The sequence below is a fragment of the Pyrgilauda ruficollis genome, unplaced genomic scaffold (assembly GCF_017590135.1).
Source record: "Pyrgilauda ruficollis isolate IOZ18807 unplaced genomic scaffold, ASM1759013v1 scaffold41, whole genome shotgun sequence".
Classification (NCBI taxonomy): Eukaryota; Metazoa; Chordata; class Aves; order Passeriformes; family Passeridae; genus Pyrgilauda; species Pyrgilauda ruficollis.
The window spans coordinates 10,650,867-10,722,955 of record NW_024525601.1 but is presented as its reverse complement, the minus strand read 5'-3'; positions in this window follow the sequence as shown (position 1 = coordinate 10,722,955).

The following is a 72,089-nucleotide window of genomic DNA, read 5'->3' as shown; positions in this document are numbered from 1 at the left end:
TGGTGAGGCACTGGAAAAGGTTGCTGGAGATGTTGTGTATGCCTCATCCATGGAAGTGTTCAAGACCAGGTTGGATGGGGCTCTGACCCACCTGGTCAAGTGAATGGTGACTCTGTCCATTGAAAGGGGGTAAAACTACATCTTTAAGATCCCTTTTCAACCCAAGTCATTCTATGATTTTATGGTTCTATGATATAGATTAAAATTCATCTTCGTTTAAAACATGCATATGTGGCAAATATGACAATGTTGCATTTAGCTGAATCTTCCACTTTGATGCACCCTCCAACTCTTACATCATCAGAATAATGATTAAAACAGAAGAACTGTCCATCAGAGTGACTGCAACAGAATGTTTTGAAATTTAGGTAAGTCTTCAAAAACAAATTATTTTTGACCACTATTAAAGATGATAATTGTAACTTATGCACTATTATAAGTTCCTTATTTATTCTAGAGTTTTCTATTCTGATACAGCATGAGAGTAAAATAATACCTTAAACAGGTATAAAGTAAAAAACCGGATCTTCCGAATTTCCTTCAATGAAAACTTTAGGATTTTTCCCACAACCTTGATGTGCACTGAAATCTTCTCTTGAAGTTAGACAAGAGAAGACAAAATCCAAGCTAAGATGTAAGATAAAAATCTATGGCACAAGTTCTTACATTTTTTAAAACCTTCCTCCACCTGAGGGACTGGTTTCTGTTAAGCAGCTTGCCAGGGCACCCTAAATAATGAAATCTTATGGATTTTATTTTTTTTATCCTAAGCCAAACTATATTAAGTCCAAGAATGAGGCAGAATTAGAAGACTTGTCTCGAAGGCTAAGCATAAAGTTCATATACAGTATGAGTTACAGTCTCCCAGCAAAACTAGAGTGAATCACAGAATAATACAATCACACAGACTATTTCAGAAATCAGCAGTGCTACTTGTATCTGACACTAATAATAACTTCTCTTCAGCCTCTTCAAATGTAGCAGTTAAGCACAGTGAAAAATGTGTCTAGGATCTGAATGAGAACCTCTCTTTCTTTGGAATAAATTGTAAAATGAGTAGCAGACAGTATCATTACTGCAAATGATAGACATTTTTAATGCTTGGTTATTCCCTTACATCAAAATTCTTATGCAGAATGGATGCCTCTTCATTTGTTATTTTCTCATTCCCTAAACAAGACAAAAAGGAAAAGAAAGCTTAAGATAATGTTTTTAAAAATTAATGCATTTTTTTAAGGAAATGCATGTTTTGGAGTTTTTCATTAAAGCATTATGTGGTACTGCATCAGTCAATCACATCCAAACAATGAGACGTGACAGTCTCGGTGATCCAGCAGGTCCTTCAGCTGTATCCCCTCAGGTGCAGGGAGTGCAGCCAACTGCACATGGCCTTGAGTGTCTTCATGACTGAGATTAAAACCTGATCTAAATTGATGAGGTTGTTTTCTAACGGTAGAAAGAAAAGATACAAATGCCATGAAACTGTATGACACCTCTTCTTCAAAGAGTCCAAGACTGGGAAAAAAACTGGTTCCATCAAACAGTTCCTCTGAATTAGCATTTTGCTGTGATCAACTAATGACAATTGCAACATATGTAATTACAAGGGTGATTCACTTGGATGAGCAACTGCCGCACAGCCAAGTTCTCTATAGGTTAATGGATTGGGAGAGCAACTGGGTTGGGACTGCTGGATGCATTTACCATTATTTGTAGGTTAGGGAAGTATAAATAAAAGGCACAAAAAGGATGGAATTGACAGAAAAGAAGATATAGTGAAATCAAAAATTTTTTAAAGTCTTGTACAAGAGAGGAAAGATGTTAAGCAATTTACATAGATAAGCACAGTAACGTATTCTTAGATCTTCATATTATGTTTCATTTTTTTATGTAAAACATTTTTACATTAATTCAAAGCACTCAGTGTGGGCTTTATCTGTTATGAAAAGTTGGAAGTATTTATCCATTTTGTTTAACTAGTTTTCTATCTTTAAAAAGTTCTGTTAGATATCTCTTTGTAGCTTGATTTTTAATGTATCTTTGATGGAGCCTGAAGCAGGGAGAAATCTAATTATCTCTCTTTCTTCCTTTCTTTCCTAATTTCTAATAATAAAATAAAGTTAGTGATTAAGGCCACAGAAAATTTGCTGAAATTCACACCCAACTCCATCCTATCTAAACTGGAGAAAACACTCTCTGTACAATCCTCATCAAAGCAATACTTGAACAGTCCTACATTTCTGGCTACACTGAAAATCTGGTATAATTGGGAAACAACAGGGGAAGATGACAGAATGCAGAGAATCTACAGCACATATCACATCATCAGATGGAAGCTGGGCATGCTGGTGGTGCTCCTGAAGAGCCTCTACTCTGAGCAGAATCTGCACCCGAGGGCTGGATGTCTGAGCTCACCATATAACACCAGCATCAACTTGTAATTTTACAGAGTGAGAAGGTTCCTGATTGCCTCAGTAGACATACAAAAACTTTCCCTGGTATCTCAGCTTCTCCAGAGCTCTGAAGAGTAATTCTGGATTGATAAGAGACATCTTTTCCCATAGCTCTGTAATGCTCAGATGATACTTGATTGATTTTTCCTTTACATGAGAATATAAGTAATATATTTATATTAATATATGGCTGGCAAAATAGGTCAGGAGGATGGCACTGTTGCTTTTCCTGTTGAAACTTTGCCACTTGGTGGACAGGTGTTTACAGAATTTTGGGGCAAGAAGAGGATATGGAGAAAGAAATATAAATTTGAAAATAGTAACACAGTCATTCGGTTAGAGTTCAAATTCCAATTTCTATTCTAAAACATGCACAGAACTAAAATGTATGTAACAGCACATAAATTTGTTTGAGAGAACTAGATGGTGAATGCCTTTGTGAGTTTGCAGTTGTTTCCAACCACTTCCCAAGCATATGAGTGACATAATTTCCATGTTTGATTGATGTATATGAGCTACTACAACAATGGAATTTATACAGGAAGAGTAAAACAGTGTCATTAAGAAAGAGATTCTTATATCATAATGCAAACTACATTACCTCAGCTGAGCCACAAACTTTTGAAGAGGAACAGTGATCCACTGTTTCTTTCCTGGAGAGACAACCATAATTCACACCATCATTTTTGAGTCTGTAATTGGTCTTTGTGTTTCTGATATATCAGGAATTGCTACACCTATTTTATGCAGTCACAGGAAGTTAAGAAAAAACATTCTCAGTTTCCTAAGCATCTTCTATTTTCTTCCTACAAAATATCAGGAAAATGAAGTCCCTAAGGAATGATATTAAAGCTGTCAAAAAAAAAAAAAAAAAAAAAAAAACAAAAAAAAAAAAAACCTACAAAAAAAACACATTTACATTTTCTTTACATTTCCTACTGCTATTGTTTCTTAAGCTCTCCCTAGTGACTGTTATATTAGCATGGATTTACTATTAATATGAAATATATAATATAATACTGTCTCCAAACTTTGTAACAAAACCTCTCTATTTGTGGTATGCTTAATCTCAGATGTCCTTTAGCCTCCACCAATATATTCAGAAGGTTTTCTTAACCTGGTCCAGGGGGTGCTTTAAATATTGAATCAAAAGAATTTAGGAAAACATTGTCTCTCAAAGCATTCTTCCTATATAAAACTGAGCTGGTTGAATTAATGATAATGAAAAGTAGAAAAATATTCTACTATAAAATAATTTTTTATTTGATAAACAAAAAAGACCCAATTATATCACCTACTGAGTAGTTTTAAATTTCATATCACATCACTGTCTAGTCAAGGTATACCAAATAACCCAAGACTTTGGCAAGATTTCCACACCTATCATCTAAGAATCAGATTTATCAGGCAGTTTCTTTGATGTATCATCATAAAAGATCTTCAGCATGAAGCACTCTTCCTTGCTGTATCCTAATGATAGTTTTGCTTTACAAACAACAGACTTAAAAGATTCAGTATATTACAGTGCAGGTTTTATTAGTGTCACATGTACTCTGGATTTCACGTAAACACCTTTTTAACAGCAAAGTTAATGTTAGTTGGTAATGTCAGTATTAAGTAGGAAGATTTTTAATAAACTCAGGTTTATATACACTGGCATGTTAACAAAGGGAGTTTCAACCTCTTGAACCTACAATGCAATCCAGAATCAAAACAGGCTGTGTATAAAACCTGTAGTGAAGCCCTGAACTCTGAGTTTGGAGCTTTTGACGTTTAGTTTTGGTTTTCAGTTTGTTTTTGTTTTTTTTTTTTTTTTTTTCTGGCACAACTGACACTATGTATTAAACTGTGATGTTAAAGAGCAATTATTTTACATAAAACTGATTGAAAACAACTCTTCTTAGGTGTCAAGAAGTCTTTGTCTAATCAAATTTTTTTTCAGACAGACAGGAGCCAGAAAGAAAATTTATCTTTTAATAAGTGCTGCAAATCAGCTAATTAAAAAGTACAACAAGAATGCTTTTAGTGATTTATAACCAATTTGTGTCTCCAAAAGCCTTTTTCTGGGACAGATAATTACTGCAAGGGTTGATGAAGGCCAGAAGACTTAGTACAGTTCATGGCATCATTTTAAATTTTCTTAAAAGTAATTATGTCACGTCATATGCAAGGGAATTTGATTGTCCTATGAATTACTTAGGCTTTAAGGAGCCTCTGAGCTTGAGAAAATAAAACTTTACTATTTTAAATTAAATTATAAGCCTTCAAGGCTTGGTGGGAACAAAGACACAAATTCTGAATGTCTTTTAACAAGCTTGGAAAGAAGCTTCTAGCTATTCAAATGAAGTTTTTAATAACTTTAAAAGAAGTTCTTAACTTTTTTGCTACATAAGCTTCTAGGTGCATTTTTAAGACCTCTGCTCTAAATCTTCCATTCTAACAGTTTTGCTCTTTTCAAAAAGACAAATAGGACAATTGTCAGAAAAGTTTTTGTGCTGCAAATCACAAAGGTTGCACCTTGCTCTAACTATACAAATAGTGATAGATAAGCTGGATTTTTTTCATTATTTCAAATTTTTAATTAATTTAATTAATAACAGCAGATTTTTGTGCCACAGAGCAATCAAAACTGTCCTTAAAAAAGACATTAATTTTACATAAAAGGATGCCTGCCATCTTCACATAAAAACTTTTAAATAAGACTACTTCTTCCAAGGGTTCTCTTATTATTCTTCTTCAGTTAAAATGCTTTTTCAATGGCCTTCATGTTCATTTAAAATTGCAATTGTTGTACTTATTTACCGTATTTCTGAACACCCCCGTAAACTGAAGCGTTGCATACAGAAGTCAAGGACCTCATGAGGCAATGTTGTACATAGAAGCACACACCATAATATGTGTAAACCCCAGTTCCTGGGGTTTAGACTTTGACTTTGTGGTCATGCAGAAGTATTTATTCTCTGAGGTTCAGCACCACAGGATGTGGGAATTGTAAATATATCACGTCATTTGCCCTCTGATCACACACCACATCATGCCATCGGGATGTAGCTCACTGAGCTATGGGGTCTAGTGCAAAGTGCCCCTGCCCATGGCAGACGGGTTGGATCTATGGGTGCTCTTTAAGGTTCCTTCCAACCCAAGCCATTCCATGACTCCATGACTGTTGTCTCATGTCTGGTTAATGCAGGTGCAATGAGATGCATGCCAAGCCACTCTGTAAAGAACAGTCATTTTGCACAGTAACACTTCAAAACTGTACTGTAAAAACTGACTTTTAGGGATACTGACAGCATTGCAAAGCCCTGTTTAAGGTTTTACTACTGGGATGCAGACTCTGTAGCATTTCAAGTCTCCCATAACAGTGAATCATACCCAATTCAAGGACTCATTATTTATTTTCTCCTTTGCCAATTGCACCTGACAGATTCAACTGCCCTTTAAAAGCAGCAGCACAGTGAGTGAATTTTGATCCCTGGAACAAAAGGCTGTTCCCCGTTATAACTCTGGAGTGGTGAAATTAGAACAGGAAATCAAGGTCAATCCATCATCAGTAATCAAATGAATCACACATTTATTAAAACGTTAAGGTACAGGTTTTATGTCCTCTTCCTGTGTTTATGCTGAGCCACAATTTCAAAGACATTTCTCAGAGAGCTCTAGAAGGAAATACCATCCCTGTTTAAAGTACTCGACTACCATACTTTCAGAAAATATCTAGAAATATGGAGTGCAGAGTTTGGCAGTGGTTTTGTGTACTGTCTCTGTTCCAGAAAGGCCTTCCAAGACAGAGCACAAATTTTTACAGGAATTGAACTCTTTGCATAAAATTTAGTAATTAAAACTTTTAGGTCTTAATTAACTTTTATTTAAACTTTTAATAATACTTTTATTTTAACTTAAAAAAATTAAACTTTTATGCTTAATTTGAACTCTTTTTTTCTTTTGAGAACAAAAGAAAGCATTCTTCATGGTAAGCTCATAATAAATAACATTTTTATTTAATCTTTGTAATCTTTAAATATTTTTAGCATAATTCATTTTAGAGAGCTGTGAAATCAAAATAGTTATTATTTTCACATTTTTATTTAATCATTGTAATCTTTACATATTTTTTAGCATAATTCATTTTAGAGAGCTGTGAAATCAAAATAGTTATTATTTTTTTATTACCCTATAGTATTTATATATTCCAGATCTTCATAAAGGAAAACCTGCCAAAAATCACCTTTATGTGCTACAATCTGCAGACTTAGCTGAATTTTACTAGAAGCTGAGTATGCTCAACAAAAGAAGACAACAATCAATGTACTTCAAAATCAGAATCTAGGTATGTATGCTTAAATCCTTAATACACTTCTGTGAAAATCAGTGTTTTTCTCTTTCTCTTTCATTTTCAAAAGATACTCTCTTCACCATTCACCAGAACTAAATTATGCACTAGCAATTTCAGTCTAATCAAAAGGATTCTGAAGAGCAAAAAAGAACCCCCTTCTGAACTGTTATTGTTATCCACAATGGGGTACTCAGACTGCAAGAGCTAGATTGCAGCACTTTAATGCGATCACCTGTTCTTTTTCAAAAGTACACCAGAGAAGAAAGGATGGGACTAGCAAATCTGAATGCATATTATGAATAACCCCAAGTGTGGTAGGGTTCATAAGTAAAGTTAAGGCTCAAACTTACAGAAAATGCAACAAGTTGCTAAGTTGGCATCTGACTTCAGAGCACGAAGCCTGTCAGAGTTCAAGAAAAGTTTGGACACCCCTCTCAGGCACATGTTGTGATTCTTGGGGTGTCCTGAGCAGGCCCAGAAGTTGGACTTGATGATCATGATGGATCCCTTCCAATTCAGCATATATTATGATTATACGACTAGGTGGCAATTTTCAGGGACATTTAGATTCTTCCAAAGTTTAATCTTGGTGTCAGGCTAATAATATTTAAAGAATTATAAACTGTTGTATAGACCTAGTATAAAGAGAAACACTTTTAAAGAATACATCAAAAATCAGTCAAAACTGCCTGACCCACAACTAATATAAATTAAATACTTGTTAGAATATTTTTAAAGAAGATCTCAAGTATAATGGGAAACAATTAGAATACTTTAAAATTATTGCTAGTATCTGTCTATGTGCACGTAATATTTGCATCCATGTTACTGCAGTTCAAAGATTTTTTTGATGTGAAAAATTTTCATGTGCTACACAATTCCATTTAATGGGGGGTAAAACCTAAGACATCTGATGCCTGCATACATACACCTATAGTAAGGAAATAATGACATCTTTTGCTTCTGTTTATCCTGATGGCATTCAGGCAGGTAGACATCCATGAATTCTATCTTCGTTCACTGTTGGGCACTTTCAGATAAGGAAAAAAAACAAAGAATGGGAAAAAGAGAAAGATTAGTGAAACTATTTTTTTTTTCAAATAATATAATTTTTCAAAATGTTTAAATTTTCATTGTCAGAAATGAATATATAGTATTTTTACCTAGAGAAGAAAGCAAAATATACAAAATATTAAGCAAAATAAGCAAAATATTATGTGACCCTAGTTTATTTTGAGTATAAATTGAGTTATGTAAGCTTTCTTTCATATTCCAGATTTTATTTTTGCCTTTTTAACCCCAAGTTTCATATACCAGCACAAGTAAGAGACTTTCCTTGCATTATCACACATGCTTTCCAAAAAGCATGATTTCAATAGGCAAAAAATATTAAGATACTTGAGAAAATAGAAAAAAAAATCCTCTGTTCTGATAGTGTAATTCCAGAAGGCTTAGATGCTTAGGTTACAGCTTCATATGACTTCAAACTCATTGTGTCAGTGTCACCAATCTCTCCTATTTTGAGCTAAAGTTTTGGGGTTTTTTTCCAAGCATTTCAGAGACTACAGCATCTCTGAGCAGCTTTAGAACATCCTTTTACTACCTATACATCCTATAAAATTGAAGGATGCCATAGATTTTCAGTGTCTTTTTATTTAGGGGGAAATTCTGGACAAATTATAGTTCCAGCTTAAAATTTTCTTTCTTTATCTGTTTGAAAGTGGCCAGTGAATATATGGTGTTAAACTTGTACAGGGAAATTGAGACTGTGGTAAGGGAAAATGTGAATTTCTGCATTTGTGGTATTGAGTTGGTTGATATAATGAAAAATAGACTTGTCTCTTTTGCCAGGTAAAATGTGATGAAAGCAAGAGGCCTCAAGTTGCAATGGGAGATTTAAGTTAGATATTAAAAAAATATTTCTTCCCTGAAAGTGTTGTCAAATACTGGAACAGGTGCTCAGGGCAAGGGTTGGATCACCATCCCCCGTATTTAAAAGATGTGTAGATATGTAGGCACTTGGGACACAAGTGGTGGACTTGGCAGTGCTGTGTTAATGGATGAACTCAATAATCTTAGGGGTCCTTTGCATCCGAAACAATTCTATGATTCTATGAGTCCATGACTTATTCAAAAATAAAACAGAAGTGTATAAGAAGGTTGGTTTCTTGAGGGTGATGAATCTGATATGTGTTTTTAAAGGAAAAATCTTAACTTCAGTGCTATTAAGTGAGGGCTTTGACTCCTTGTTTTTTTATTTTCATTATTGGGTGGTTGTTTTTTTAACAATGGAATACTACTGTGAATTCAGTGCAGTTAATACTGGAGATAAAACTGGTTCTGTTTGGAATTGATGTTATCTAATACGTTTCCCTGGGACTAAGAAAAGTATTAAGAAAAATAAAAATGACACCAGAGTCTATTACAAACCAACTGCAAATGATTTGTTCATAGAATTATGAAAGATGAATCAACCAGTCTAAAATAAAAACATTTCAGTTCTTATCTGTGGACTGATGCTACCATTGTGAGTAGCTTCTATAAGGTTTTTAACTGCAGCACAGCAATTTTATGAAGCCAACTGCTGAACAATTTATACATGATATATAGCTCAATTTTTGCAAAACATTTGTCAGATGACATGTCAATCACAGCATGCTAGTCAATGTTCAGAAGGAAAAATTCAATCTTCATTTCTTAAAATACCACAAAGAAAGAACAAAGGAAGATGGATGGGGGAAAATAAAAGGATAGGAATGAAATTTTTCAATGAATTATTTTTCTTTGCTTCATTCTCTGTCTCCTTTGTTTCTTCTTTTTTCATGTACCTTTCTTTGTCCCTTGATTTTTCCTTCATCTTGCTGTTGTATTTTTTATTAATAGCGTACTATTATTGTGCCTGAATCTTTCCAAGTTCTTTCTAGAGGCTGTTTCTCATAGCAAATAAAAGATAAAAGCTAGCTGTGTTGCACATTTCTTCTCTGATTTCTTTCATGTTTGGACTTCCTTTCAAAAATATTAATAATTATAATGCTCTACTACCATCTCTATCTTGTCTATTCTTTGTCTAATTGTCGTCTTTTTTCTCTGACTTCAGGGATCCAGAAAGCTAAACTGACGTCTTAGCTTTTTAAAGCCTGTATTTAATTCCCTGGCCATTAATCAGTTTTAAATGAAAACAATGAGTTTTATAATACTGCTTTCAATGGTAAAATTTTTAAAGACTTGAAGACTTCGGGTGACAAAACATGACCCCATGGAGCACAGGTCCTCATCTATTGCATGTTAAACAGAATTATTTGGAAATGTCACGTAGTACCAAATCATTATCACAAAAACTGTTGGTGATACTGAGGCTAGTTAGGAGAAAATGAGAGTCTCTGGTATGTCTTGGTCAGTAAGTAAGTTAGATATGAACGTACAGAAAGGAAAAGGGTTTGCAATGAAGCAGTACATTTTAGGAAAGCTCTGTACCCAGTAGCTGCGACCAAAGCTAGATAAAGTGACTAGAATAGTTTTACAAGTGAACAAAACTCAGTGGCAGTGGAGGAAATGCACTTTGACATAACAGATTAATTTATTGTTAATATATATCTTCATGAAGCATGTGAACTTGCAGAATATCTCAAGTGCTAAATTCAGAAGTCTGGGACTCTCAGTTTTGTCCTGTGTCCAATTTCTGTTGAGATTCTCAGTGTAGACAGTCAAATTTTAAGGCCCAATTCTGCTTTAGTATCACCTCTCAATAGTTAATCATCTTATGATTTGAGAAGGCAAAATTCTTTTAAATGCATATAGGTACAGCTTATGAGAATAAGTTCTGATGTGGGCTGCATATGCATTTATGTCAGTTTATTTGCATGAGAGACTCAGTTTCCTTGCAAACTTTTACCTGCATTGGTGCAATAGCAAAATGCTATGCACCAGGATGACCTATCCATATATACCAAGATATTGTCATAGAACGTTTTATCACCTGGTATCAAGTACAAATGAGTTTTTAATTATCTAAATATACAGTAATCTATGATTGCTTAGGCCTAGATTCACAGATCTGTTTGTTTCAGGAGGTGCATTTGTTTTTCTCCTTTGTGCTTTTATTTCCAATTTCTGTTCTGCATCTCTGTCACTCCCACCTATTTTATCAGAAACCATTTCTGACATTTTTTAGATATGCCATCACTATATATGTCAGATTCAGCACTTCCTTTATAATTACTGATGTTGCTTATAATTTTTATTCATATGAGTTCAGTATTCCCTGAAATATTTTCTCATATGTAATTATTTGTTGTTGATGGTTTTCTTTTCTATCTTCCTATTGTAAATGTTTCAGAGAGAAGCATTTACATAATACTTCAGATCAGCGTGTACAAGGTACATAATTAAGAGTTTCTAATCTAGAATTATGTACCAGAACACAATTATTACTACCAGGTGCAGCCATGATCATTTTGCCATTTATTTTAAGTCAGAATTTTGTAACTTTGTAACACCCACTACTGCATCATATCAGTTGTTTTAATGACGTGTGGAGGTTGCTATTGCTGAGCTCTGTAGTGAATGCTCTTTCCCAGCACTTGTTTTTCTTTTTTTGGCTGATGCGTGCCAGCTTCTGAGATCCCAAACCCACTCACTCGCGGTAGCCTACTGCAGCAGATGCTCTGAGTATTTCTCCTTCACAAACTCTGAAAGCTCTATGGCAGTAGCCAAAACACATTTGTCACTGCTGCTGCTTGGCTTCCTTCAACCTGGGCTCTGCTGTAGTCCCTCTTATTGCAGCTTCCTTTCCCCTGCTAGTATTCCATGTTCTCCACTGACTCTACCTTCATGCTGTGCACTATTGTCCTCTGCTAAAAACAGCAAAGCCCCATCTTGCTTCTATTTATTGTTCCTTCACCAATATGCATTAAATGAGCTACTTGGTATTGGCTGAGGTCTCTGTTAATGACAGCTGGAGAGAAACCTGGATATTTCTTCACAGCAGGTGACAACCTGTTTCCTGGAAATCTCCTAAAAACTCTGGTAACTCAATGTAAGATTCACAGTCCCTGCACAGGTTAAGAAAACTGATCCATAAAACTAAAGTCTCAGTTCTCTGTGTAATAAATGGAGGTAGATTCCTCCTAATTGAGATGCTCTGAGGTGCCCTTTGGAGATGCTTACTTTTATTCTTTGGATGTATAATGAGCCTAGGCAATTAACTCTCTCCCAAATTAAGTGTCTAATGTAGACACTGTGAAAAAAATCCTCTTCCCCCTGTTACAGCAGAACATTATGCATTGCAATCTGTAGGTCTAATGAAAGGCTTTGGGAGAGGCCCCAGCTGGAAAGAAAAATAACATTTTTAAACAGCTCCAATTTTATATTAATATTTTTTTCTTTTTAATATTTTTTCTTCTTTTATACATCAGTCTGTGAATCTCCAGCTAATTTGAATTTCTGCATAGTTGACTACTTATGAATCACTATTGTATACATATTCTATAAGATACCTTTTATGTCTCTACAGAAATTCCTCTTTCTGAAGGTCATCTTTTCTTCTCTAATGTTCTAAATTATTCCTATTTCCATTTAAAAGAGTCCTTATATTTGCATCTGGGGGCTAAATTATGTCTAACATGCTTATTCTATCTTGACCTAGATTTAAACAAAAAAACCAACAACCCAATCTTTTTCCATTAACAATGCCAATTATTGAACAATCCTATTATAATGCAGTATGAGGCACTATAGCTTTTTCTGTGTGATCCCTGTAATTCGTGCATCTTCCAAGTTAAATGCATGGAAAAGGCACAGACTGCTACAATTCAGGAGTTTTGCCAGGCTGCCATGTGGAGGATACTGTAGGTCGATGATCCACTGGTGCAAAGGGCAGTCATTTAATAAACTCACTGCCTCTGCCATCATCTACCCACACATCTTACATGCATAACAATGCATGTAAGCATTCTGTCTGGGCTATATCACCATATCTAAAAGGTTGTAAATAGTTTTCTTCTAGCTTTTTTAAAAATCATGAATGAGAAGGAATGACAGATATTTTAGAAATGAGAAATAAATAGTAAAACATAGGCAAATAAGACATCTGAATTAAGTGAGTTTTCATTCCATAAAAAAAGGTCTATATTGATTAGTAACAAATGCTAATGAACTCCAAAAAAATCAAAATTGACCTGTAAATATATTTTGTTCTTGAGATGTGTATATACAGCTGTTAAAACCTTGCAATATTATATTACCATAACCAGCTTTCCACACAGTCAATATTTAAGTCCTATAAGAGACCTGCTTTGTTAATCAATTAATGATCTTAAAAATTTGTTTTGGCCTTTTAAGCTACTACTTAAACAGAGAAAAAGAATATGGGATTCTATTGTTTTGGTTTTACACAGTGTTTTGCCTGTCATGGTAAGTAAATTTAATCTGCATTATTAGTAACTGTCAAATGCATACTCTGAACAGAAGGCAAATACAGCAGGTGGTATAAAAAAAGAGATGGCTGAAAGCAGAAAAGCAAAACAAATGATTGCTAGAAACTGCTAATCTAGTTATGAATAAATTTAAGACAAATTAAAATGCATGCAAAGCTTTCATTGAAGGTGAATACTTGACAGAAAAGGAGATAAACTGACCAATTCTTGTTATAAGACCATTTGTCAGGAAGATCAAGTGCTAAAAATCCTTGAATATTCTAATTGCTTTAATGAAACTTGTATCAACTTAACCTGTCAGATTTTTGAACTTCCTAAGTGATGGCTCATCAGACAACAAACTTACAGAACAGAGAACAGCTTCTTTGTTTACTAACACATAAAATAGGTGATTCTTTCAATTTACTATACTTTTCAGTGGTCAATTTTATTTTTTCTTTGCATAGAGTTAGCATTTACATGATATTTCTTTTGACAATTAAAGGTAATATAGAAAACACTCTCAAAAGACATACAAAGAGTGAAAAAAATAATGTTCTCTGACTTCTTAATATTTTATAATAATCTGGTTTTCAGTGACATATCAAAAAAACAAAAGAGTATGCAGACAGTTAGGGCTTTGCCAAAGGAGCAAAGTCTGTCAGTTTCTTTCTTTTTTTTTTTCCTCGGTTTTGGATGATGTGTGCAGGATGAGAGAAATGTGCCAAGCCCTTCGGCAGTTCCCTAGAGCCTGGAGGCCAGTCTGCCTGGAGTCTGGTGCAGAATTTTACTCCTCCCAAATTTCACTTATGCCTCATGCTGGATATTCAATTTTTGGTGCTCAACAGAAACAACTTCAAAATAATTGGCCATAGAGGTGGTTGAAGACATCTTGACCTTAAGCCATTAGGTGGCTGTTGCTAAGCAGTTCTTAAAATTCCTGTAATCCCAGCGGAACAATTATCTCACTCTCTGTAAAACTCTGAAATTACTTGGCCTAACTTTGTTAAAAAAAATCAAACAACAACAAAAAAATCTTCTAGTAGAAAAAAAATCAAACAAAAAATAATCTTCTTGAAATGTTAAGTATGTTAACAGAAGCCAAAGAAACAAGAATTTCTTTGTTCTTGAGTTTTCTCAGATGTGTATCTTATCTGCCTAGCAGGCAAATAAATGTACCTTCAAAGTTCAGTGATGCTTCAGTTGTCTGCAGTGTGATTTCTCTGTCCTACCCACGTGACATGTATCCTCCTGGGACAAATATCCTGTGTGCTCACTTATTTCTTTATTGAATTCTTCATAATTGCAACACATGAAAATGAGAGAGAAAATGGGATTTAGATGGGCACACAGGCTCCACAGAGATAAAATGCCTCCTGAGAGGAAATTCCACCTTCAGAGAGTTATAGCACCATACAGACAAGCCCCCATGTTTAATCTTTCACCTCACTGGTGAACCAAGGGTGTTGAGTGACCCTTGCTAGTGCGGGGCAGTCAGACTCACTTCAGCAAGGCTGCAGCTGCAGACACAGCTGCACTGAGGATGTAACACCATTTACCCAACCTGTCCCTGGAGCCAGTGGGAGCCAGGGCAGCCGTTAGCAGCGGAGGTAATGCCAGGATCTTTTAGAGCTGCTAAACTTCTAAGGAATGGAGTTACAGGAGAACTCCACAGGAGCCCTGCAACATGCAGGGAAGTTAGTATTCAGATGCAGCACTGTAATTAAGGCAACTGGGGCACAATATTTCATGTTGTTTAGAACAAACTCCTTGATAAAATCAGTCTTTGCTTATGCTTTGCATACAAGTTGTTCTTCCTTTTTGACAGTTGTATAGGACAGATGGTCTCAGAGCTCTTTCACCACTATGCAGAACTCTGTAGAGAGACCTCTATTTTTTTCCTGCAGTTTTGATGTCTAAATTAGGTACATTTTTTAATTTCCACAGTTACAATTAATAATTATACTTAAGTAAGTTAAGTCACTTTATGTGAGGATTGAAAATGAAAAGCTTTCATCCTGATAGACTTCTGAAATCAACTTAGAGCTTACCTTTAAGAGTTTTAATTAAATTGATGAGACTGTTATCTTCCTGCTCTTTTAACACTTTTTTTTTTTTTTTTTTTTTTTTTTAATGAGAACTGTATGGGCCATTCACTTAAGACTTGGACTCAATGATCCTTGTGGGCTCTTTTCAGCTCAGAATATTCTGTGAAATCTGTGAAATATATCTCCATTTCCAGCTGCATGTGAAGCATGAGGAGGAATATCCTACTCTTTTTGATATGTTCTTCCATCTTTTAAAGTCTAATTATTTTGATTCTGTCTAACTGGAAAAAAAAATAAAGACTCATTCTATGACCTTCTTAGCACTCTCAGTTCTGTTACGGCTGTTATGCCTTGCAGCATAAATTTTATGAGATAGTATAAATCTCTTGTATTACAGAAAAACAAAAAGAAACACTCCTTTTCTGCAATTTAAAACTAGAGAGCTTGAAAGAAGAATAAAGCAAAATAAACTGCTCTTTTTTTGTTGTTTTCATTAATAAAAAATTACTTCTGTTTGTTGACCTAGATATGTATGTATTCCCCTATGCAGTCTGCTGTTAAATTCTAAGATTCACAACCATAAGTGCACATTAAAGGAAAAAAAAGGACTTGACTTTTTGACAGAATTAGCAGTTTTATGACTATTAGCTTCTGCCTTAGCAAAATATACCCCCAATAAAACAGAATCTAACCTTACAGTTTAAAGTGTAAAAATTCTCCTTATTGCCATAGAGAATAGCTTCTATGCAAACAGGTCTGATAATAATTACACATGATCATGTGGAATAGAATGGGCAGGATTTATCTTTCTTTAAAAGAGCAGGTATGTCTCCTCCTCTCATAGTGTCAAACCTAGATGGAGATAGTGATCAAACATGGTGTGACAATTTCCACAATGTCTCCCTGTGGGAGCTATTAAAATTCAGCTTATGCACAAAAAACTCTTGAGTGTCTAGCCTGGTAAAAAATGTATGTTATCATCGAGGAGACGAGGTATTATATCTTGCCAAAAAATAGAAAACATATTTCACGGACAGTTTTGTGAATTCTTCCTCACAGAAATATTTTCTTTTTGTCAACAGCTTTCTCTTAGCTGGTTGAAAGTGATGGATAAATCAGCTCTCCAGGGTCTCAGCCTGAAGCTTCTTCTTTGTTCCAGCATCATATTTACATCAGTTCTAAAACCATCAAGGCCCATTCATTTGCAGAAAGCACAAGACAAAGTTAAATACTGGGAGAGTACTAACAGAAGAAATATGACATTGCACAGGACTAAGTCCCGTGACCAATTTGCTAGAACAATAAAAATTATTGCAACTCATATTCCAGACTTGCAGTAGTCAGCTGGAGTCTTTATTACAGGTTTCATGAACCTGCTTTGAATCTGTGTAATAAGTGAGTAGTCTTCATGAAAGTTTTTAATAAACAATAATTATTAGGAGTTTACTTTGAAAAGGCCTTTTTCTAATTCTTAGTAATGAGAGAAGAGCTACATTGTATTCTACAAGGAACATTTCATTAGAATACAATGAATATATTACAGCCATCAAGGGTTCTTTACATCAAACAACAAGTGGAGCTCAACAGGAAGCACAATATTTGAGAATTTCAGCAGCAGATTTATGCATGATGTTATGCACTGTCCCAGGCTGGGTGATAACTCAGCTCCTTACAGCTGGAACACAGGTGCTCTCTATCTTCACAACCAGACAAAGAGGGTTCAGGAAGAAGCAGAATAATTAATCTAGTGAATGCTTGGCTGCATGGCTGGTGCCATACTCAATGGTTTTGACTTTGATGATTGTGGATTGACCTATGAGAAGTCAGATTTGTTGGGAGGTGATGGAATTCACATAACGAAGTGAAACAAGATGTCTTTTACATCAAACTGGACAGATCTATAAGGAGAGCTTTAACATAGATTTAATGGGGAAAGTGATTGAACTTCGAGTAACAGAAAATCCAGGAGTTGCTGACATATTGGGAACCAATAGAGAAACAACCATGAAATGTCTCAAAGGAATTTTGACTTGTTTCTCTAAACTATGACATGGTACTGGAGTCTGTACCAGTACACGTAGTGCGGATTACAAAGAGGAGGAGTTGGTACCACTGCACTTCCAAGCTCTGATACTGCTGGGGGGCTCCATTCACCCTAACCCCTTCTTGATAAGCAGAGAAATCTCTAAGTGGTCTGGGAGTCTCTTGGACTTTGGGATAATGACTTAATCTGAGAGACAGAAAGCCTGACCAGAGGAGAAACATTGCTGGACCTGTTGCTTATCAACACAGATGAAATAATTAGTGGGGGTCAGGATTGGTGGTTGTCTGATGCAGCAGCTCTGATGACCTAGTAGGATTTGTGATCTCACAGGATATAGTCCAGGCAATGAGTGAAGTCAAGAGCCTGAATTTTAGCAGTGAACTTTCAGTTACTTAAGGAATTAGTGGATGAGACTCCCTGGGAAACTCAGGGATAAAGGATCAGAACAGAGTTGGCAGTTCTTTAAGGACTTGTTTCTAAGAGCACATTTTTCTAAGACCAGCATGTGTAAGAAAGGACCTCCTGGCCAAATTAAGTGCAAGAAGGAAATTTACAGGCAGTGGAACCAGGGGCAGGTATCCCAAGGGGAATATAGGGATGCTGCCTGGAAGCCAGCTGTGTCCTGGGTGAGATGAGGTGATTCTGCCCCTCTGTCTGCACTTGTGAGACTTCACTTTGAGTACTGCATCCAGTTCTGAGGTTCTTAGTGCAGGAAAGACATAATTCTGTTGAAGTGAGTACAGAGCCAAGCCTCAAAGAAAACCAAAGGGCTGAAACATCTCTCATGAAGAAAGGCTGAGACAGCTGGGGCTATTCAGCCTGGAGAAGAGAAGGCAGAGATTACTGAAGCCTTCCAGTATATAAAGGGGGCTTATAAGAAAGATGGAGAAAAGTTTTAAAAGTTTTTAAAGGACCTGAAGTAACAGGTCAAGGAACAGCTGTTTTAAACTAAGAGAGGGTAGATCACATATATGGAAGAAATTCTTTACTGTGAGGGTGGTGAGGCGCTGGAACGTGTTGCCTAGAGAAGTTGTGCATACCTCATCCCTGGAAGTATTCAATACCAGGTTGGATGAAGCTTTGAGCAGCCTGGTCTAGCGGAAGGTGAACTTATCCTTGGGAAGGGTGTGGACTAGATGGTATTTAAGGTTCCTGCCAATTTAAACCACTCTATCATTCTATTAACCATTCTATGACCATTATGTTGAAGATGAGTATGCTGGCAGTATTTACATATTTTATCATTGTATTGGAATATGAAACATATTCAAAGCTGCATCATTTAAATGTATGCTTTTTATTTTTTAATTTAATATGATTAAGGAAAGTAAATACTGAGAATCGTGGCATCAGCATGCTTTACTGAAATGACAGCTGAATATGAACAGCATGGCACTTTTTAGCAAGAAGTAGTTCTAAGGCCTTCACAGATTTGCTAGAAGATAAATAAAGCTATTCATTTTGAATGTTTACTTGTTAGCTTAGAGAAATACATACATAAACATTAAAATGCAAAACTGTACTTGAAACTTTGATCCAGAACATGGCATGTTACTGCAGTGAAATAAGTCTTCCTCAGCTTCACATTCTACAGTAAGTGTTCTTCTTCAAGATTATTCCTCAATTAGCAGGCTTTTCAGTATGAAGGCTACTAGTGGTACTCCCAGTAATTGCAAAAGTATTGGAATTACCGTTTTATACTCCTGATAAGTTTATAAAAACTGAAGGCTTCTGGCATTTTGCTGGTGCTTTCAAAACCAAGGACAACATAGATTTATGTATATAAAATATATTGACCACTATAAAGGAATTATTTGTCATGGGCACTCTCTATTAATTGTGTTTAGAGATAATATTTAAAGTATCTCCATTAAAAGAACTCTCTGAAGTTATTTGCCATGATCTTTCAAGTTTTATTTAACTATTTTTAAAACTGGAAAATGATAAAAGGTTTTTAAGTTTTAGAATATTTTTAAATTTTTTAATACTTTAAATTGTACATTTGATATAATAATTATTTATGTCTTCTAATTATATTACTTTTAAGTCATATAAGCAAAAAACTTGCAAACCCATCATTCATACTATTTACACCTGAAGATGTATAAATAAATCATTTTACATCCCACTGCACAAGACACTTTTTTGGTCTCCTCTTTGTTAAACCACATACGACTTTTTCAACAGATTAGCTTCTTTCAACTTTCTTCCTATTAGTGAAACCAGGCATTTACCCGAATCACACCTGCAGGACTAATAAGAACTTTCTGTATTTTAGCAAGAATTCTCAAGCCATTCAAGGACTGAGAAGTCTGTTTTGCATAAACCCACGTAATCAATTTATCATTAACATATGCTAAGAGACTGATTTTTAGAAACAATCATAGTGCTACTGTTGCTCAATGCCTAAAACCTTTACAAACAAGTGAGTTTATGTATGTTAAAAGTTCATTTACCAAACATGGTTTTCCAGAAATTCTAGGTCAATTAATCCATAAAAAAAACCAACATATCACAAGACTACTAATAGCAAGAAGATTTTTATTAGACATAGGTGATTTTTATTCTGATTTGAAAAACTGAGGTAATTTAGGATTTATTCAAGTTAGTAGCATCCCTGAGTATAAATATACTATCTTCAGACCCTAATGATACTCATGAGAGCCTAGGTGGAGGTCTAACAACAGGTCCAAAACTGAGATTTCAAATATCATATTTAGACCTGTTTTAATGAAGTTTTGTAATTCATTCATCATGATTTTTAATTAATCAAAATTCTCATTCATCTAAAGGAATGATTTGCCATAATATTTACCAACATAAATCAGATTGTGCATCCAGGTACTTTGGAACAAATGTTGCATGTATAAAATGTGCGTCATAATCAGGGTTCTCTAAAGTGCTCTAACTATTGCTGTAGCCATTTCTCCAGTAATGCAACAACTGAAATCAAAAGAGGCATCAAGCTTCATTTCATTTCTATTAATTTGTCTGTAGTTTGAGATGACAAATTTGCATGTTTTGGATAGATACTGACTCAAATACCACAAGGATTAGATATGTCTAGGGACACTCCAATTTTAATTGAAATTTAACTTATTTTGGGAACAATCTCATGTTAGTTTCTTAATGTCAATTCTGTATATTCAGGTAATGTTTATATCTATTTGGAATTCCTAAAATAAAATGGTTTTTTGTACCTTTTAACTAGCCACAAATATTTAACTCACCTCAAAAAAAATCCTACTTCTTTCTCACTGCTGTAAATCAAACTTGCATGGTATTTTAAAGGTTTTTTGTCTCTTGCATCAAATAACTTTTTGGAAATTTTAAACGGATTAAAGAACTAAGTTAGTATCACTGGATGTTAAGTCCTTTAAAGAGTAGAAAAGCTAATGTACACATCAGGTGACTCTCCCAAAATCTATTCAGGAGATGACTAACAAAATAGAGACTAAAGCCAATAGCTTTTTATTTTATATTGTATAACTTAATCATATATTAGCCTCAGAAACAGCTTTAGCTAACTAACTTTTAATAAAACTAATCACTTTATTCAGAATATTAATAAGCACTTGGCCCTGAAAACTTGTTAGGGATTTGAAGCTGTTGGTTCATTTTCTTGGCTCATCATTTGCCTTTGCCCACCTTTACTTTAAATTGCAAGGGCCATTAATTTTCATCACACAATTTGATTATTTCCTAACTCATTATTAAATTAATAAAATTTCCCAAAATTTTGAGAGAGCAATACATTAGTGGCAAGTATAATATATCATTCACTAGGTGTTTTAGCTGTGTGAAAAATTAACTGCATTATTTTTCTATGCCAATTTCCAGGAAGAAACCAACATAAAGGTAAGCCATTCTTGCATTTAAAACACTACAAAGAAGACCATCATTTCTGTATCCAAGTCAGAAGAACCCCAAAAGGAAATCCAATCTTTATAACATATTTACTATTTGAATGAGCAACAATAAAGCTGTGGGAAAAAAAAGTTTTATACCAACAGCTTTAAAGAGGATATGAATGACCATTGTAAATTGTGATTACTAGAATTAATCTGTAGGTATTTTGTGTGGAGATACCAAGTAAAAATGTCCTGGATTAGAAAATACATGGCTACAATAACTAATCCAAGTATTGGGGAATTATTACTGGCTGTGGTTTACTAATCAATGGAAAAGGACCAAGGCAGAAAACACAGACCTAAAACACTTTCCCCCTTTTTTTTCAGATGAATAATGCAGTGTTCTAAGTTTAGTTCATCTTTTTTTTTCTCTCACTGTCCTTTAAAACAAGCCACTAAACTGCCTTTTTTCGTAAGTATCATCTAGAAAATACCCAAAGTAATAAAGAAGCTGGAAGAAGGTCAGGGCATCTACCCATATCTGCTAAGGAGGATAGGCTGTTCCTTGCCATAATCCTAGCATTTATGACTTTTTATGATGGGACAGTATGAATGAGGGACATATGATGGAATTTCCCAGTATTTGCTTCTATTTGGTGCTGACACAGATTTTGAAAGTAATGGAAAAAGTAAAAATATAGATCAGTGAACATTTATTATTGTACAGGCTTTCCAACACTCTTCATTATTAAGACACAAGAAAATAGACTATGAGTGGTATCACTTTCACAGAAGATTTTACCCAAAGTCTAAGGGAAGAAACCCCAAACACAAACTCAACCAATCAACCATACGTCAAAGCCAGCCAACCAATCAAGCAAACCCCCAAATTTTGTAGGAAATCAATTGCAATTTCTATTCTTTAAATTGAAGCATCTAAAATGAGAAAAAGTAAATATAGAGATCAGTCTTTATATTTTGTCTTTCCATATCATGTTACTTTTCACACTGATATCCTCAGCTTTCATGTTGTCTTTATTAAAGCATGTTTCCAAATTACTAATGTCTATCAATTGTAAGAAGGATGCAAGGATGTCTCACCTTTTCAGCTCTTTCTCCATCTTCTGCTGTGCTTTTATTTCAAGGTAAAATGAAGAACTGATATTTTTCTGCACATAAAAGAAAATTCTGCATTTTCATTAAAGGGCAGGTATGATTTAAATAAGATTAACATTTTGTACTGTAGAAATATTCAATATAATATAGATAACCAAATATATTCATATAACTGATGCTGGTAAAATTCAAAAGCCAAGCAAACTGATAAACTAAACTGATACTCATCTGATGTGAAAATACTGGATTTATTTTTAGAGGAATATCTCTAAATTTCTTTTTTGGAGATTGAAATCTCCTCTTGAAACAAAAATTCCTAGACAGCTGTATTTTTATTATATGTAACGTATTTTCAACCATGTCTAGGCAGTACTTGCCCTTGCTGTTCTAGTGGATATATCCTTCTCATAATACTTGCTTTTCAAACTGCAGGCAAGAACCTGAGACTGCTGTTCCAGCCCCCTGCAAGACCAGATACCATGTCTAGAAAATATTCTTAATTCTTTTTAAAGACATATTAATCAGTCTAGAAATCAGACACCTTTTTTTAATGCTTATTTCTTTTTTCACTGCCTCCTAGAAGCCTGTTGGTGGAAGAAAATGGTGGCAAAGATGTTTTCAACATAGCTCCATGCTACAGACACATGCACACTCATGGTAAGAAAAGATCATCCATCAAAAACATAAAAAAAAAAAAAATTGAGGCATTGCTTAGATTAAAGGATATCTCAATAAGTAAAATCTAGTTGCATGGAGTATGCAATGTACTAGGATTTAATTGTATTATTTCAGCATTCACAATAGCAATACAATTTGTTTTATAAAGGAACAATGATTGTATTTATATCCCAACCAGTATCACTTTTCAAAACCCTCTCTATCAATATCTGAAAGTTAAGACTTCAGGTAAAAATGGTATAGGCAGCCCCACTTTTTCTGCTAAACTGGGGTGCACCTTTGAGAACTTGTTCCCCTCCAGAACAAAACATTTTTTTCTTCCTGACATAAATTCCTAACAAGGCCTTGCCTTTCTGTCCTCGATTATATGCAACACGATTGTTCTTATGCTAATTTGATGTTGTGGGATCATAACCCCCTACTGATGGAATGAATTTTAAAACATTAACAAAATAACTTGTAGGCATTGCAGAAAATGTAAAATAAAAGGTTGCTGTTTTCCGAATATGCCATTCTTGAAGGTATGCTGTGGAATTCTTGGTGTGTGCATTCATCTGTTAGCAACTTACTTTCAAGATAATTATGCAATTTAATAAAAGAAACTCTGCAGGAAAATAAAAATTACCCTTCCTCCTATTATATGGAAACAGTTAGAAGGTGTTTTTGTTTTCTTAACTGAGATTTACTGAGCTTTTCCTATTTAAACTTTGCAAAGCTTGTGTTCAACCCTAAGGGGACTTGCAGGCAGCTTAATGCTCACATTGTAAGAAAATGAAGATACTTCAGGGATAAGATAAGAAAATAAAGCAAATCTTTCCTCTACTCTCAATACTTTCTTCCCCATAAGTCACTGATACACATCCAAATCAGTTTATAACACTTTGGACTTTCAAAAATTACAAATGTCACACTTGTCTTGATTTAAATTGAAATAATGTACTAAATCATAGTAATTATTTTCCCCCTTTGCCCTTACAATAAAATATATATCATTTTATAAAAGAGTAAAATACTGTCTGCTCTAAACTGAAGGATGGTCAACTTAAACTCCATGTCATCCAGAAATGGATTATCTTTGTGTAAAAAGAGGCAATGAAAAGCATATGAACTTTGATGAAGATTTTTTTTTTCTTCTTTTCTTAAGAATTGCACTGTGTCTATGCAAGCACTGAGAAGTAGTTTTAAGTGACAAGTACTGTGTTTCATTTCCTCCAGCAAGCTGTGCACGTTTTATTTTCTCACCTATTTTGTTATGTGCTCTTAGGTAAGACGTAAACTGATAGATGGAGGTGCAATCCATAGGGAATTGTGGGAGAATCAGTTTTATTTTGTCTGCAGAATTCTGTTAGCTTCATGTTGTTTATTATTTCCTTGATATTGTTTATTACTCGCATTCTCCTGGCTCTTATCCTCTAAGAGTAATCAAGACCACTTCATAATGTCTCTAAAAGCTTATTAGAATAATAGATCAACAAAAGGGATTTATACACATGGGTTTCACAAAGGTAATTTTCATGATTCTCTAACAAAAATTAAAATCATTTTGTTATTTAATTTTGAAATATGTAATATCATTTTAGCATTCTGTAGCATGAAACTATTGAAAATGACACTTCAATTGAATTTACCCATGGGCTGATGCACTTTGGGAGTCAGGTGTGGGCTACTATCAAAGTGTGGGCATCTTCCTCAGTTCTTCGTACCTAATTACAACAAGTAAGAAGCTTCCTCCAGAGAGGGACCATTTTTATGCCATGTTTGACAGGTAGAAATTAGCTGCCTAATGGAATGGAATAGTTCTGCAAATTGAAGGAATCAAGTGAGCTTTTTTAATTTGGGTTCCTTTTAAATTAGATTTTAATTTGAATTCAAATGTGAGGTTGGTGTCACAAGTCAGTTTATTTTGAATGCTTTCCAATAACTTTATAGTGCCCACTGCTGATGTATCATGTCTTGTCTTAGAGCCAATATTGAAAAATACTCTGACTTTGGTCTACAAACCAAAGAAATTAAATGAGCAGGAAATTTCCATTTGCACAAAACCTCAGAATTGTTATTTAACCATTGTAATTATATCACTCAACTAGCGGCATATGACACCATGGACTAGATACTACTAAAGTGACGAAGTTGTCATAGATTAACAAAAAGATTAATAAGCCTGATTCTACCTATTTTTATGAGTCTTCTTTTGGAATAGTCACAGATAACCTGAACATGTACAATATGATAACCTAAACTGCACAAGCAACTTGTGAAGAAATCATTCTTAATTTCCTTTGTTTTTGAGACAGATCTCTGACGTACACATGATGCTGGAAAAGCTCATGACTCTACCGAGATATCACCTCCTTAAAATGAGATATTGAAACATAACTGGTGTTATTATTTTAATTTCAAAGAATTGGAAAAGAAACCATCCTCTTTTTTAAAATTATGATTTTCTCTCTTATGTACTCTATTTTTCTTTTGTTTCTGATGATTTTCCCATTTATCTCTCCTGACAAAAAAAGTTTCTGAATTTATTTCAGTACTTTGAAAAAAATATGTAAGCTTTGAACAAAAAATATTTAAGAGAAAGAAAAGAACTTGAATGTTACCTAAAAGTTTCCTTATTTCACTTCTTTTGGAGTTTCATTCTCATATCTGCAGGAAGAGCTGACAGGAACAATATTTTAAAGTAGTCACTTCTGTCATAATCTTCTATTCAGTGCTGACTACAGTGGCATGTCATTTGTGCTCTCCTGTCCTATTATGGCCTATTCCAGGGAGCTTTTCTCCCTCATGAATCTCTTCTGACCTCATCAATATATTTGAAGAAACCGTTCTTACCTGTGAGATATGTAGTTGAAAGGAGACAGTATTGCACACAGCATGGCAGAGGAATAACTTCTTCCAGTGACATTTTGTTACACAGACTTTGTGAAGGCACTCAGCAACATTTCTCACCAACTCACTAGCAATATTTAGGAAATTAAAAGGTCTGGATTGTTCCTGAAACAACTGTTTATCTTGGTTATGGAAAAAGTCACTCCTTGCTATTTGTAAACCGGCAGAAACTGTTAAAGACTGTAAAACGCTTGAATTTCTGCTAATGTATTTTCTGATGGTCAGAATCCAGAGGAAAATAATCACCTTGGCATTATTAAAAACACCTGAACAATACTGTCTTTGTCTTGGGAGTTTCTAAGCCGTGTCATACACCTGGGTATTTAAAAAAAAATCAGGTTTAAAAATATCCTTATGCATGGTTGTTTTGTTTTTATAAGCATTATAAACCAAAAAAATTAAATGAGCAGGACATTTCCATTTACACAAAAATTCAGAATTATTATTTAATCTCTGTAATGATATCAGATATCCAAAGAAACTGTTGGAAGGTGCAGACATCACTATCTGTGCATTGCTGTTTATATATTTTTTGATGGAGAGTTCAGAATGGGAAAACTCAGAAGCAGATTTTGCAGACACCTCCAAGAGTTTAACTATTAAATGAGGCACTTCCTGGACAGTAATAATTTCAATAAATTTCTTTTGTGAAGTAGTCTCTAAATAAGCACAAAATGTAGGAATGTATTCCCCTATGTTACTCTGGCAATGCAGGAGTCTCCTGAGAGAAGAAAGGGAAAAATATAAAAGGAAAAGAAAGCAGATTAAAAATTAGATCTTGTGCAATATATTCAGACATGCAATCTAATATGAATTTGTACCAAGACTGATAGACTGCATGTCCTTGAGACAGGGAAAAAAGAATTCTTTGGTTTTCCAAACATAACAAAGCAAACAGAAAGGGTCCTTCAGAAACCCTAACGAGAAAAAATTAACCAGCTGAAGTGCTGGAAGAAAATGAAGTATCCAACAATTGTTTTGCAAAAAGCAAATGAATGTTTAACTGGGACAGTTTCTGATGGCAGAGAAAGGGTAAGCACATCCTCTTTGAAAGAAAAAGTACAGCTTTGTGATTTAAGCAAGCAGAACTAGAGGAGGAGGGTGTGAAAAAAATCTTTGACTGAAGTAATAAGGCTAAAACACTTGGGGAAAGCAAAGAAAGGAAATAACATGCCCTAAGGATATTCGCACTTAGTGGAAAAAAAAACCAATCATGAAATGAGAAAATGAGGACAGGCAATAGGATATAAGATCTTATTGTTAGTGATTTAAGGCTCACTGACACAAAGGAATAGATATGGGAGGGAAACTGCCAGAAGAGGGTGGCTTGTTTAAAACTCAACACAAGAGACAGAAAATACCCTAACTTCTCCAAATAGCTCAGAAAACTCTTGATAACTTATTGACAGGTCTGTAATTCACTGTACAATATCAAATGCAATATATAATCTTCTGTGCTAACTGGGGATGGCCTCAAACTGAGTAAAACAAGTGTATCATCTGTCACCCATCCCAGTCATCACCTAGTCCTTCAACTTTCCTCTAGACTGAGAAAAATCCAGCAGCTCGTAGAAAAGCAAGCTAAGAATAGTGATTTTGCTGGAGGGGAAACAGGAGATTGACTTTGGAGTAATAATGTGTAAAGAGATTTAACCCATTAATCTTCTTAACTTACCTAGCACTTTTTTGAAATTTATTTTCAAGGAATTCAATTTATGCAACCTTACATTATAAAGGAGTTTATAACTTATTTCATGTTAACCTATGTACCTAAGATGATGTATAAAAGATTTGTTTGTTTTCCAAAAAGCTAAGCTCAAATGACAACTTTTCAATGTGTATTTAGCATTAAAGGTATTTCAATGTAGCACTTGGAGTAATCAAAAGGAAAGACAGCCTTGCTGCTCCAGACCTTCTGCTCCTTCTGCTGGGAAAGCACAGCGCACTTTGTCACAGAAATTAAGACATCAAACTATTCCAGAGTAACTGAAATTCTTGCGAAAAAATCAAATATTTTGGATGTGATATCTCTTGTATAATTTTTTTTTTCAGAAGTACATTGCCAACAAACCACCATAGCAAGACAGAATTGTACAGTCTGAAATAAACAAATCTTTATCTCCTTTCAATTTCCATATTTATGCTACAGATTTTGAGGTTTACATACCAAGGGGCGAAACACAGAAAGTACATCCTGTATATATCCTGTTTCCGCATTGCAGAGTCCTTCAGGTATATTCAAGCTCTGCCAAAAGCAGTGATTTCCTCTATGACACAAATTGTGGTGTCCCACCCTTTTTGGGGCAGGGAACACCCAAGATTCATGGATGCACATGGTTGAAAGGATGAAAGTGAGAGGCTTTTTTTTTTTTTTTTTTTCCCCCACAAAATCTTACAAAGTATTATTAAACAATTACACTCTTGACATGGAAATTGGTTAGCCCCGGACCTCCTGGTTAAGGCATACAGCAGTGGATTTTGGATAAAGGGATAATGGGAATAAAGAAAGAGATTAATTCAAGAGAGGGAGACAGAATTGAAGGAATAAAAAAAATCAGCCTGTCTGGGGTTGGGTTATCCAGGGTCCTGGGGCCTAAACTCAGAGCAAGTGTGCGCTTGCACAGTATTGCGTGGTGCTTATTCCCAGAAACAGGAACAAGCACATTTATCCCAGAAAAATTATCCCCTACCTCTGTAGAGCCTGCTCCTCCAGCCACATCTTGTTCTCTCTGACAGTGTGTGATTACCAACAACCCTTGGCTGTAATCATCAACAATTTTTGACTGTTACCCAGCTATCAGTGGGTAACCAGTAACATGGGGGTTAATTTCAGCCATTTGGGCAGTGCCTAGGAAAGTGTGGGCTGCTTTCTTTCAGCACTTTTCGCTCAATAGTCTTGCAGAAATTTCGCTTTTAAAAGAAAACACAGGAAACAGATATGAATTCTACCTTAATGGATTGATGGATACAATATCTTTGGACCCCAAAGTGTTCTGGAAAAGAAGCCCAGCAAGGTTCCATTTCCATTCTTGTTCAGCTTTGTGTAGCTGCTGAGACAGGTCAGCATCTCCCTCTGTCTGGGTTTTTCCGGGACAATGATAAAGGTGAACTGGTGAGAAATACTATTTCTAACTTTCTTTTTTTTTCCATTTCTTTGTAACTGTCAGGTGTCTTACAAGATCTGAGTACTACTACAGCTTTTTCTCTTCAAGTCTCTTCAATTTCCCTTGATTTTTTTTTTAATTTTCAAAAGGAGTCTTCCTAAAGGAGAAACACTACAACTTTTAACACGATATCAAAATTAACACGTTTAATTAACACGCTATCAAAATGTAGCTTAAATAATATTATTTCATGAAAGCATACAATATTTTTCTGGTTGGTTTTATTTTTTTCCCTACTTAAACAGGAAACTAGAGATGATCTCATGATAATAGCACATAAACTAAATATTTAATATTTCAAAAGATATAATTTCTGCTTTGGTCTTTTTAGAAAAAAAATCTTTCTTCAAAAGTCTACTGAGTTTATAATAAAAATAAATGTACAAATATATAAATATTTACAGATGCTTTATAAATTTGAAAAAGCAAACTTTAAAAATTCTAATATTGTGTTTCTCACATAGTTTTATTTTGGCATATTTTAACATATCCATTTATTTTGTCTTTTTATTTGGAGAATGTAAAGAAAAATTCACCTTATGCATTCTTGACTAGAAACAATATTTCTACTGTAATGGAAATGAAAAATGAAAAAATTATTTTCTTGGAGGTAGACGACAGCAGTTTTTGGGATGCTGTTTTATCTTTGGGTTTTTCAATAATTAGGGAAATTTTTCATTTTCTCAAATCACATTGGGCAACAAGACTTTTTTTGTGTTAGTTGATGTTTTTTTATTGCACTGGAATAATTAACAGCAAAGGCTTTGATATAGTATTTCAGTTATTTTGATGCTACAATATTTTGTTAAAATATAACAAGGTAGCTGTAAACCTAAGAAAAATAAATTGACATTATCTGACAATGAAAAGTACTAAAAGGCATCCTAAAGATAAGGTTCTGTGGAGCATCCCCAGGTGATATCTGCTGATCATAATTTTCTATAGAGCAAGAGCATTGTCAGCTGTACAGGTGACTAGCTACCAGAAATAATTAAATTTTTTACCTTTTGTTTTTCTTTTGAATGACATAAGAACCATGACTTTGTCCTACAAGCAAACTAAGCAAAGGCTCCTAATAAATATCATAGAATGTCTCATCACTGGTGTTCCCAGTACAAAGCATATATGGACCTGCTAGAGCAGGTACAGAAGAGAGCCACAAGAAAGAGCAGTGTTTGAACGCTTCCTGTGAAGAAAGGTTGTTGTGTCTGGAGAAGAGAAGGCTCCAGAGAGAGCTTAGAGCAGCATTCCAATGTGTTAAAGGACATCTGCAACGCAGACGGAGAGAGGCTTTTTATCAGCGCCTGTAGCAACAGGTCAATGAGCAGTGATTTTAAACTTAAAAATTTAGGCGGCGAGCAATAGAACAGGTTGCCTAAAGAATCTGTGGATACCTCATCCCTGAAATTGTTCAAGTACCTGTCTAGATGTGGCTTTGATCAACCCAGTTTAGTGGAAGGTCTTTGAAGGTGCCTCCTAACTGAAACTGTTTTATGATTCAGTTCTATCATAAAACTGAATGTTCTATGTTCAGTTGTACCCCACCAAGAAAATTGGTTTTACCAGATGTGCTTAGTATCAATCTGATCCAGCAGCCAGCTGCAGCACAACTTAGATGCATAAGACATTATAGAAAAGGGCCGTGCCTAAAGTCACGTATTTTAAGTTCTCAAAAATGCATGATGAGTTTTAAATGTTATTTTTGTAACCTCTGTTCAATATTACTACTATGCATTGTTATTATTATCTGGTACTAATAACACTATATTCCCAAAATCTCTAATCTTTCGGATCAATTGTATTTCAATGATTTTTTGTATTGTGTCACATAAGTTCGGATTTTTCCCAGAGGGCTTAAAAAGATGACTATATGCTGTTTCATCTCACTCTCTATAGTTACCTTTAGGAACAGTTACTTTGCCTTCTCTCCTTCTCTTCTCTGTAATAATGAATGATATACTAGCCTTCCCTTGGAGCCCTGCAAGAGAAATAATGTTGTGTTCTAATGTGTTTGAAACAGTCAGGCTTCAGCCTCTTCACCATGTGAAATCATGGAAATGTTCACCCTAGTGAATACTCACATCCTGCAGGTTGTGGACTCTAAGTGACGGTCACTGGAGAGGTTCTCCATTGCTAAAGTTTGCGAGATGTCATTGCAAATTGGCCTTAAGGAGAAATTACATCTTTTTTTCAGGTTTTGCCAGAGCACTATCAAGTAATGTTATATTTAAAAATGAGATAAACATGTTAAAAAAACCCCAAAAAAACCACAAAAAAACCCCCAGAAATCATAATCCCTTACTGGATGGCAAAAAGTTCTTCTGAAGCAGTCAAGTTTCTTGGCTGTGCTACTGCTAGTATGAGGAATACTCATTTCTATAATGTGAGAAAGACAAAGAACAGCAAAGGTTATGTCTAAAATCCAACCTTTTATGCACATTTTGTCTATGTATTCAAAGTATTTTGTTTCTTTTGAAGATTTTCATTACACCTAGTTGAAGAGCTTTAGACATATGACATGAAATATCTCTGTCTTTTATTTTAGTTAGTCTTCAGTACTTTCTTCATCCTATGGAGTCAGAAACACTGAATGTCCTCCTGGTAAGAACTGTGTATGGAAAATGAAGGAGTACAAATAAAGCTGCAGAAATCTTAGTCTTAGCAAGGTACTAATAGATTAAAAAGTGTTAAAATAAACTCTTAGTGTGGCATGTTCTATTGACAGACTCTTCATCCACAATGGATGTCTATCAATCAACCTCTTAGGTAAGAGGCTGTCCTGAGCTTGGTATTTCTAGAGTTTTCAGTGGAAACTAAGAAAAAGTGAATAAATAGAAAAGATTCCCCCTTCATATTTCTTCATGTTTGCTGATGTTATTAAATTTCTCCTCATAATCCAAACAAAGCCTTAGGATTAATGTGACCTTATAAAAGAATTATCCATGTAATTTGCAGTCTGCTAATTACAATTGCTATAAGATTTAAAAATTCATATTTCAAGCTCTTAAAACAATTTTCTTTAGAAGTATGTATGTAATTTTAGGTATATATGCAGTTCCTATCCACTCTAAATTTCTGAGGAGATGGTTTAGAGCATTTCTCTTGCAATCATGGTCTCTTCTGTGACTTGCTTAAGAAGGAACCATCTGTTTTTCTTACAAAAAGTCATATGTTGTCCTTAAAAAGAATGGAAAACAGATTTTTGAGGGACTGAGCTTCAGCTGACTTTATGTTTGAAATTTTAAACATTAGCATTGCATGGTACATTTTTTAAATGAACCTGTAGTCTGCTTAGAAAAATAGTCTTTAAAAACATATATTTAGCAATTATTTTTGTAAAAATCCTACATTCTTAGATAAGATATTTAATTTACAAGGGTAAAATGAGATCTTGAATCACAGATATTTATTGCTTTAACTTAAAATCTACCAATTTAGTTATTAAACTTATATATTAGAAAAGACAAATATAAGTTTAGATTTTCATCTACACTTCAGGCTTGATTATACTAAGAAAACTTGATCAAGCCTGGGCATTTCACGATTTATCATCTCCATTCATCCTTATTCCAAATTAAAAGTAACTTTATTGCAAGGGAAAAAAGATAATCACATTTCAAAACATCTGAAATCAGAATAAAACCAGAATAGAATGTTCACATGGAAAAATTAACTGAGCTATTTGAGCACCCAGTATGGGCTTAGCTAACAAACTAAAATTCAAAGAAACTAGGTAAAAGTCACCTTGTGATTCAATTTGTGTTTCTAAATTTTTGTATAAATGTTTTATACAAATAGATGGTTTACAAATATTTTCAAATATTGTTTTCAGTATTTTACTTTGTGGGAATTAAACTATTATTTCTAGGTCTTGTTTGCTTGAGAATTCTTGAGAGAAAGCATACTAATTTTTTATTTGAAATCACATTAATTTACTTAACCAATACATTCATTCAATGGTGAAACTAAAGCATCTTCACCAGTAAGCGCAAAAATAATCCATTTTAACAGATAATAATTTTTTTAAAAAATAGGATGAAAGAAAGCAACAGCTTTGGTTACAGATAAAGCATCAAAATTCTCAGCAAAGTATTCTAGGACATCACCTTTGTATTATTTCTAAAAGGACAACCAAGATTTTTCAGAAAGTGGAAAAACTAATTTTATAAAAATTATTTTTGATGTTTAGACATTAGTCAAGCTTCTGCCAGAAGCAAAATTTCCTTGCTGCATTAAATACCTGAAAATAGAGGGGTTTATCAATGACAGTGTTATCTGAGCTTCAGTTCAGTCCTGCAAGGAGTCTTATGGTTATGCATTTAATGGATTTTAAGTGAAACATGTACTGTTCTATATGGAACTATGTCACCAGACTCCTGATAATGGAACTGTATTAAAAATAACTAGATCATGAAAAATCAGGATTCTGTGTCTTGCAGTAAATCTTGCTTTCCCAATCCCTTTCCACTCTGAGAAAAACACAAGCATGCTTTTCTTCTCACATACAGTACACGTGCTTTATAACAAAATTCTATCATGCTCAATTAGCACTCAAAATTTTCCAATAATTATGCTGAAGGCAACACCAGCACACACAAAGCACTAAGGGAGTCAGAGACTAAGCTGTGCATAAATTCACTAATAAGAGAAAAGGTCATGGGCTGATATTACTGAAATTTGATTAGATTTCAGATCCACATGTTAGAAATCAATGCTTTTCTGGCTTGGGCACTTCTGCTCTGGAGTCAGCCATTCTCCAGAGCCCTGTGTCTAATCAGAGGCTGTAGCAGTGTTAGATCCTCTCCTGGGCACAAAGACAGCAAGAAATGAGAGAGGTTTTGCAGTTCAGAACAGACAGGCTCTGCCATTCCTGTGCTGAGTGGTTTGGGGAGCTGAAAGGGAAAAGCTGTAGCTACAGCTGTGAAGTGAAACAACTGTCATGTTGGTCAATGCCCACAGGAAAGGTAAAACCACTGCTGGGGATTTTATGGCTCTTTGATAGCTTCCAGCAGCACTCTGCTCAAGCTAGGATGAGTCCACAAAGGGCTCTTCACATAAACACTTCTGCTGAGTGGCTACAAATATGGGAGCTACAGCCTAAATTTAATCTCACAACTAAAAAAAGGCCCCAAAACAGGCTTTAGATATATGCTGTTCCTATAATGTGAAAACTGACAGATAACAGGAAGTAATGAAAGCTTCTCAACTCTCTTGACAATCCATATGTTCCATATGTTGTTCTGGGCATGAGTGGAAGTCTGTCGACTCCCACTGCCCCACTTGTGTTGCCACTGCATGTTCAACTGAACAATTAAACAGATTGTCAGATGCAGGCACTGAAGTAACAGCTTTTCATGGAAGAAGAAAGCAAATGATCAGATGAAAAAAATGTAAATATGAAAAAAAATTAATTTCCAATTGGAATTACTTCTGACTTGCACCATCAAAAGAATGTGTTATATCAATGCAAAATTGATGAGGCAGAAGAGGGGATTAAACCTATGATGCTCGGGAAAAAGTCATCAGTTAGGGAACAAAAATGAAAAAGGAAAATTTTCCCTGCAGTCAAAGCCTCACCTGCTCTGCCAAGACTGCCTTACAATGTTGAATGATCAGAACTGGCTAATCTGACTGTAAGCCCTATGGCGAGGAGGTCTGCAGGTAACTGATGAATTGCAGTTCTCCTTTTGGGCGATGAAGGGAAAAGGTATGACAGACAGGACACAATAAATAAGACGTATTTATTATTGCAAACAGAAAAGAAAGAAACTACAAAAGGCAGTCTAAAAAAGCAGCCTTTTTCCTCTCGTTAAATTTAAATATGGAGCAGGATTTGGTCTGATAATTTCTGCTCCCTGAAGTTGACTTTCCTACAGGAAGACCTGGTTTCTGTTCAGACATAGCAGAAGTGGTCAAACACTTGAATTAATTGACACAACCTTGAAAACTTAATATGCAATTAAACCAAGAGGCTGCATAACAGAAATAAGTAATTGTGGTGTTTGTTCAACCAGAACATGCATGATAAAGTGAAGTCTATTCTGACAAACACTGTCTTTGCTTTTATTTGATTTATGAGGAGATGACAGGACACAGCATATTTTTGTAAAAATTTTCTTGGATTCACTATCGAACCACTAGCAGAGTGGACTCTAGTCAAACTACTTGAAGATATGCTTCAGATAAAGACATTAATGTGTATTATAATGGCTGACTCATACAAGGAATATCTTAGTTATTCTACAAGATTGTGCAGACCAAAGTTCTGCTTTAATTATCTACTCCTAGCATCACGCTAGTGGTACCACCTGGGCCTCACGCTTTAGCAAAACACTTCTAAAATATTACCCACCTTAAATTGGTAACATGATATCAAAAAGAAAAAAAAAGATAAATAGAGGGGAAAATAAGGTTTATATTTAAAGGACAACACATTAATATAGTTTGTAAAATTAAAAAAATTAAAGTGTCAGATACATCAATGTTAAAAACTTCAGTGTACTCCATCAGGTCTTGCTAGAAAAGCTTTAAAGGCTCAGTACAGCTCTTTATTCCTCCATAATGTATAGAATGAACTGCTGGAACCCAGACATCTACTAAATGATTTTTGGCTTGGTTTTTTATTCCTGCCTGCAGTCAGCTCCTTACAGAGACAGATTTATAGTTCCTAAGTCAATATCTGTAAACAAATATTTTAATCTTTTGAAAGCCATTATCCTTAGATTCACTTTTTGTGTGTGTGTGTAGACTACTTCATTACATTCTTTGTATTAAGGATTTTTTTATCAGACACTTGCCTGAGAATAGATTAACTAATGCAGTAGAGCCGGTAAGATTTTAGAAGAGAGAGATTTTTTGCTTTGTTTTGGTGATGGACAAGAGGGCAAACCCATCACTTTTTTTTGCTGGGTCACTGGTTGCCAGCTTGCTTAAATTTCTGACATTACAATCGAGAGAGATGTATTATGTCCATTAGAAAAACATCGTGAAGCAATGCTTCCTGTTTCATTTTTAAACCCCTGACATTAAAGAACACAGAGAATATATGATCCATCAGTAAAACGCTGATAGTTGTTTCTTGTGTCTACCCGATATGTTGGCCAAACAAGTACATATTTACTATTTCTTTTTTTACACATCAACAATACATATCTCTGCAATGGAATTATGAAGTATTGCAATGATTCTTATCTTTTTGCAAAAGCTTTTTCTGAAATTCAGAATCAAGACTTGAAGCAGCATCCCCATTCTTTTACTCAAGTGCACCTGGAGCATAACAGAAAAAAACCCATAATTCTTTGATTGTGATTTGGCATGTGTTCTGTTGGCAAAACTGAGGCAAAGGATTTTAAATCAGGGACATCTCAGAGGAATTAGAGTAGCAGGCTGCTGAATTTCATGGCAGGTTGGAAAAGCTATGGAAAAGTTTATTTCCTATAATATAGTTCATTATAACCTAAGCATTTGTCCAGGAAAATAATAAGATATTTTAATTTAAAACACAATTTCCCCATATCTACTTTAAATAACATAATCAAAAGGTCAAAGAGCTCAATGGTAGAAGAGCAACCACATCTCTTCCTCACAATTTGCGTACTATTTTGAATTTATTGAGGTTGCTTTCAAACCCTAGGCTGGTGGAGACTTTTTTAAAAGATGCATTGTTTAAAAAAAAAAAAAAGAAAAAAATAAAGAAAAAGCTAATGTTCCTCCAGTTTCTGACTGATTAGTAGGAGAGTTCACAGATGGGTACAGACATTCATCAGAAGCCTAAAAGTTAGAAGATGAGGTCAAAGTAGATGTAATGCTCCATGCTAGGCCTTGTGTCAGGGGAGCCCGCATGGAGTCTTCTGAAGCTGCTTATCAGATGAATCCACAGTACAAGTCCAAAGGAAAATGATCTTCATTTCAGGATGATGCTTACAACAAAAACTCCTGCTGATTCAGACATGCAACCTGCTAGATTCCACCTAAAATGAGCAGAAGGATATCCACTGTAAAGCATGCTTCAAACTACACTTTTTCTATTTTGTTTTAATATCTAAGGAGGGGGAGTCCCTGTTGGGTCCTCACCTTTAAGTAAAGTGTCACCTGTGCAAACAACTTTTCCTGGTAGCCAGTTCTGTTACAACTTATGCTTGTGTTTTCTTCTCCTATGTCTGCCTGCCCAGGTACAGCTGAGACTCTTAAAGCTGAAAATGCTTCCAGGTTTATTATCCAAATCTCTTCAGAAGTTATTCCAGGTTCCTAAGCTGATGGTAATTTAGATGTAGTGTATTTCCAGGTAAACTTCACAGAGCTTGTTAAAGCTTGTTATGTAGCTCCTTTTGGCCGCTAGTAAAGTATAATCAGGGTGAACATAAGAATTTGAACACTGGCAACTTTCTTCTTTTCAAATACTATTAACATCAAAGCTATTAGCAAACACTTCCTGTAATAATTTCCTTCATGTTTGCTTCCTGATAGCTTTTATGTGCTTCTAACTTTCACTACCATTTCCTTTATCAATCACTAGATGCTTTTAAAAATATCACTTACTGCTTAAAGCACAGAGATGAAAAAAACAGCAAAATCATGTTGCCATACTATTTTAAGCACTAACTAAATTTGAGGGTTTTTTCCAAACTGAGACCTATTCTTCTGACTCACATATCCTCCGGTCATACATGTCATTCATTTCATTGTGGTATACTGTCCCTGGATAAAATTCATGAAAGAGTGGCATAGGGAACATTATAAATCAGGATCAACTCTAACCATTTTCAGCACTGAACAAGCTTTCTACTGTTTTTATGGACCACTTGGAGATTCTACACAGTGGCTATTACCTGAAGTCAGACAGCATTCAAATCTGTCTTAAGTGCTACAGAATCACAGAATCATTAAGGTTTGACAAAATGCCCTATATCTCCAAACCCAACCTCTGACCAAATGCCAGCATGTCAACTAAACCACAGCACTGAGTGCCATGTCCCGGCAGCTCTTGAACACCTCCAGGGATGGTGACTCCACCACTTCCCTGTGCAGCCCATTCCAGCGCTGAAACACCCTTTCAGTGAAGAAATTCTTCCAACCTGAGCATCTCTTAGTGCATTTTGAAGCCATGTCCTCTTGTCCTGTCACTGGTGTCCTGGAAGGAGATGCTGACCTCCACCTACATGCTCCTTTCTGATGGTTGTAGAGAGTGATAGGACCTCCCCTGAGCCTCCTTTTCTCTAAACCACCCCAGCTCTCAGACAATCCCCATAAGCTCTTCTCCAAGCCCCCCAACTCCACTGCCCTTCTCTGGATGCCCCCCAGCACCTCAATGTCTTTCTCAGAGTGAGAAGCCCCGAACTGAACACAGGATTTGAGGTGCAGCCTCACCAGTGCCGAGTACCGGGGGACAATCACTGCCCCGGTCCTGCTGGCCACACTACTCTGATCCAGCCCAGGATGCCACTGGCCTTCTTGGCCACCTGGGCACACACTGGCTCATGTTCAACCACTGTTGACCAGCACCCCAATGTCTTTTTCCACTGGGCAGATCTTCAGCCACTCTGCTCTATCCTAAGGATTGCTGGAAGCCTTATACCTTCGTCAGTGCAAAGGGAAAGACATGCGATGTATGTACATAAAATTACATTTAAAAAAATTTAAAATATATTCTGGAGAAAAGGGCAAAAAATATTATGCTATTCATCCCTTGTGGTCACAATATACATAATGGTATTAAACCAGGTAATTTTGTTCAATTTCTTTTTATCCACAGTATCTATTTAGCATTAGACTTTGATAGTATTTGCATGATTTCTTTCTAATTATGCAATCTAATGAAAAATCCTAGAATACCATAAAGTATTCTACATAATTCAACATCATTCTAAAGTAACATGTCTTGCAGTTTTAGGTCAGGCAAGTAAAATAAGTAGAATGAAAATTTTCCATGCATGGCTTTCTGAGACACCTGTCATGTACTTGGCCTTATACAAAAATCAGTTTTAAGAACAATGAACAAGGCAGAGACGTGTTTATGTTGATGCAGACAAGCAGCTATTACAAAGGTTGAGAGTAAAGGTTTAGAGCACAGTAAGCATGATGCTCTAAGTTCAGTTTAAAAGACTGTCTTTAAATTACAATACACTTTGGATTTATTGAACCTGTACTTTTGCTCTATTGACTGCATCTGTCCTCTTTCTCCTCCTGTTTTCCTATCTGACACTCCCTAGGACACTGCTGGTGCTGTGGAATCACAACATGGCACAGTAACAGATGGTGATGCTACTTTAGTTTAATGTCAACATATAAATATGGAGCTCCTAAGGAAGGATGCTTTGTAATTTAAAATCCAGCACTTTTCATGTACTAGGGTAACAGCAGTTAACTCTTTGATCTTCTGTATGAACTCTTAAGGGCAGAGATGGTTTCTGCAGAAAGCAGATGGCTACGCAAAAGAAACATTCAACACTGCTAAGTAAGTTTGAGGGAGCTTGTTGAATGTTGATCTTACTCTTTTTTTTTTTTTTTTGGTTGGGTTTTTTGGGGGGTTTTTTTTTTTTTTTTTTTTTTTGGGGGGGGTTTTTTGGTGGTTTTTTTTTTTTGTTTGTTTTATTTTTTTTAATTATTTTTTTTTAAAGTTTCAGTGTCCTCCCTCCTTGGTATTCATAAAGCTTATCCTGTTCTTTGAAGGCAGCAGCTACTTCCATGACTTCCAGTCACAGCTTGGAACTGTGGCATCCAGGCCATACAAGCCCCTTTAATATAGGAGGTTGTGTGGGTTTCCATGAACTCAGACAGACATATTGTTGTTTACCAACAAAACATTACTTCTCACAGGACAAAACATTACCCACAAACCACAGGACTGTCAATTACAGCAATTACAACAACTGGAATTAGAACAATCTGCCTCCAGTGCATTCCTAAATAAGGATCTAAATGTCAGCTGTTATTTCTGTAATTTCTATCCACTTAGTTTGGGAACATTGGCAGGATATTGCATTTAAATTGTAACTTCATCCACTCTGCAAAAGATTCTTGCTTGAGGTAATTTGGCTCACCTCAGCTGAAGATAATATTTCTCTGATGATTTACTGGAGGTTCTATTCCAAAGTCACATTAATTTAAGCTGTGGAGAAAATTACTGTATTATCCCAGAGGAAACCAGGAGACAGATCTCAGCTCTGGAATTTATTCCAAAATAAAATTTAAAGCAGTTTAATAGCAGCATAAACTCTTTATAATTTCCTTCCAGCAATATTTTAAAACCTCCTAAAAATATCTTTTTGTTAGTTGATTTCCACATAGAGGCTTCCATAGTGTGCAGACATAGAATTCTAAGAACTGAGATGTTGATGGATAATGGTGTATGCACCTAAATCCACCTTACCCATGTGTAGCAAATCTTAATTTGGACCAGGCACCCACCACAGACGAGGCCTTCAGCTCCTGAGACTCATTTAAATAAAAACTTACACTTGTTTCATTTCTCCACAGTTGTTTTATATGAACTTTAATCACATATTACAGTTCTATGTATTTAAAGTAGAGATAGAAACATTCAGTACAATGCTACACCCTGTTCTGCCCATTGTTTTATATCCCCATGCAAAAGGATTATTTCATTCAGTTAGTTCCTCAATGTTATTTACTTTTGTGTAGTCTCCATAGAGGAAAAAACATACATATATGTATATGTAATGAGGTATATATTCCTATATATTGAAGTGGGTTTTTATTTTTTAATGATTCTTACATAACTTCTACCTTTTGAATATCTTCATTCACCAGTCTACAGGTACTGTTAATTTGCTGAGAAGTAAGCAAATTAGGGTATTTTGCAGGTACTTTAAGCAAACATCAGCAAGAAAAAAAATTCAAGGTTTCTTAACACTGCAAAAGCTCAAAATCTAGAAGTATTTCTATTTATATCTCCCTCCAGTCCTTAAACTTTATTTCCAAATAGCAAAATATTTTAATGACACGTATGCAGTTGGAAATATTAACATTTTTTTTTTTTTTTCATTAGCTCTATATGTGTTGATGAATGACCAAGTATTTTGAGTTTTGGGGGTTTATTTTAATACTTTTGAAAAAAGAAATTCCAATGATGCCTTTCAATAAGAACCTGAAAAATATATTTGATAAATTGACATTGCAGTGACTGGATGTTAAAAACCCACAATAAATATCTTGTGATAATAGAAAATAATATTAATAGACATGTTAGAAACCAAGAAGATGAGAAACTACAAAAGTTTTTCAATTTCAATGAGAAAGGAAGACTGGGAAATTTGGCTGACAGAGTTTCACTCCTTCATAGCCAATACCCACTGCTCTTCTAAGGCAAAGAGCTTCAGTCAGGACACATACGCTGGTATCCTCCTATGTTTATAGATGAGGTCTAGTTCTCTTTCTTTTCTCCCTCTTACAAAAAAAACTTATTTTGTCATAAATAAACATTTATTAATTCAAGAAATGAATTGGGAAAGGGACAGAACAAGCAAATTGAACTTGAAATTGCTTAATTCTGTACCACATATACGATCTGCATTTTCTGTTCATCTTCTACCCTTTGTCCCCTCAAAAGCGTCTATCCTAGATCTGATAGTTTCTCCTTGAAATCTGTCTGTTTCTAGAAAAAGTGATCATTGCAGTAAAGTAGTCACATGGGAGAAGAAAGTTATCATCTGAATTGTTAACTGAACCATAATGAATTATTGCAGAGTGACTCACTAAATTAAAAGTGATGTTTTATGCTGAAAAACTGTTTGACCAGCTTTGCTCATAAACCTAAGATTTAAGGCAGGAATTGTTTTTTTCAATTATCTGTACATCTACCATGCTAAATGCACATTCCATATTAAACACCTGGATCCAAAAATGTATCTATTTATGACTTCAAAGCTAAGTAACTTGTTCTAAAATATCTCTTCTGAGCAGAACTTGAATCTATTATTAAAACAATCTTTTACTGTCAAAGAGAGCAGTTCCTCTGAGGATATCATTCCTATACAAGCAAACATCCCTTCACAGTTCAAAGTCAGTTTTTAGCTAAGACAGAGAGCTGCTTCTGCTACAAAGCTCCATAAGGGCACTTCTCACCCTGGGCCACTGCAATTCACAAAGTGCTTGCTTGCACAAACTCAGTGTACTGCTCACCATGGGCTTTCAGCTGCTGTCAGCCCTTCAGAAGGAATCTGTGCAAAGGCAGAGCTCTGAGCCTTGGTCCCATTTCCATGAGCCATCATTTTCCCCATCAGCCTCCTCCACCACCACTCTGCAGATGCTCCTTGATATGGAGATAGTCCACAATTATTTCTCCTTTTTTACATTTTTTTAACATAAAAATAATCTCCCATGGGAAACAAGTACCTTTGTCAAAGACAGTTCCTTGCAGGGAAAATTATTTCATTATTTTTTGATTTTCTGGTAGGGGAATAATATGATATTGATTTGTTTCAGTAATTTCTATGGTAAAAACCTATTTTTTTAAATCTACCTCTTTTCCATGCCAAAGTTAATCATAAAATTCTTATGCCCTTTGAAATATTCACAATACTGCTGTGTGTTAAGCCCTTCCTTCTTTGTAACAAAATAAGTCCTTAAAGCACATTTTACCTCTGCTAAGTTTTCTTGTACCTTAGTTTTCTTTCTTTCTTTATAATTAAACTATGCCATAGATGTTTGTGTAAAGAGATAAGGAATATTAATAAAGATCAAGCACTAGGAAAGTTAGTGAACATTCCCAAATCTCTTTTAAAAAATCCAAACAAATCAAGCAAAACCAAACAAAAACAACAAAAAAACCCCCCAAAAAAATGGCAGGTTTTTTTTATTTACAGAGCAATTTTTTTCTTGTTTTCTGAGCAATTGTCATAAAGCTTTTTTTTTTTTTTTAAGCAGAAGAGCAATTCTGTATTTTCTGAACTGAAAGTTGATCAAATTCTGATTCCTTTAAAGAGAAACACAGACTTTCTGTTTGAATCTTACTTTTTTACTGTTTAGCAGCTAGTGACTAAAGTACTTAAAACAGACATCACTATTCATCACTGCTGAAAAAAAAAAAAAAAGAAAATTTGCAACATCACCTAGAAAATTCCATCAAAAGGACTGAGAATGTTCAGAAGTTACTTACCCCAATGGCTATGCAGAAAGGTAGATAGCAAACCTAAAAGCTTTTAAATCACAGATTTTTCATACTGTTAAAGTTTATCAAGGCTATGAGCAGGGAAAAGGAAAATAATAAATCTTTTGTCTCTTTTGCATTCTGTTTTGTAAGCTCTAATTATTTTAGTACTAGAGTTAAATCTCTAATAATACATATATGCCCTAATGAATCAGCTAAGCTCTTAGGAACTGCCTTTTAGTGAAGCACAACACTGTAAATCTCTGACATGTACCATATGTACAATAAAAATAAACCATAAAGAGCTTCTGTTTAGTGCTACTAGCAGCAGCAGCTCTAAAAGGGGTGCAGATGAAATGGGGTCACGGTCTCCTCTCAGTAATCATCAGAAGCTGCTGGCTGTGGGAGGAAGCAGCAATTAGGGAAGGGAGCAGCAGGCAGTGCTCCACTGTTGTACAGAGTATTGCGCATACCGGAGGCAGAATGCCTCCCAGAGTGCCCCTGGAGGAATATGAATCCACACCTTCCCCAGCATGGCCCAGGACCTTAAAGCCTCAGTTAAGCCGTCCCTGATTTCTGGAGGAGCAAAACTGAAAATAGATTAAAAAAAAAGAAAAAAAGTTCCAAACTTTTCTTTTGGTGTTGACTTGCTTAAAAATGAAGTTTTTTTTTTTTAAAAAAAAAAACCACCCAGGGAGAGGCAGGCTTCAAAGACAGATGAGTTACTTTCCAAAAAAGTGTGATGAACAAAAACACAGCTTCTTTGACAAGCTCTCTCTGTGTGCACTAGAAAAGCTGCAGACCTGTTAAATGACAAAATTTGGTCAACTCAAGTCTTAGATGATAAGAAATAAACTATGGTAGTGCCAATCTGCAGGGGGAAGAAATTTTTAAAACTAATTTAAATAAAAGGACAAGAAAAAGAAAAAAAAGGAAAAGAAGAAAAAAAGGTTTTTCTGTGAACCAAAGACAACACAAAGAATTTTCACAAGTGAAGATTCAAAGGGACTTGAAGCAAACAGGTGGAGCTTTCTCTCTATAGAAAAAGAGTTGGCAGAAGTTGATAAGCAAAATATGAGCTTACAGTGATGATAGAATTTCTTCCCTAAAAACAGAGTTCTTTTTCTAAAATAAAATAACTTGTATTTAGTCCTTGCTTTTTGGTCCCGTTGTGAACACAAAGCCTGTATCTTCATTGAATATTATGAGTAATTAAGTATAACTTATTTATTCCTATTAAAATTAAAAAGATCACTGGTCCTATGATTTTTCTTTTCCTAATGTATGACACACATCAGCTATGGAACAGATGCTGAAGCTATCTTTTACTAGCTCTTATGAATAAATATACTGTGTTTAGAAGTCCAGGTTGGGTTTTTTATAACCAGAAATCAAACGTGCAATGCATTAATTCAAAATCTTTGAAAAAAAATACCCAAAATTCCATTTTGAAAGTCTCCTCTCTCCTTTCAAAAATTACTTAACTAGCATGTTCAATATGCTTTGGCAGACACAAAAAAAAATATTTTCACAATAAGAAATATGGTTTAATAAAACATAAAAGATGATGTACTGAGCACCACAGGTATCACTACTGAAGAAAACACAGTTATTGAATAAATGTTTCTACAGGTAGTAAACCAGTCCATGAGCTGCAGTCTTCTGTTAAAGAAAACAGACTTCCAGTATGTATCATTCACAGCAAGAAACTCTTGCCTACTACTACCTTATAATACAACAGCTACTACACAGGAATGGTCACATTGCTCACACAGGACAAATCCAAATAATTATAATAATTTCTTCCTGTGTTTTTCTGTTCACATAGAGTCAAAATCTAAACTAAAATTAAAAAAAAACAAACAATCAAAGTGAAGTTATGTACAATCAATAAGGGAAAACAAAATTATTTAGAAGTAAATATTGCTGAGGTAGTTTGCATAGGACACATACATTGGTGGTATGAGGAATACATTGGTGATAAATGAGGAATACAACATGATGGAGTGCATTTGGTAAAAAAAGCCTGTACATAGAAAAACATTTTGATTTCATGAAATACAAACTGATATAGACAGAGAAGAAAAATGGCAGCCCTGAATCCAGAACAGTTTAAGGAAGGGAACTCCCTACAGGAAAGCAAAACCTCTAAAAGTTACTAGCAATCTCAGAAGAAATTAAGGTGCCAACCTAAGATGATTAGAGGGGGAAGGCAAATATAATCCTTGACAGGATAAATGGAAAGCCCAAATAACAGTGTGAGAGTAGCCATGAGGATGATTTAACACTTCAGTACCAATATGCTAAAAAATTGCAAGAAAAGAAACCCTCTAAGCATGATCAGAAAAACAGGGCAGAGCTTTTGCATTGTTGAGGGTATGATTCTTGTAAGGGTACTTTTATCTACTATGCATCATCCTTGAGTACAAAGTTATGCTTGCCTTAAACAAGAAACAACCAAAGTGGTTATTTATTTCTAATGGCACTAACCAGCTATTCCTGGGCAAGAACCAAGTGAATTTCCATGATGCAAGCTCTGGTTTTCTGCTAATGACCATCCTACTGTATCATGAACTCCAGTATCCTCCTCCAAAGTCATCTTAGATTTGTGACTAGAGTACAGGTCTAGTCATAGAACAAGGGTGTCTTAAATATGCCTTCAGTCTCCCAGGACCAGGAGTGAGAATAATGAAAAAAGTAAAATTTCTCCAAAACTGGAGAGCCATAGCATTTTGCACTTGCCGTAGTTTAAGAAGGAAGTGAGTTTTTTGGGAGGTTGTGGTCAAACCAATCAGTGCTTCGATTTGAATATTGGCACCTGGTTTGGCCACTGAAGGTATGGACTGCCTCTGAGAACACAGGGTGTTAAAAGCAAGAACTCCCAGGAGAAATCTCTCTTGGTCCCGGTCCGTGAAGGAGGTCAGAGCTCTCCTGCCCGTGGGGGGAGGGAAGCCATGCGGCCGCATGAGGTAGGCCGGAGCCTTGGGCCGAGGAGGGGGGGGAAGGCCTGGCAAGATAGAAAAGTGGAAGAGCTCTGAAGAAGCATCGGCCCCCCCAAGATAGAGAGAGAGAGAGAGTGCCTGTGCTGCCTTGGAATTCGATATCAAGGACTGGCAGCGCAGCCGGACAGAAGGAGAAGTAGAGCATGTGGCGTGAGAAGGTGCCTGGCCACTGTAGGAGTTCTGGGCAGACAGAGGCGAAGATTTTAACCCCTTTCTAGAATAATAGAAACCTTACAAACACTGATCCTCCTGAATCAAAATGAGGAGAGAGAGATAAAGCAGTAGGCAAGTATAATGAAAGTGAATACAAGTGAGAGATGTTAGAAGAAGTGAGAAGAATCCTAGGTAGGAGGAGATGATAGAGTGGCCTTGAGCTAGACTCTTTCTTGCATAACCATGGACAGACCTGTGTTTTTCCTGTGACACAGACTGCATTTATGGGGAGACAATGCCTTGAAGCCAAAGAGAATACAGTGAAGCAGTGGCAAGAACAGGGACGACTAAGAAGAGTGTGAGATGCGCTCTGTCTTTCAGGGAAAAAGAAGATCTCTGTTCACCAAGCCCCTCAGCCCCAGGGGGTGAAATTTGAGGAGGACTGGTGTCCCAAAATTAAGAGGCTGCTGCTTTTGTTGAAACTGGGCAGGGCATCCTTAAAAGAAGAACCCTAAAGGCAGTCCTAGTCCATATGCAGTAGTGAGAGCACTAGACATAGAGAGAAGAAGTCACAAAAACAGATATTCTCTGGGCAGTGCCACAAATAACATGGAAGCACAAGAGGTTTCAATTGTGTTTCTAGGGGAAGCCTATGGTGCAAAGAGGAACTCCTCTCTCCCTGATGAACTTGAAAATCGATTATCTAAGAAGTGGTAATAAATTGAAAGTTGATTATCTGAAAGATGGTGACGGAGTGGAAATCTATAGTGCTATTTCATGCTGTAGAAAAAAAAAGGGGGGGGGAGGAGGAGGAATGTATTTAGAAAGTTTTCATTCTTAGTTTTATGTTTGTTCCTTTCTAGATGTTGTAGTTTATACAGTTGTTTCCTTTATTCCTAAGTTAGAGCCTGCTTTGCCCTGTTCCTGATCACATCTCACAGAAGCCACTAAAGAAAGTGTATTTTCATAAAGGCACTAACATTGTGCCAACCTCAAACCATGACAGCACTCAAGGAAGGAAGGAAGGAAGGAAGGAAGGAAGGAAGGAGGAAGGAATGAGCAATGTGTGTGCCAGCCTGCACAGCTCTCTGTTAAATCTGGTTTTGGTCCTGCCTCACCACTGGGACAGTGCAACTCCCAGGGCCAACTCAGTACACCTGAGCAGGTGGATAGCTGACCTCAGCCTGAGCTTGGTCCTTTTATGCTGAAAAAAAAGATTTTTCGTAGGGGGCAAAAGAAGTATGGAGAATATATTATTTTCATCTGCTTGTGGGATATATTTGCATACACATTTGGGAGTCAAAGCTTTGGTTGGCAAGCATTGCCAAAAGTCAAAGCTTTGTTTGGAAAATGAAGTTATTTAATCTTAATAAAAGATTGACACTGACTGTTATGTTTTGGTTTAGGGTTTCTCTCAAGGGGAACCACTATTTGGCATGTCACTATCTCTTACTGAGAGACTGGAGACTTTGAAGAAAGAAGCTATCTTTACAGAGTTACCATGACTTCTGACCATTTTAATTCTCAGGTTTTCACAAATCAAAAACTCAGAACACAGCAAGAGATTCCCTTTTGAGAACTATTTCCCTGTTATGCATTCAGATGTCAAAATTATCAAAAATCAAGTGTTGCTTTCTCAATCTAAAAAAAAATAAATTCAGAAAATCCATTTCATAGATGTGAGACAGTATTTATCTTTCAGTAACATCTCATCAAGTGAGCAACAAGAGATTGCTTCCATTTTCCTCATCCTTCCAGAGCTAGATAAACTTGATATTTATTATTCATGCTGTGCTATTTCCAAACCTAAGGACTAAGTAGAATTCTCTGTGTGCTGTGTCCTGACAGTTTTAAATGGGTGTTTTTCCAGCCATTCAGTGCTTTCCATGCATTTCATAATTACTTCTCTTGCCTCCAAATCTCTCTATGCAAAGCAAATGATACTGATTTTTTTAAATCTATCATCATAAGCAAAGTACCTTCTGTTCATTTAATATTAAAATACCCATAAGATTTGCCATATGTAACAGAATATCCTAGTATAGGAATAAAAAAATATTACCAACTGGTATATAGGGGCAAATATGTTCTTCATGATAGTGCATATATCATAAGAGGTGATGTGATCTAGTGAACATCTCTATTTGATTGGAATGAACTTCCACTGAAGAACAATATTCTGGGAGATAAAACCAACCCCAGGTGCCAAGACAGGAGAGTTTAAGATTATTCAGTCATCTCAAATCTAGAATGTGTATCCTAAGCTATTTTGGAATTATGCCGAATCAGCAGTGTATTTATCACTTCTTCCATCGTTACAGTAGTTTTAGAAAGTTTCAAAAATATATTTCAGAAACTAATCAGTTCTTATTCTTATTGCTCAGTCCACAAATATTGAATTGTCAAATGTCTATCTCCAGTTTAAACTTATTTTGGAAGACAGATCCACACGATATTTTACTTTTATATAATTTTTATCAGTGGAAGAGCTAAATAGAAACTACACATTGTTGGAATTTTATTGAAAATTGAATTTTCTTTGGGTTTCAACTACCATCCCTGTCTCCCCCCATCTGCATATCTTTACAGTACTGAAGTTAGGCTAACCGCTTTATTTCAGCTGTTTCACTGGGTGTCAGTAATCAGCTCAAATATATAGATCCTCTTTCTAACTCTGGTTGGGATTCTGTGAAAAGATTTCAATACATTGCTCTAAAACAGTCAAGGTGGGTCTGGGAGAATAACAAATCTGATCATCATAACAGTTTTTCTAGTCAAAATAGCTTTGTTTAACCTGTCTCATGCATTTTCATGTATTTTCTTGTCATAAATTTTGTTTAACTTAACTCAAAGGTAACAGATCAACTGAATAAATAAATAAACAGTTCTGGGACTCCTGACATAAGGATACCTGCTGGAGTGGGTCCAGAGGAGGTCCAGGAAAACAATCAGGAGGCTGAAACAGATGTCCTATGAAGGCAGGCTGGGAGAGTTGTTCAGCCTGGAGGGGAAAAGACTTTGAGGACCTTAAAACACCTTCCAGCACCTAAAGAGGGCCTCAAGACAGCTGGATATGGTAAGGCAAGTGTCGGTTGTGATCAGGCAAGGGAAAATGGCTTCCAGCTGAAAGGGGGTAGATTCAAGGAGGATATTTTTTGAAGCACTGGGACAGGTTGCACAAAGAAGTTGTGGATGCCCTGCCCTTGGAAATGTTCAGGGCAAGACTCTGTTGTGGCTTTGAGCAACCTGGTCTAGTGGAAAATGTGCCTGCCTATGGCTGGATGGTTGGACTAGATGATCTTTAAGGTTCTTGTGCAGGGAATAATTTTATTAAGCTACAGCTTCACTGCATACTCATCAGCAAGTAAAAATGTCTTACTATTTTTTAATTTCAACAAGTCCAGCTTCAGTGTAAAATTTTCTGCAGAATGACTATTGGAAGCAAATATTTTAACAAAGCAGCTGCTCCCTAGTGAAAATGACAGGTTTTGAGCAAAGCAACGAATTTACTTTTACAGAGTTTCCCTTCTGTGTTGCAGCATAATATGACAATAAAGAAGCAACACAATATTGCTTGGAAGTTTCCCTGTGGATTAATAGTTTAATTTCAGGAAAGGATTTTGAAACATAGGTAGTGAGCCCTTTATCACAGACTTGTCAGCAGCAGTGCCTATAGAATACAGAAATAGCAGGCTTTACACTGAAATGGGAATAATCTTGCTCAGTTCTAAACAGGAGGCAGTTCTCTGCCAGCAGTTGCTACATGGCCACTTGTAAGATGTATAATGTTGTAGGAGTAAAACCACGCACTGAAAATAAGGTGGCATATCTGACATAGATTGGGTAGAATTTAAAATCTTTATTTAATAGTTTTTATATGGCATAATTTCATATTTGTTTAAAGAAGTGTTTCTAAATCTGTAAAACAGAGTAGTCAAGAGATTCAGAGCATTGTCACTGGCTCACAGAACTGACTATTTTAGCCATGTGGATTCAGTAATAGAATTTTTTTTTTTTTTTTTTGTGTTGATAACTGGGTAGCTTTTGAGACCAGAAGCAAATAATGAGCAAGAACGACTCCTGCAGAACCATTATGGAAAAAAATGTGCAGTCATGGTATAAAAAATAAATGCCAGTGATTTAGGGATTCAATTTACTTTTAGTTAGTATCAGTATATAGGTACAGCTATTCCATTGGGTTATAGAGGTGCCCACTGTCCTCTCTGTAGATGAAGACAAAGTAAGGTTTTTGAAAGAGAAAAACAAAATCTTGTTTCTCTACGTTTTATACTACAAATCATTGTCCAATCAAGTTCTCCACGTCTTTTATTCCCTGATTTTTCCTTTACCTGCTGCTTCAACATTGAGGTACAAGCAATTCTCAGGGGTTAAGCTAGAGGAGATGAACCAGATTTTCCATGCAGAAAGTTCAGAGATCAGCCTTAGGCATGTTGTAAATAACTAGTGAATAGATGATCTGATATTATAACAAACATTTTGATTAATGTTTCTTGTTTGCAGAGTGTCATTCCTAAGCTTAATGAGAATAACAATTTCAATGCATGGCAAAATAGCAGAAATGCTTCATTAAAAAATGCTTACCGTGGATGCTGTAGAATTTAATAGACTGACCTTCTAAAAATATTGATCAGATCTTTATCATACCATCCCTGCAATACACAACAAAATTATTCAGAATTATCAAACACCTTTTCCCTTTTGATAAAAATATAATTACCCAATCTGGTGGTATTGAAATGATCTGTAAAGTGTAGCCCTCTCAATCTCAGTTAACAAAAGTAGTGCTGAGCACCATACAGCAAAACACCAGAATTGAGATCTTCTCAATACTTCATGAAAATCAAGTATATATTCAGAAGATTTCTTGGCAGAAGGGGAGGGAGTGTGAGGTTAAATCAGACATGCCAGGGATTGTCACCTTCAATCTTGAGTGATGAGCAAAGGCCATATCAAAAGTAAGCATTCCATATCTCCAAGAACTCCTGTAAATTCTGTTCTCAACATTATTGCTGTTTTCAAAATATTACTAGTCTTTTACATGAAAAACAAGCTGTTATGAATAAAAAGTTATCTATTTTTGTTTAAGGTTACAGAGCTAAAACCGGTTGGACCGGTTGCTGTTAAATTAGCTTCATTGTTAAGAGTTCTTTTTTCTGCAGAACAAAAGCCATTTTATACCCTGGTGCAATGTGCAATTTTGTTTCTCTGCTGTGATATTATGACTGAGCAGCCCTTGTTCCATACAGCCACAGCAGTTGCCTTTAATATACTTTTCAAATTTAAAAGAACATTCAGGGGATGATGTTCTCACCCACACCACAAATCATGCACGTGCACTGAATATCATGTAACATCACAAGGCTCTTCTCTTCCTCCACATATAGTACTGTGAGTTGATTCATAATAGTCTGCATCTGAAATAATTTTTTAATGTATATAGATCTTTTGAGTAACATACTACAGTTGCCTCCAGCGGATGCTCATGTAAGAAGAGACACAGTATGTAAAATTATCTAGAGAATGATAGCTCAAATAGTAAGTCATAACACTTTATGGAGCAATGTTAAAAAAAAATAAATTCCATTGTGTGTTTTCTAATGTGTTCTAATGACTACTACCATGTACCTTGTTATTTAAAAGTAGAACTTTCCTCTTACTCAGTACAGAAAGAAAGGAGCTTAATCTCTGTGCTTACTGTAAATCAAGGCAAAAATGTTTTCTAATTAGTATTTGTTTTAGTGGGACATATTTTTTTGTTAAGATCTACTCTTGGGAGTGCATAAATTTTGATATTATAGTTATTTTTGACTGAGTTGTTATAAAAGCTTTTAAAACTGTCTTGCAAATATATTCCTCACAACAAACATATGTGTTAAATACTTTTCACTTTTAACAATACGTTAATTATTAAAGAACTCTGGAATTTCTATGGCAACAGCATACTTAATAAGTTCACATTATTCATCACTGCCAGTAGTAATAACTGCTGCTGTTACACAATAACCAGTAAGAACTGGCCGCCTGAGTCAGAATTTCCCGTGTTCTGAGACAGAAGGTGGTAGAAAGTGGAACAAAACACATAGGTTCCTGACCTTCCTTTTACTGACTTACACTCTCTGAAGACTGAGAACCTAAGCAACCACATATTCAGACTGTATGCCTTTTACTGGATACTCCATTTCAACTGCTATTGGCATAGAGGTCTCAAGGGAATAACCAATCAGTAGAAGGAGATGAGCTTTTATAACCAATCTTTCTGTGTTGCAAAGAAAGTTCTATTCTATAATGAAGAATTAAAAACATTAACAATACAAGTATCATTACAAACTTGAGAGAGGAAGGATTGTTATATTTTTCAGAAGATCTGCTACCAAAAAAAAAAAAAAAAAAAAAAAAATCAGAAAGTTACTGAAAATCAGGAAAAATCAGGAATTGGGAAGTAAGGTACCAGGAGCTAAAATTATCCATTGCATTGATGCACACTCATTGAAGAAACGGACTTCTATAGAAGAAAGACTAAAATATAGACCCTTGGATTTTTATGAAACCATTTCTTTGTGTTATATACCTTTGTTACTGTATCACCTTTAATTGAGGCAATATTCCCAGCTAGAAACACAAGATGCTGTATTGCTCACAGTTTCCTGGGCTTTGGAAGACTTTAAACTTTTTATTAGAGTAACCTCAGTACAAGATCAGGCTTATTTGATATTGTTTGATCTTCTCTTGGTGGCACTACATGCTGTCCTGTATAACTATTACTGAACTCGAAGTAAGATTTACTTGGTTCTGTATTGCATAGTGAAAATTAAGGAAGGAAAAAGAAAAACCTTGAGTATGAAAATCTGTTACTCTGTCTGAATACATTGGAACAAGCTCAAACCACAAAATATCAAACATTAAAATTCTTAAAGATGTTTAAAAGTAAGTGGTAGTAAGAAGGCACATATTCACATTGAATCTTTTGCTTGCAAGAAAAAGGAGAAAATAAGTTACTCCAGGTGCACTGAAGAATCACAGAAACATTTGTGTTTTTAAATAATAAAGAGAAGGGATGCCAAAATCATTACTGTAAAGCCACTTCTAAATATATCCAAAGAGTATTGAAGCCAATAAAATGACCCATCCTTTCATTTGCTGCACTTGATCTGGACAACATAAATGAGCACAGGAAGTTAAGTATATCGTTGGAGACAAAAATTTCTGATTTCATTCAAATAATCTGAGTGTTAATATCATCAATTTAAATGGCAGTGACCCTTCAAAAAAGTACTACTAACTTAAGAGGCAATAAAAACATCCTGATATTATGAAAGAAAAGAGTTTGCTGCTGTGATGAGAAAATCCCACCAAACAAAACAATTTTTCCTGCAATTTTTATATAGAATTCTCAATAAAAGAACAGGGAGATACCAATTCAAAGACATTAAAAATAATAAACTAAATTCAATCAAAATTGAATGCTTGGAAGAAAACCCTTCTTGGTCATGCTGGAGGTAATGTGCCAAGACCATCTTCACAAGGCTTACATCTAAGATTCTTCATTTTACCCAAATGGTAAAATCCAGAACATTTGGGTTTAAAATCCAGCAAATCCCCACAATTAGAATTACATAAGCACAAAAGATAAATAGAGTAAGGTACAGAGTAGAGTGGAGGGTGTTCTTCTAATGGGCCAATAGTTCCTGTTTTAACCAGTCCATTTTCTAGTTGAAACAAACAAGAGAACAAACAAAAAAAGCTGCACCTCAAAAAAACAAAAAAAAAGAAAAAAAAAAAGATTAAAACTTTGATCAACACCAGTTGCCAAAAACATATCACCCCAAGAATCTATGGTACTCTTCAAGTCCCATACCAGTTTATAGTTATTTCTTTTAGAGTTTAATGATAAAATGTAGCTAAAATTTTCCCTCAGCTTTATCTCACATAATGATCTACAGCATATGTTCTTTTGTACTTTAAAGCAAGGGGAAAGTAGGAGCCTATCTTTTTGCAGCAGCTAAAATAGAAATACCTTGTTTCTACAATTAATAGTGTTTTCCTCAGAAAGTTCACGATTTTTGACTTGTTCTGGCCTGCTGTATTAGCATATTTTGTTCAACTGCCAGCTGTGTTCCCCGTGTTGGGAAGAAATAGGTTCGCATAAATGTAGAACCAGTCTGAAGTCCTGACTGTAGATAGTGCTCATAATTAGCCATTCCCAGGAGGCTGATGTGTGAAGAGGCACCAGTTTAACACTGTTAAAATTATTTCCAAAGAGTTCTCAGCATCTTTACTGAAGGAATCAATCAAAAATGTCTTCAGAAGAAAGTGTAATTGCTTTCAAGGATTAAAATTTTAATCAGGAATATTCAATTAGAAGTTAATGTTGAGATCCACAGTTCAGATTTTTATGCAAATGTGCCATTCTTATATTCAGTCTTGAAGATAAAGGCGATTCATGGCAAATACAGTTCTGTCTCTCAGCTCATCAAGTTAGTGATAATTTACTTTGAAGAATATTTTACACTTGCTACATTTGGAAGTATGTAAATCAGTTCACTTTTGCCCCTTCTACTGTAATTAATCTTTGCATTAGTTATGTGAGATGGCTCATAGCATTTTCATTCCTGTGAATCCCCTGGTTTCAAAAAGATTTGACCAGTATAAGGTAAATAATACATATCAACTGTTAAGCCAGAACTGAGGTTTGCAAGAGCTTGATTACATTTACTCTTTACGAATAACAGTTCTGGAATGGAAGATCTTTAATTGAAAACTGCACAGTTACAAAGAATCAGATGTTAAAAATGATGGATAAAATTCCTCTTCCCCCAAACCATTGATAATCTGAGAGCAGAGGTCAGTGCAACTTGCATATAAGTAGATGTAGAAATATCGTATTGAAAATCCAGAATTATGACACTTTCCTTGATCAAAATCCATCTTCAGTTGCATGAAGTAGAATTTTGAATTTATGATTAGATATAAATTTCATTATAATTTGTTTTAAAATTAGAAAATATCTCATTTACATTTACTTGTTTGAGATTTGACAATATATCAACAATCTGTTAATTAAAAACTCCCCATAAGGCATGGAAATGTATGAGACTATTTTCTAGCTTACATAAAGCTCTTTGATTTTCTGATATATATCTTATAATATGTTATTTTATCCTTGCAATTTAGTCAGTACGTACTAGAAACTCAGAGAAATAGTTTAATAATTTAATTTCTCCTCAGAAACTGCAGGCAGTGACTGTTATAAATGACATAATCTATTCTTATGTAGCATGCAAGACAAATAGATTTGTTGAATAACCTGAACAAGTGAGAATTCTGCTGGAATTGAAATGCTTTAGAACTGACCATTCTTACCTGTCTAAATTATATTTTAGTGTTATTTATGTCTTAATTTTTACTTGGAAATCTAACATGAATATGTGACCAAAGACATCAAAATACACAAGTTAGCTTGAGCTGACAAGATTTTGACCTTATGAACCTCATTGTCTGTAAAGCTAGAACAAGTATCCTGTGTTGGAATGGACACAGAATGTTCATTGAGGTCCAGTTCCTGTCCCTGCACAGAACAACTCCATGGCTACACCTCTGCCTCATCTGCTTGATTTCTGACATTTTGGAATTGCCTGCTCCCGTTCTCCTAGGATGTGGTGCTCAGAAAGTGACCAGCACTGACAGACTCCAGCACCTTCAGAAACATTCTCCCAGGAGATCTTACCTACCTAGGTCCCTGAGAGCCTGAAGAGTGCTCTTCTCATGTCCAGGCTAAAGGTTTGCTTGCACTTTTTGTCCAGTCATACTTGATTTAAACTCAGTTGTTCCAAGGTCACTGTGGCCAAGGTGGCCACCAATCACCACTTCACTCCTGAGACACTCTCCTTCAGTAAGCAACAAATCAAGTGGGGCATCTTTCCTAGTACCCCTAGTACCTATACCATGAAGTTACCATCCAGGTGATTCAGGATTCTCCTGGACCTGTTTGTGCCAGCTGTATGGTGTTCCCAATTATCTAGCAAGTGGAAGTTCCCTGTAAGGCAGTTGAAACAAGTTGAAATAAACAAGCAAACACGACATTTCCATAACCATTACTCAGATCAAACATCTAATTAAATATACATCAAAAAAATTATAGAGTGATCTGCATTTTGATCACTGCCTTTTTGCTAAGGAGGTAAGTGCTTATAAGAACTGAGTAAGGCTGATCAGGAGTGAGGCTGATCTGTGCCTGGGTTACTTTTGTTTATGTAAACTGGACATGATATAACAACCATCAAGGCTTGTCACTGCCTTAACTACATATTTAAAATATCTACGGACAAAACGCATGAAAGACTGATCTAAGGAAACATACTTAACCACTATGTAGTCGTGTACCTTTTTTTGATCACAGATTTCCATAAGACCGATGTTTGAAGAATACTAGGCAAAACTATATGAACTCCAGTCCTGATGGAGTCATGAAAATATTTTCAGAAACAATTAAAAGAATAAAGAAACACATTTAACTTGCAAAAATTATTTCCAATATATAGATTTACATATGCTATTTTGCTTAGTAACAAGTAACTCAGTAAAAAAAAGAAATGTCTTATAATTAAGATAGATGTGTGTACATATATTAGTATACATATATGCATACATCTTATGAGAATATTCTGCTACACCATTAAAAAAATGAATTTACATTTTTCTATAAGTATTTTCTACCTATGGTACCATTATTTTGTTTCAGAATTTAAGAGTATTGAAAAATATTTATATGTGTCTGATGCAATTTCAGAGGAGTCAGAGCTGTTTAACGTAAATGTATAATAAAATTCTATATTCAAATTTAGGAGTAGTATATTTGAATTCTCATTAACAGCTCAAACAATTAAAGTACAGAGCCCCCATTCTTGCTTTGTAGATTATTTTTAGGAGAAAAAATAGTTTATTTTCTATTTCCTTTTAGAGTTACTCTTCATTTATATTCTACATATAAGAGAGCACTGGCCTAAATGATCACTTAGTGGAATATTTTTAGAAATTTTAGACGAAAGGAACATTTTGCTATTTGTTCTAATTTTGTTCTTTATACAGAAAAGAGAAATAAGAAAGTGAATCCAAAACCACTTGAGAATTAAGATAAACAAGGGAATTCAGGAAAATATCATTAAAAATCTTTAATGACTGTGTCTCCTAGCAGTGTAGAAGAGTCACTTATTGAAGATGAACTATAGTTAAGACATGATACAGTGACAGGTTTGACCACAGTATTAACATTGCCACAGCACTTGAAACCTTCTCATCATAACATAACCATAACAATAAAGATGATCTTCACTAATGATTTCCAACACTATAAGTACGTATTTATGACCTGTTAATGACAAAAGACATATGTGTAGGAGAATAGAGGCTTTGTTTGGCCAGGGTCAGGTTTCTCTGATCTTTTATGGACCTGACAAGAGGCTCTGCTAAATGTGAACCCTAGGGTTTCTATCCCCCAGTTTCCATCATTCACTGCCTGGTACTTAACAGTCCCATACAGTGTGCAATCTTTCCGGGCCTGGTGGGAGGTAGGGTGATACACTCAATGCTGCATTTCCTGGCCCAGGTATCTCAGGGGTTATTTCAGAGAGGAATCCCATCATAGTTCTTTCTGGGTGTCATGTTGCCACAGGACTTATGCAGAATGACGCTTTGGATACTGGAGTGGTTTGCAAAGTTTGGTTTCAGCCACTCGGCATTTTCCTCCATCACAGTAAGCATACAGTGATTGAATTGTAGATTGTGGCAGTGGTCCAGTGCAATTGATCTGCCAGACCTACTTATTCCACTCACCATTCAGATATACTTTTTTTACTGAATTATGGTGCATGTTTCATAGATAACCTGCACAAGTGGACATGTCCCCCCATCAATGAAGAGCTGAATTTTTATGTCTCACATCCAGATGTCCACATGTAGATGTCCTGTCCCACTGATCCATGAGGCACAATGGTGAGGTTGGGGTCTGTGGTCAGTACATAACAGCTTCCCATTGCCACTTCTTCATTCTGACATTTTTTCTATCCTTGAGTAAGGGTTCTCCATGGGCTATAATCCTTCAGTTAAGTACTGTGTAATCCTTCTCCCTTATAGTACTGTGAAAATCTCTTCTGCCATCTTCCTCCTCCTTCTCTGTCCTTGGAATTCTCTGTGTTGTTTTTTATTTTTTTCCTCATCTTCCTCTTTCTGAGATTTTTTTGCTGAACATGATGTATTATAGTATGGAATAACCCTGCGGTCAATTTGGGTCAACTGTCCTAGTTATGCTGTCTTCAAGCCTCTTGTGCCAGCCCACTCATTTGGGAGGAGGAGAATATGACAGAATGTGAAAGAGAGAAGGTCTTGACACTGTGCAAGCACTGTTTGACAATAGCCATAACCCTGCTGTCTTATCGGTGCTGCTTTAGCCACAGACACTAAACAGAGCACCATATGGACTGCTGTGAAGAAAGGTAACTGCAATACAGCCAGACTAAGACACTCCATCCTGTGTTCCATGGAATTTTTACTATGCTCAGATCCCACATTAAATGATATATTTATTTATGTTCTGATGTCTTATTAACATAGTTTCATTTCTATACTGTACTCAAATCTTCCAAAATATTTTCCAAAACCTCACTGCATTTCAACATCTGATCCTTCCATTTTATACCTTTAATTTTCCTTTCCATTCTGTCTAACTCTCATTCCCAAAATTCCTTCTTACCAATACATAAAATAGTATTTGGGTCTAGACTTTGTCATGACCCACCTTCCACTGATCCTGGACCTGCACACAAATACCATTGTTAATTCTGCCACCTTTCCAAATGTCTACAAGGACAGCCAATGGGTTTGGCTTCTTTAAAACTTAACATAGTCTCCTGAACAGACTGGAATAGAATCAGACAGACACAGGTATATTCCAAGCAGCATCTTATCCAGCAGCATGTGTCATTATCAGCCAAGCAGATGAATAACAGTATTCTGACAACATGAGAGATGGTATTACTGCACAACATTGACACTTGAAAGTCAAAGCAAGAAATGTGCACTGAAGTGTTACAGAAACTCTAAACATTCAATAGATCCAAGGAAAATGTGAAGAAAATTGCCAGTTAAAAATTAGTATCACATTAATATAGAATTTTTTTTGTGGTGTTTTTTTGGTTTGGTTTGGTTTGGTTTTGTTTTTGCTTGGGTTTATTTTTTTTTGGCTGTTGTTGTTGTCAAGATTTTAAGCTATCAAATTTTTTATCCAGGCCATTATCTGAAGTCTTTAATGACTTAAGGGGAGAAGTTAATTGCTGGCTATTGTTATTTACTGATATTGGTCATGGTTCAGTAATCTAAAACCTCATATCCTGTGTAGCAAGCTCATGTAGCCTGATTCACTGAAGTAAACCAGTTCAACTACAGGCAGGAGTTAGATTTCCTAAATGAATTGTTTGAAAGAGGTTTGAATGGAGAGTACAACTAGAAATTATATACAGTGATCACTTACCTGCCTTCTCTTTATCAGTCTATCTACTGTGCAGGTTTTTCAAGTCTTCAACACATGGCATCCCTAGAGAGGCTGATGCTTTGCTCTTGATTACTTAAGTAATTGTAGAGAGAAAAATTGTATTGATTTATTTAGTTTTACAAACATGAATCACATCTATACTGAAGCATTCTAACTCAGAAATCCTTGATGGAAAACATTTACAAATATTTGAATTTGGTTTTCTGGGTTGTTTCTTGATGTTTTTTGAACAGTGCATTCTATATAACCAATTTTCATAGCTTCACATCAGTAGTTTCTTCTAATCTATGAAAGGAATTCAGGCAAAGATTTCAGTTGCCTAAGAAAATGCTGATCAATCTCTTCTACTTAACACTTGGTAGACCTAAGACCTAACATGTATTTTGATTTGTTGAAGTGCATCAAAAATAGCTAAACACATTATTTGAAGAAATAAAAAAAAAAAAAAAACTAAATGAAAACTGGACGGTGGTAAACAAAAGAAAATTTAAATAAAAATGGAAAGGAAAAAGAAAAAGAGAATGAGAAAAAGTGTAGTGGGGGATCTTGGTCTTGATGCTTATTACTTTTCAGTGGACTGATTCATGTTTCTTGTCATTGTCAGAAGCAAAACATTTGCCTTTTTCTTGTAATTATGTACAGAAGACATTCCTTTTGACTGAGCTCTTGACATCTAATTCCTTAAGCTCTGCAAACGATCTATAAGCCATTTAGACACTCATGGCACATCTCTGCATGGTGCAACAGATTCCACAGTTCTGTAGATAAAAAAGTTTCTTGGCAAAGGAATTTCAGAATCTGATATGAAAAATAAATATTGCAATATTATCTTATATATATGCACCTCTCACTAGAAAAACTCACAGGTTTTTCAACAGCACATCTAACCTGGCCTGGAATATTGCCAGGTTCTCTGGGCAACCTCTTCTACCTTGACAATAAATAATTTTCTCCATATATCTAACCTAAATTTTCCCTCCATAAGTTTGAAGTCCTTCTATTTGAGCTGAGGAGTTTAATGGTTAGGGTAGATTGCTCTAGAAGCATTTTTCCCCATCTAAAGTTAAGTAATTAAAAAGCAATATGATGCTAAACAGTTTTGGCAAGACCAGTATTTTATAGGTGTCAACATCCATCTATTTTTGATATTTTTTTACATCTAAAAACTATATTAGATACAACCCCTTCATAAAATGCAGAACTACTATAAGACCTTCAAATGGAAGCTCTCAAGTGCCCAGTGCTTAATTATGAGTTAGGTAATAGGACTAATATATTCCAAGATGAATAAGTACAGGAACTTGCTCACTGCATTTGACCAAGTTATCCGCAAGGTGTCAATATGGATTCATAATAATTTCTATGGCTATAAACAAATAATTGCCTTGTTAAAAATAGAAATTTGGAGATGACAATTTACAGGTGCTGGGGGCATCTCTTCTGTTCCAAGTTTTGAAAGAGACATATTTTCTCAATCTTTTTTTCATGAGCAATTTAATAACTGTAGAACTTTCATATTTCTTTTTTTGAAGGCACTAAAGGGTATTTTAGTAATGTGTTTATCTACAGCTAACAACCATAATTAGCTTAACTTATGGAATGCCCCAAATAAATGAAGAGCAGTTTATAGTTGTTCAGAAACACAGTTTGTTCTGCTGGTGTTTTGTTAAATATTTGCAGAAAACATGATTTGCATCATTTGCAAGTTACATAAACCTTTATAATTATGGCCTAAGGTATTATACAGAAGTTATTTAAGTAATTCCCAAAGATTGCTGCTCAGTGCACCAAGCATTAATCATCTGTTGTGTCTATTATAAATGCAGAAGCAATTAAGTAGATCTATGGTGAGAACAGGTTATTGCCAGGTTTATACAACATTTTTCAATGGCATGATTACTGATGAAGGCTGTTGTGAGCTGTTTCTTTCTCAGTGAAGAATAAAAAATGTTACTTAGTGCCCAAAATTCATTGGGTTTTTAAAAATTAAGTGTGTAACAACAGAAATGTGATAAAACATAAATAGGTTTAAAATGTGTATCATGGAAAAAAATCTCCCTCCTTCCCTGCAAGAAGAAGAAAAAATTAATTTTGATACTAAAAAATTAATATATATCAATGTCCTAAAATTGGAACAGGAATTATTTTGAAAGAATGCATAAGAATCAACCTCATCTGCAATTACTTTGCAATTTTGAAGTCTAATATTTGAATGTAAAATTTGCTTTCTTTCCCCTGTGAATTTACTGAAGGCAGTTTTAATTGAAATAAAATATAATAAGACATTGTATCAGTCAAGTTAAAAGGAAATGAGGAAACAAAAAGAATGGACCAGAAACTCTATGGCAAGCTAACATGCTTGCATGCGTATTTTAACAGCTTACTACTGCTACTCTACCATTAGAGTTTTCCTTTGCTGATCTTGGGCAACTGATAATAATCTTCTCCTGCTCTGTGAAATATTGTTTAACTGCCATATGAGGGTTCTGCCACCTTGGAACATGCTCAAATTATATTTGGTTCTGTAGGCATATAGATTTTCTTGAAACATTAAAAAGGTTGGGTTGCAAGAGCTGAGAACCACCTCTGAATATATTGTACAACATACTGAAAACTGGGCTAATCCTAAGAGATTAAGTCAATTTGGAGCTTTCATTAAATAGTCTACAGCTTGAGCATGCTCTGATTTACAGCTCAAATTACCTGAGGAAAAAAAAACCTTTATACATGTAGCTGTGGGACTGCCTCCTTTAGGTGCTCAGAAACATCTAAAAAACCTGGGTTCTTAACTCTGTCAAATAATCCAAGATTATTTTGTGTTTTTCTAAGTTTGGGATGCAACATGTAATTACATTTGAATTGTATAATGAGCTAGCCAGTTCCCAAGTGTTTAATTTATTATGTTTTGTTATACCAAAAATGGCATTGTTTCACTGCAGCCTTTGTAACGACTGAAAAGCACACCGGCTCCTTCTCTGGCTAGCTATATGTGGTGATCAACAGAAAGGAATTTAGTTGGGTCTTTTCTTCTTTACTTTGCTATTTTTTCTTGGAAATATACAGTTCTGTAATTTGTAATGAGCACAGCTATTTAATATACTTACAATTGTCCAAAATGTTCATGTATTTGGCACATCTTCACAAGTTAGTATCTCATAGTCTAATCTTTTGCAATGTCTTCTGAAAGTCTGCCCAAATGTTCAACAGAAAAAAAAAAGTCCAAACCCTAAGTATAGCAAGAAAATAGAGTACAGAGAAAATATATCTCTCTAGATATAAACTTGATTAAAGTAATACTATCCACATTCATTTTAGTAGTCATTATGTGTAATCAGGATCTCATTAATTACTGTAAGGATTTAAGAGACTCTAGGACACGTGATATTTAAAGATAGCATGACAGAGACCTTTATGTCACTACTGGCTCCAGAAAGCCATCTGTTTAGTGGAATATAATAAATTTTTCATTACTGTTGACTTCTTGGTCAAGGTACAATGTGTTAGTCATAGACAACTTTCTAACTTAATGCTGTATGCAGCAAGTACATTAGCACATGAAAAATCAAGGCAATTTTTAGTTAAACATATTGGAGGAATCTCTCTCCAAGTGCTTATTAAACATGGAACTGTTTTGGGTCATGGGACACCTAAATTTGTATCATATTTACAATTGCAAAAATAATCACTTGCACTTTCCCCTTTTTGGTTACTTTGCAGGACGTCATTAGAAGAAATATTATACAAAAGAAATTGTGAAAGAAGTTGCCCTTTTATAGTAAACTTTTTTGGAGCAGCTTTACTTTTTGAGAATTTGCTGTACTTTTTGCCCTAGACACTCAAATGTAGTACAATTTTAAATGTTTGTTTTTCACAAAGGGAGACATTTGTAAGGACAACCTGTTGCCTGTAATTCCAGGTGAATGGGAGAATTTGCGAGGACCTTAATTTCCTCTTGGGATCTTCAGGTTACAAATTAGTGGAAAACTGTAAAGGTTAGGAGCAGTGTTAGAGGTCTATGTGCACTCTGTCACCAGGAGGTATTTAGGAACCAGATAAATGAGGCATCTCCTTAGAGTAACTCCTTGCAGTAGGAGATGCAACCATGAAGCGGGGGAGTGCAGTAGATGACCTCAAGGTCCCTTCCAGCTCTCTGAGTTCATGTATTGGCAGAAGTGAGTTTATTTAAAGGAGCAGATTGACTATTCCTCTGTACTGCAGTGCTTCACCTCCATGCATTGCTGTTCTCTTTCAGGACAGCAATCAACAAAGAGCTAAGGGCAAACAGAGGCTGTTTACATCAATTGCTGTTTTCTTTTGCCCAGCAAACACAAGGAGCAGATTATATATCTGTACTTAGAGTCTGCACTCACAGAGTCTACAAAGCAACCTCAGAGGAGTGGACTGAGATCTTAAAGTGGCAATATTATATTAGCATAAAAAGGAAAGAATCCTTCTTGCAATAAGGATTCACAAATTCAGTGAATAGACGCCCGTATCTGCTCAATGGAAAACTATAATGAGATAAAGAAAATAAAGGCTGTTCCAAAGATCCATGACTCAGACCTCCAGCTACGATTAGGGATCTTGGAATACATTCAGCTTGAACTCTGTTGTAGCAGTGTTCAGATTTTGAAAAAAACAGTATTCACTTATGAGTTTTTCATTTAAAGAATTTACTAGAGAAAACTAATGCTGTTTCCCATTCCTGTAGCAAGCAATTCCACATCAAGTGAAGTCAAAGCTTGGTATTGTGTCACCAATGGCAACTTGACAGTATCCCTCCTTATTTTTCTACTGTGCAGCAATGAATTGCAGTGAAATTTATTTGGAAAAAAGAAATAAGCCCCCTCCCCCCACCCCAAAAATAAAAGGAAGCAGCAAAACAAAAGAACATACAAGACCCCAATATGAAGACAATGAATGTATCAGAAATTAAGTACCTCTGGTATGAGAAAATGAGGAAAGACAAAATTAGAAATGGAGAATAAAAGGAAGTTTTCAACAGCAACAAAAAGTAGAAAATGCAGTTTATAGTTTAATTTTGGTTTTAGGTAGTAGGAAAAAAAACTCTGCCTATCTTTTCAGATGTGGAAAGCAGGAAACACAGGATGCTTAGGCAAGGAAGGATTAATGTCTCTACTGAGGCTTGGAGCTCCCAGCTGACAAGTAAGCAACATGTAGGTTTCCCATTGCATTGGGAAGGTAATGTTGAAGTGCCAAATTAGGGCACTGTTTAAAACTAGATTACAGTCCTTTCACAGTATTATCTGATTTTAGTCCTGGCCACCAACTATATTACAATGTTTCTTATTTCTTATATGAACAATAGTAACTATATAGCTTACTATTCTGGTAGTCTCACAGATATGCTAATATTTGTTCAGATTTCTTCTTGAATAAGCAGCACCTAACTGAACCCATATCACAATTTAATATGTCATATAAATTACTCAGATTTCCCAGAAGATAATTTGTGTCCTTGAAAACAGCCACTGACATTCACAGACTGAAAGAATTCACTTTTACAGTATGAGTGCTGCAACTTGTGCTTTGTCAGTAAAAATAATTTACAGCAATGTTTCATGGTTCTTGCCATAATAAAACAGACCTATGCATCTCACCATCAGAAAATTTGGCAGGCATCCTGACCCTGCAGTTATAAAGACTGTTCTAAGTTTATAAGCAGATATAAATATCCAAATAACAGGATTTAAATATCATACCTGCCTCTTGTTATGATCAAAGTAGCAGCAAAACCCAGTACTTCCTTAAAAAGGAAGGAGAAACTTTCAAGTGCAGCTGATATTTAAACAACTAGAAGCATCTCCCTCAACTCCGATTTCTTTTGGTATTGTTTGTGGTTTCAAATGAATTTTTGGGATTAAAAGTATTGTATTTAAATAAATTTATAAAACAAATTTTTTGCACGTGGCCTTGATTCTTCCCACACTTATAGAAGCAAAATATTAGAAAAATGTCAAAAATTTTTTTGGGTAAACATAAAATTTAAGACACTCAAGTCATGATTGCTAGAAAGAACAGTTTGTCTCCTCCACATAATGGCAACTATGAAACGAAAAATAAATACATTAAATGTCAGCACCCTAAGAAACTGCAATTAACACTACCCAAAGTACTTTGAACATTTTAGTGCTGTTTATTGTAGAACACAACCTTTGATCACTCAAAACATAGAAAGTACCAGGATCAAGACCCAAACATAATGCCTCACTTTGCATTGCTGTTAAGGCACTGTACTTTATTGCATGAATATAGAGAATAAATCTTTTATGCAATATTTATCCTAACACAGCAGGTTGACAGAGGATACTAGCAAAGCACATTTTGTTTTAGTATTTATTTTATCTATGATTTCAAGTTGCTAATGTTAGAAAAATCTGATGCCATAGTCTCCCATTCTGTACCTGCAAAATAAGTTTCACAAGTCAGAAAAATAAGTAAAAAATAAAACAAAAAAAAAATTTAAACAATAAAGGAATTATGTAGAGTTTCAATTACAATTATATGCTTATTTCTAAAATTCATTTATAAGTGAATGTGTTGCAGGATATTCTACATCAATGAAAACAAAAATCAAGGAAGTAGATGGAGCTCAATAAGATACAGAGTATTTGTATACACAGGAGGTGGAGAACCCAGGGCTCTAAAAGAGGCTTGAGGAAAAAAATTTTGGCTGTAAAGTTACACATACAAATTAAAAAAAAAAAAGGCAGTGAAAGATGCTGATACTGGTAACACAACAGAGTGTCAGTGCTTTCCAAATGAATGAACTTATTTCCCTCAGAAATTTTCTGAATAAAATGGCCTGTAAAGTGTAAGAAATGCATTAGTGTCTAAGAATGCAACCACTTCATAACCATGCATCAGCAATTTGGTATGAAATATGAATGTGAATGGGAGCAAACAAATTTTTCTTAGAGCCTGATAATTGTCCATTTTATCAGGTTTTGTAAAATTGGCCAATTTGTTCAAAAGAGTTCATAAGTCAAAATGGTAAGATGAAGTTTGTGTAGAGGCAGGGAGCAGAGGAAATCTTACATGGAGAAGAAAGTCCAGTCTGGAGGCATGGTCAGATCAAATCAAATGTATGGCAAGAGTGATGTACTCTGCAGAAATAGTTCTCCCTACCTTCATTGGAGAAGTCTGGAGCTTTTAAATGAAACTAGCAATAGAGAGAAGAGAGGTGGCCATCCCTGTCTCTACACTTCAGGCAAATGGCAAAGACAGGCTCAGAACTGGTGTTACTTGGATTGAAGCTGAAAGCTCTAGTCTATATGAACAAAACACCAGATGTATGAAAAGAAGTTGAAATCCTGAACCTGAACAACAGCACATTTTGCATATGGTATCAGATTTAAAGTTTACTTAAACATTGGATAAATGTATTCCATTATGTGCAATTCCAAAAAAAAATATTTCTTTATAGCAGAGGAGGTAGAATTGTAAATTTCTAATATTTTCTGATAAGCAGACTGTATTGTAATCAACTACAGACCAACTCATGCCATACAAAATAAAACAGAAGCATCACTGAGCATGTTTCTTGAGGCTAGAATCCCTTTTTTTCCTACCTCTAATTCTGTTCTTCAGGCATTCCTTCAACTTTTAATACAATTTGCTTGTTCATTTTATTCATATTAGTTATTTCTTGCAGATTATGTTTTTATAATTAGTAATCGCACTATTTCTGCCTAAGATAAGTGTTTTACAGAATTAAGTGTGTTGATGTGTATGCCACAGTTAATTGCATTCTCTAAATTTACGTAATGTTGTGGGGAATAATTTCAATTAGTTTGCTTTTCTTCATGGTTATTAAATTCATTTGAAAAAATAGGAGAAAAAACCCTAACAGCAGAGTGATGGGAGTTTTAAAATAACAGGCTATAGCTTAGCAAATTTTCTTGAAGCCATTTGCAGGTATACCTATAATTTATCTTATTCATTTAGAGGGAAAAAAAGAATAAAAATAACCAACCCAATCAACCAAAAAGACCACCTCCCCCCCAAAAATATCCCAAAACCCCAAACCAAGATAAAACAAACAGCCACACAATAACTAGAAATTTGATCTGCTTTTCCTGACTTGAATACAACAGAATAAGAAAATCTTAAAATTCAATGTTACCTTTCATATTAGCTCCCTCTATAATATTGTTCTAATATTTCATAACAGTATTATAATTTGTCTAAGATTAAACAATTAAAATAATTAATATCCATCATGCTGCAATGGCTCCAAGTCCCCTCCCTGAACAGACCAAACCAAGAAAAGTAATTAATGGGATAAACAAAACCATACTCTCACATCGTTGACAATTCTAGTAAGCCTGGTTTCTACCAATGATCTTCAGGGCAAAATAAAAAGGTAAATCTAGATGAAATTAAATATTTAGGATGACCAAGTGAGGAGGAAAGGCAGATTAGACTAGGTTTAATTTAATATAATAGGATTTGATACCTAGTGAGAGTCTGTTCTCCTGGGAAAATAGTTATTTTAAATTTTGTGCAGAAGCCTGCAATTGCTCATCATGCACAGATAAAGGAAGCTGTGTAAAGCAGTTGTAAAGACTTCCAGTCAGAGACAAGGCCATGGTGTCACAGGGTTCTCCAGGCAGCCTCTTGGCATATTGACTCACCTGCTGCTGCTCTCTGTGACACTGATTGAAGGGACATTTCTTGAATAAAGCCGCTGGGACCCTTGCTCTCACCTTGCTCGCAGACTCTCCTCCAGGGTTTGCAAACCACTCTCTTACAGCACTGCATGGCAACTGAGCATACTGTGCCACAATATCTTAATAAACTGATTGAGCTGGGATGGCTCTGTGTGCCTGAAATGTAATTAACAAAGCCAATATCTAATACTGGCAGCTGTGATGGGCTAATAGACATTCTGGTGACCTTAACATTGCTCAAAACTTCAGAGGAAATTCTGAGATTAAGTAAGTGGAATGAAATCAGGACAAAAAGCCAAAAGTCTGCAAAATTAAGCTATCTTTTTCTAATAGGTTATATTTTGTTAACAACTGTCATAAAGAGTATGAACATGCCAATGCCATCACAGAGAGCTGTCATCTTGCTGTTGTGGCAAGAAAACCGAAAGTGATGGAGTGACAGAAATGAAGACACATCTAAGAATGAGGATCTGAAAAGACTAACCTGCTATTCTGTTTTTAACTTTGTCATTTGTTCAAATTATACCAGATGTTCTGGGCCTTGACACGGGGGTTGATCAAAAGCTGTGGGAACTGACAACTGAACAGTAGCCATGGGAGCTGAACATGTTGCTCTGTACTGAGGCAGTACATGACCAGACCTCCCTACTCGCTTCATGATTCTAGCACAGTGGAAACAGGACAGTGCAGTGACACAAATCCTTCCTTCTGTTGCTTGAATAAGTTACACATGCTGAGAAAATACCAAAACCACAGTTTTTGTATTCTGGAGTGGGGAAATTCCTGACTTCTTCTACACACTGAATCGATAAATCACGTTCTAATTTTAGGACAATATTAAATGCACCTCTCACAGCCTGCCATCTTTGATAAATGCTCCTAATACTATTATATCTTTGATATTTACTTAAACCTCAGCTGAATTAAATCTGCCCTCACTCTCTTTTGACCACAGCTTTACTCAAACTGCAGCTATATCTGTATTCCTGGTTCCAGAGAACAGGAACCAGATTTGCACAAGTAGCCTCCCACCCTGTCCTCCACTTGCCCTTGCAAGTGCCTCAAAGCACACCACAGTTGCCATGTGATGAGATGCAACTGAACCTTGCTGCCTGTAAGGAGGGTACCAGTCTCTGCAGATATTTTCATGGCTTTGAGCACTGATCTGTTGAGACTCCAGATTAATATCAACAATCAGGCAAAAGAGTACTTAATCAGATCTGGGGAAAAATAATTGGTTCTGTTGCAATATAAGAAGAAGTTTTATTTATGCTTTCCTTAAAATTAAATGTTTAAGGTGATGCTTGGTTAATATTAATCTCCTAGGTGCTTCTTACACATGATCTCTTGCTGATTGCAACCTAATGAGAAGATCACATTTTCTTGCTAGATAGAAAATAAAATTATGGGCACCTTAAAAAAGCACAGTGCATTTTTTTCTGAGATGTTATAAAGGAAATAAAGATATCGGTGGAAGTGAAAGCCCACATTTCCAGTGAACACTTGTGTACAATGGTCTAACTTTTGATGAAAGCTATTCCATTTTTACATGTGCAGATAGAAGGGGAGAAACCAGAACAGATTTTATTAAAGGTTCGAGAGCTATCACATGCTGAGAAAATGAGGGCCATTTCTAACTCATATCAGAAGGGGGAAATAGTTATCATCCAAAAACAATTGAGTAAACTAATACCTAAGTAGGAGTTTAAACTAAATTCACATGCCCTTTTACTGTTTTCACTTCCTGTTCCATATTTATTTTATACATTTTAAGCATCCATTGACTATTAAAAAGCTACCGACAGAAAGCTACTATCAGTTTTAGCAAGCCTTCCATATAACAATTTTTTTCCTAAGGAAAGTTCATCATGTGGAAAGTTTTCATTTGGTTAATAATGTCAATTGAAAGCACATGCTTCTACATATTCTAACTTTAACAATATTTTAAAATTAAACAGTTATTTGTGTCTTTTACTATTTCTCTTAACAGAAGTCCACGTTATGAGCTTTCCACAACTTGACCCAATGAATAAATTTAATGAGAAACATAACAGCTTGCAAAAAATGAAAGAACAAGCTTTTGGAATGAATACTACTACCTTAATAAAGGGAAGAGGTGGAGTATTTTAGATTACTGTCTACACTTTCTGATGATAGTTTTACAGCCAAAACAGGAAAAAAAAATGTCCTTATTTTGAACCTTAATGATCTATTTCTATACCTTTTCAGCACCTAATGGAGACCCTTTTCCCTTTTAACAAGAACATTAAGCAAGGCTTTGAACTGCTGAGATCAATTTGTAGCTGTCCAGCTAAGAATCCATAGTTAAGTTTTTAAAGTCTTTCAACAAAAGCTCACACTTTCCTTTCTTCTTTTTTTGGAAGCAGGTTTATTTTTAAATTAATTTTCTATGGATGCCCACACTTCACTAAAATTTCTGCTCTTCAGAAGTGCTGAATACCATGTCTGCTTGTTAATATTCAACTCCAAGCAAGGAAGGATTTTGTGACCAGTGAGGCTGAATGCTCCATGCTGCTGGTACATGCAATTATCTCATGACCTTTGATATACAGACTCTGACAGAGGAAGGGGCAATCCTTGTACTGCTGAATCACTGTATGGATGGCTTGTTATCACATTAATCTCATTCTACAGGATTTCAAAGATGGAATGAAGAGTGTTCCAAACATTCATGGGAAGGGATATTCACGCTAAATATTATTCTTTATGTCCCAATCAAAATAATAGATTTTTAAAAGGCAACTGAGTGTGATCAGTGCACTACTTGAAAGTTAAAAATGGAACAATCCTAAGTCTTATATCCCTTGAAGAGAATTTAAAATTTGCATTGGCAGAAAAAACTGAACATACATCAGAAGTCAAACTCAATTTGTAATTTCAAAATTTCATTAGCTTCCATTTTCCTTTCCTAACTTTACTACATGATTTATCTTCCCTGTGCTTTATCTCCTTTAATCTTTTGATGACACATAGTTTTAATGAAACATTTGTTAAAATCAGCAATATTCCAGTTAATTTAGTCTCATTTATTCAACCTAAAAGCTTTCCAGGTCAGCTTTCTATAATGAAGTAAATGTAACTTTCCTTACATTATTTTTAGTCAGAAAACAAAAATACTCTGCCAGAAGAACTGGCAAGCAGATATCAAAGAAATATCAAAAAAGACCAAGTTGCTTTGTAGCAAATGAAAGGAAAGAGAAAAAGGGATGTAGTCCTCTTTCCCAAACCATGGCAAACCGATAATCAGGGATTACAATCACAAGTACCACCCTTGTATTTAGTAATGCCAGAGGAATTTTTCACCATGATTTCTTAAACAATTTTTTTTAATCTATGTAAACATTATTCATCTGTAACCTTCTATAAGAAGTAAATGTATCAGAAAGAAATTTGTGATTTGAGGGTCTAAATCTCAATTCAATACCATGTTAGGAACAGATTTAGACTAATACAGAGCTATTTTTCCTTAAACTGAGCTTCTCAAATTCATTATTTTTTTTTCAGCAGGATATGAAAGCTAATAATAACTGCAATTCTGATATTGTTCAACAACCTTG